Source organism: Dermacentor silvarum, chromosome 5 (genome assembly GCF_013339745.2).
Source record: "Dermacentor silvarum isolate Dsil-2018 chromosome 5, BIME_Dsil_1.4, whole genome shotgun sequence".
NCBI lineage: Eukaryota > Metazoa > Arthropoda > Arachnida > Ixodida > Ixodidae > Dermacentor > Dermacentor silvarum.
Window position 1 is genome coordinate 49,692,082 of NC_051158.1, and position 72,089 is coordinate 49,764,170.

General features: G+C 46.9%; 1 protein-coding gene across 1 annotated transcript; it reads right to left on the bottom strand.

The window, feature by feature from the left end:
• Positions 1–5,872: 5,872 nt before the first annotated feature.
• On the bottom strand, positions 5,873–36,852 carry LOC119454115 (neprilysin-1). Its single transcript, XM_037716121.2, has 8 exons — positions 36,784–36,852; positions 32,812–33,138; positions 25,493–25,632; positions 19,485–19,758; positions 18,137–18,412; positions 14,289–14,695; positions 12,991–13,348; positions 5,873–7,638 (listed from the first exon to the last, which is right to left on the bottom strand). The coding sequence occupies exons 1-8, from the start codon at positions 36,841–36,843 to the stop codon at positions 7,333–7,335; spliced, it is 2,148 nt and encodes a 715-aa protein (XP_037572049.2). The 5' UTR covers positions 36,844–36,852; the 3' UTR covers positions 5,873–7,332.
• Between the last annotated feature and the right edge of the window lie 35,237 nt (positions 36,853–72,089).

A 72,089-nucleotide genomic window follows, 5' to 3' on the forward strand; every position in this document is an offset into this window, starting at 1 on the left:
AACTGAAATCTGGGGTGGTCTAACAGTAATCTAGTGTGGGCCAACTGAAATGTGGGGGTGCACATACATACTTATACAACTAGTTTATGCATAATTTTTAACAGCACACGAGGGCTGAGGACTAAACCCTGAAGTATTCGCGATGATGATGATGATTTATTGGCACCCCTTTTGAAATGGGGCGGTGACAAATAGTCACCTAGCCTGCTTGATTTATTCAGGTATGGAATACATAATTTACCTAGCATTTTTTGTATGCCTGTCCTGAATATTTTCTTTGTTTTTCCTGGAACTCTAATGTGTACTGCTACCTATGACTAACAGATCACGTCGTATCAATCTCTTCCCTGATTTTCTTCCACCTATACTCCAAATGTCTCTTGCTTTTCTAGACTGCTGACAAGTTTATGCTTCCGTTCACTTTAAGCCCAAGCGCTTCTGGGAGGTGTACGTTACCCATGGTTCTCACTGGTTGAATCCCTTCTGATTCCATTAGGATGTACTGAGTGGTCTCCATTTTTTTCTGCAGCCTACACATGCGTGATCTAGTTCCGAAAACGAGTATTTCCTCTGGTATAATCCGGTCCTTAGGCAATTCGCTCGAACCTCAAATAGCAAAGCACTGCCCTTTGTGTGTACATGATTACTTCTCATTATATAAGTGCGCCGAGAAACAGGAGATCCAGGTTCAGGTGTGAAGCGAAAGAGGGTGTTCTATAATGGCATGTGCTGAATGCCTCGTAGTTCTCAAATCATCGTGATGCTGCCGCACACAAGCCCGAAAATAAAAAAAAGACGCATGTCGAAATACTTTTGTGTACTATTATACATGGCATCGCGGTGGAAAGACCGCGTTGTATGATTTCATCGTTTCTAAAGAGAAGGAGACGACTCTCATAGGTGAGCGACTTGGATAAGAAACTTGTTCGTAAAATGTGTGTTCATAAAAATGTGTTCGTATTATTCATAACTTACCGATGTACGAACATACCTCTGAATACTTTCACCAGGACGGTATATTGAATATCAGTAGTCTATATAAACAAAAATTATCCGAAAAAGCATTTTTAGAATTCATAAGTAATCGTGAGAACTTTTTTTCTACATACACTAATACCACAACTAATTATTCCTTAAGAGCTAGGAACTTTATTAAGGTAAAAACCAGAACAAATTACGGCAACCAGCTTTTAGTGTGGCAAATTCCTAATTTACTTAATGATGAGCATGCTTTATTTAATATTATGCAAGATTCCTCAACCATTTCAGTATTCAGAATGAAATCGAAACTGTATTTTCTCAACAATTGACTCACGTTTTTTTTAAATTGATTTTCCTGCTTTCCAACTGATACGTTGTCATGTGCTGCAATACTTCTTTTTCCATTTGACTTTGGCCTTTCTGTACTTAGTTTTTCATTTGCATTATTTATACTTATTGTACTGTATTGACCTATTGAATGTTTAATTGCATCATTTGTATATGTACAAGTATGTATATATGTCTGTATTAGGTGTACATTTGTATCCATTTTTTTGCACTGTTATCTGCTGTGCTCGTGGCGCCAGGAGCCTAGTCAGGCGTGCATAGTCTCGCCTTTTGCTCCGGCGCCATGACAATCTTGTATTGTCAAAATCATAATAAACTTCAAACTTCAAACTTCAAACTTCCGCATTGGAAAAGGTACCACATCAATACCGAAACACTTCACTCGGGTCGACTTTTTTCCCGGGCAAGTAGACCATTGCTTTCTTGTCGTTTTTTTAATGTTTTGCTGGTATTTCCAATCCCGGAGTCTACTTTGTTCATACAGGCGCTGCGATAAATTATTGTAATGCATGCCTAAGATCCATTTGACTTTTCTTCGTGTGTAGCTTTCTGCCACAGCATTAGTGTTACCAATTCTTTAAGTATCATGAATATTCTCGCAAATGTACTTTTGTTTTCAGGCACGGTAGCAGGAATGATAACTGCATCGGAAGGTCTGAAGTTTATCATCATATGTTTTGCCGTGGAGCGAGATATCGTTTTCGTAGCAGGCTTTAGTTTAGCGGTACAAGCAGCAGGTGCTGTTTTCTCATTGAAAGCGGTGAGTTGTCAGTGTATTTTCTTAAAAGACGGAAGCAACTGCAAATAGCGCTCGTTCTTGCTTTGGAGCATTCGACTTGCCCACAGCGCCGCTAGTTTGCTTTCTAATACTGTGCACACAGTTAAATTCCATTACAACGGCTTCGATTCGGTTCCAAGTCGTGCATTTAGACTAATACAACTGACTTTCTCAAAAAGAAACTCTCGCTAAGTTCGGAAACCTGGTGGAACAAACTCAACTTGGTACGATTGGCAGCGGCTGGCGGGACCAGCGCTGCCTACACTACCGCTGCGGCTGTTTCACTTTTCACTTTTCACGTTTCACTGGGTTTGAGAATTTTTGCGGGTGGCAGGTGTCTTGCTGTGTTCCCAAGCTCGGGCCCTACCTCGAACACTGCGTTCTGCGAGCACAAACAAGCGCAAGTCATCGGATGCAGACGACCTTATCCCACGTATCCGCCAATCTTATTGCCTCGATTGCAAAGTGCCTGGAGCAGCCAGTCGCGCGGCAATTTTGGGTGTATTCGCGGCCTTCTTTCACGCTCGGAAAAACACTTTATGTAGCACATATTCAGCAACAGAAGGCTTTATCGGGAGTTTTTCACGTTGTTCTACACTGACATTTTTCATCTAATTATAATATTTCTGATTATTTCAGTGTTACTATGCAATTAGGCGGCAAAAAATATTCTTTTAGCTCCAAGCGACGGTAAACAACATTACCATGGTTCTGTCCAGCTATGGGGCATTTGCATATTTTTAATGCTTGGATAAATTTGCCTGGCACACCCTGTATATTGTTATACACTGCATACGCTGCAACAAGCGTCGCAGTGTGGAGTTGCCTATGAAGGTCGAAAACAGTCAAGTATCTTACCTGTTGCAGTGGAGTAGCCCCACGAACAAGTGCTTGCACCTTTCGCAGGGGCGATACGCAGAAACCCTTCCTTTTTTACCCTCCGGCTCGCTTGAAAGGTTTTTTGCCTTTAAAAGAAATATTGTGCGGCTCCCTGGGCAGACAGGACTTTTGCGCGCACAGCGTAAATTTTTTCGTGGGCTCGTCGCTCAAATCCTTTAAAACGATGAAAACAAGGTGATCGGCAGGAAGGACCCTTTTTGCTTCTACAAAATACCTCGATTCCACAGCACAAAAAAGAAACGTGACCACAGCACCACGGGAAAGAGCCGCCGTGAACCTGGATGTCGCAGCCAGCTTTGTTTATTTGGACAGTGTTGTCAGCTCAAGTAGTGGATTCTGGAGTTACCACCACCTGATTTAGTGCCGATAAATGAGAGGAGCGGCTATCTGGTATTACTGTTTGAGACCGTTTGGTTATCGATCCACTTAGTAATTGTAGTGGTGATGTTGAGAACAGCCAGTTTTTTCATCAGGCGCATGGCAGGGACCTTATGGGATGCTTTGGTGAAGTCAATAAATATGGCGTCTATTTCGGACGATGAATGTACCGAGTATTGGAGGTCCTTGTTTAGTTCAAATAATTGTGCTTCACAAGAAATACCCTTCAGAATGCATGTATTTGTGCGTTACTACATAACATGATACGCTGATGAACGCTTACATAATGTATATCAACGAAACGTTGGTTCTACCGATGTTTTCTTACACTTTACAAGTTCTGTCTCAATATTTGGGCAAATCGACTCTTGACCAAATGCACTGCGGGTGTGTGCCACTGCCACACGAGGTTATATACTTAATTCAGTTCGCGACTAGAGCGTCGTTTCCACCAATAAATGATGATGCTCTCAGTGACAGTGGCACATACTCAAACTCTGGGAATGGCCATGAATCAGGCAGCAGGAGTTAAGAAACCGTAGTTTTTAAATCTGCGAAACGTTTTAAGAAGACAAAAATATAGACAGCAGTAAAATTGACGTGAGCAGAAGCAGAGATGGAGATAGAGAGAATGAACTTTAATGAAAAGGATGGCTCAGTGGCCTAAGCAGGGGTAAGGGTCAATGGCGGGGTTCACAAGGAAAAAAAAATACACATTAATAACCTACCGGTCAAGCCGGCTTCGCGCATAAACTCCCATAAGGAGTTGATAGTTCGTCGAGCATCGGCCTGAGGGGGTGGCGTGGTCCATGCCTCCAGCGAGGTAATGCCGCGTTCCTTGTGTTTGTCTCTTATTGTCGCGAGACCGGGACAGTCCCACAATAGATGCCTGACTGTCGCTAGAGCACCGATGTCACACGTACTGCACGTCACTGATGTTGACATCACGTTCGCCTCCATCTCTTCCTCCTCCTCCTCATTGTCCAAACGTTGCCTCTGATGACTTGGCGTCCGCGGCGTACGCGCGCCACTTATCCAGGACGTCTTCTGTGAGTGCTGCGCCCGTCCTGGCCTTATGCACCAGGACTTGCGCACCCCGAGTAAGCCCCTTTGGCAAAGGATGGGCATTGTGCGGTACCTTCGCCTTCAGCTCCCGTTTGGCTTGCACTTTATGTCGCTCGCGCTCCTCCTTCGGATCCAGTCGCACAGGAATGAGAGGGACTGGGCGCAGGGGAGATGAGCGGGAAAATAACAGCTCGCTCGCGGCACTGTGGGCCGCACCGTTGCCGATGCTGCCCGAGTGCCCCGGGACCCAGTCCACTCGCACACCCATGCCGTAGTCCCGATGAAGGGATGCGCATGCGACCTTAACCATGGCAATGTCACTTGAACCATGGGAATGAAGACCTGTTCACGGGAGCACCAAAAAACGGGGCCTTCCCTGTCGGCGTCCAACCGGAAGTCCCCGCAGAGATGGAAAATATAACAAGCCAAAAGACCGGAGTATCTTTTTTAGCCTAAAGACACACTAAGGGGAAAAAATCCCAGGTGTCCTTAGCTATCGCATAAGAGACGCGTAGGTGAAAGCCTTGCAAAACCTCCCGTTATTTACCTTAATCCTCCCTGATTCACCCTAATCCTCCCTAATACACCTTAATCCAACCACTAATCAATCAATTATTAACTTTGCTAATCATTATTTATCTCTTATACATGGCTGGACGTGCTTGTTTCGCTTCTGGCCTTCCTTGAGTCACGTGAATTTCTGTACCTCCCAACGCGACCTTGAAACAACGATCTAATGCTTGCCCCTTAAAAAAAAAACCAAAAGTTAAAAAATATAAAGTAATAACCAGCTGGGCGAGTTAGTAACAGAACATGTTTCTGGGGTGGGCAGTGCAGAAGGACAGACGCTTTTAAAGCGAAACTTTATATAGCTAGGCAAAACAAAAAGCGTCTGTCCGTCACCTGTGTACAGAAAACCATCATCAGCAATGACTCGAGAGTCGTCGACTTCTTACGCAGTTGTCTTGTTGGCGCCCCTCGGCCTGCGCTCGTGCTCGTGATGGCACGCGGTCGTGCCACTGCTCCCGTGTTCGTCGTATTCTTCCACAGGTGGCTCCGTTGCCACTCATCATTCCAGCATAGAATTTCACTTCTGTTCTGTCGTCGTGATGGGGAGGGGGCATTTACGGGGATATGAGCCATTGCTTAGGGGGGTATGATCCATTCATTGTCTCACGTAACAGACAGATTTCATTTTGAAGCAATTGAATTTCGTAGAGTCGCAAGCGTCAATGGCGGGCGAATGCTGCTAACCACGCCGCCGAGCAAACACGAGCCATCTAACGCAAGCGACAACGGCGAACTGCGGGCATACCGTCAGTGATGTCGTTGTCTCCGTCGCAGCCGAACGTGTGTGTAACCTTATTAAGAAACACATAGGCGTAACCAATAATTGAGAAAGACTTTATTGTACCCTCGGGATTAACCCAGTGATAAACACCGGGGCCGCACGTCTCCGCTTCGCTGATTAACCATCTGTACGGAGTGCTTGGGGAGTTAATTTTTTTGTTTCGTCTAGCCACATAAAGCTTCGCTTTAAAGAAGTCACAGGCCTGCGCGGCACGCGCAGCACAGTCAGAGCGTAAGCTGGTTGAGCGGCGCAATAGTAGCTCCAATTTCGGCACCACACAACGAGGTCTTCGCGGCAAAATGTCTTCGCCTCGATTTTGACGATAACAATCTGAACTGTCCGCCCAGCGTCGGCGTCAACGGCGAGCTGCGGCTTGTAATGCTCTCTGCACAGCATCCTGCTGAGCCCGATCAAGCCTGGTTGTAGCTGCGCACGTAGCACTACGATTCGCTTCTTCAGCAGCGGTTCGTACCTTGCGAGGAGACGCCATAACGTGTACCGAAGAAGTTCCCAGAATACGTGGCACACATCTAACATCGGGATAGCGTTGATTGCGCGCCTTGCCTGAATCGCATCGCGTCTGAATCGCATCTCGTCGCACGCGGTGGTTGCAGGCACGTTAACTAGATGGCGCAACCATACTGGCGGAGACTCGGGTCGTCTGCGCCTGCACGCCGGCCTATAGGGCGCGTATAAAGGGAATTTTTCTTCTGCCTGATAGCAAGTACTTGCGTGGCTCAGTGGTAAACTATCCGACTCCCACGCTGCGGGCCTGGGTGCGATCCCGGCGGAGAGCGGGTACTTTTTTTCGCATTTCCGGCGATAGTGATTACAGGGCGGCGGCGCCATCATCGCGACCAGAAACGGCTATTGGAATGAGCCCATAACAGTTTACGCCGTAAAAGAAATAGCACTTCACACGAGAAAAACAAGTACACCGGCTCATGTAGTTTACTCTGTGCTTCACAGCAACAACTTCGGGAAACGTAAGCCAACACAAGGAACTAGAGCCCGAATAAAAGGGTTTATCTGCCCTCCTTCCTTAATTCTTTCGTGCGAATAGTATGATCACAGAAGGATGAGCGCTGGGCAAGTGTTGGCTGCACTGTAAAATATTTTACACTCTCAGAAATAAATGCGGGTGTAAATAGGCCTATATCTCACACCCTTATACCAAATAAGGGGTGTAAGGTGCGAGTTCTAGATCGATATACATCATTATGCATACTTAACGGTGTACATTAGTTCATGGTGACTTTGTTGCTTCTTTCTCCGACCGGCTTCGCTGCCCGGCTTCGGATGACTGTGTATGTGGATCACCAGTAGCAGGAGTGAAAGGAAAAAAGAAAAACAATTTCAGCCCTTACTAGAGATATGCATGTTCGGCAAGCGTGCTAACGCTGTCGTTATATGTGAAACGTGTCAAGAGTTTTACGCGCAGTTTTAGGTACATGATTACTACGTTTATAAAATGAACACTACGTCGCACTATACACCGCGCGGTCATGTATAACGCGGCCGAGGCATCCGGTCAGAAGCTTCTGCATTGTTCATCGGATCGCATGTCGCTCTGCGTCGGACACGAGAAGGCGATCGCGAAGTCCTCCTTATACCTCAAAGGCAGGTTGCACGCCGTCGGGCCGTCCTTTTCGCCACAATGCGTGTAGCAGTGGGCCACGTAGAAGAGCTGGTGGCCCGTGAGTGGCACGTTGCGCAGGCGGTCCTCATCGAAGGACGGCACCAGCTTGAGCAACGAGAGCGCCACGTCCATGGCGGCGCCGTACAGCATGGCGTTCTCCACTTTCTCGATCCAGTCGGGGTTGAACTCCTCTTTCCGCTGAAAAGGGTGCGGACACTTATGAGACTACAACCAGCTGAATTATCGTGTAGTTGTATTGGGAAACTGGAAGGAAAAATGCGCTAGACTCGCGTTAGGAAGTTCCCGGTTAAGCCGCACGCTCGGATACCATGAATAATGTGTGACACTATTCTCTTTCTCATTTTCCCCCTTTTTCTTTTCCGTATGCAAAACGTTGGCGACGTTTCACGTCATGAACGCTCAAGCGCATGTACACCACGAACATGCACAGCGAGCATAGCGGCGTCAAAGTACAAACGGAAAGGGCGCGAACGCGGCGATGCTCTTCTCCACTTCCAGGTGCCTTCCTCCTCCGGCGCTCGCTTTCCCTTGCGGGGACTAACATAACACGACCCATTTGACAGACGGGACATCTACGCTTGCGAGTAAAAAGAAAATCGTACCATGAAGCGCAAATTTGCTTAAACCAAACCACCACGACCGTCGTTGATGCCAGCTGGGTAGAGCGAGATTGCCCGGATAGCTAAAGTTACAGGAGGCCACTCTGCTTGCTACAGGAGAAGGAAAGGACGTTTCTAGAGAAGCAACAAAGCCTGCGTTGAGAACGACGTGGAAGCCTGTAGAAGCCTGCAGGGTTGATCTTATTGAAACAGTAGCTGAGGAAGTCATCGGGGTGTCGTTGGTAGCCTTAAAAATGGGATAATCCAAAAGCGCAGTGCTCTGGCAACACTTGCGGCGTCCGGTTTACTTTCTGTAGCGCAGCTGTGAGGTGGCTGTATGTGTGGAGGCTCGACGTTCGACGCTGTGTGGCTATATTCAGGTCTAAAGGTGCAGCACTCGGCTTCATTGTTCAGTGGTTATTGAAACAGTTCAGCACCACATCATCGAAGATACCCCGCAGGCTTTTTGCACCCCTGAATATTCCTACGAATGGCATTCGCAAGTAGCGTATACTGTGTTTTGCAGCCGAAATTTGTACGCCGAGCCTGTTTTTTTTTTCGCTGTGACGTGCATGTCGACCATGACCTATAAGTGCCGTGGAACTTACTTATTGGCCCTATAATTTTTCGATTAGGTCTCTGAAACGACGTCGCCAGGTTTGTTGGGCCCTGCAGTCGTCTTTTGTGTCTGCATGCAGTGGCCATTTTTTGCGTCGCGAACCTCGAAACGGACAGTAACACTATATTCACGCAACTGATGGGCACTCTTTTCTCCGTTCGCCTTGAGTGACATAGCAACACATGTAGTGCGCAACCTATAGCCAAACACCAGATTTGACTGGGTCGAAGGGTGCAGAATGTTCGGTGAAATTTGGGCGCTCTGTGAGCCGGGAATATCTACGAAGACTCCACGGTTATCTTTACTGTCCACAAGAAAAGTGGAAAAATACTAGCGTTGGGCGAGTATTACCTTTTTCCAATACGAACCGAATACGAATAGTTCCTTATTTGAACGGTTCTAACACGCCACCGATTGTAATGCGAAGTTAGTTACCGGCCAAATATTTAAAAAAAAAATGCTGCTGATTCTACCGTGCACATCCAGCAACGAATCCTCAGTCGACGCGTACCGTGTTGAAACAATTTTATGGAACATACAATGACGCACAGACACGCCTAAAGCTCAATGTTAGCAGCTAGAAGCCATCGGCGTCTGACGAAACCTCAGTTTCTCTGTCTACCGACCACAGAAAGTCATCTCCAGTTCAATTTAATGCATTAGAATTGTCACACTTTTGTAAGGCTCACGCTACCATCGTCCACAGGCGGGATCTCCACGCACCATCAAGCAAACTTGCGATTTCTCGGAGTGTCAAATTCTTCAGACGACACGTTCGATGGCAGTGTGGCTAGCTACCTTGCTATGATTTTTTTTTTGTAAGAATCAGTTTTGTTTTTCATGCTGAGTAGAACTAGTTACGATTGTATAGCGCACATGCAAACTTGAACTCACCTTTAATTAAAAAAAGTGTGCCTTAGAATTGTGCGAATACGGTAAGTATCGAATACTGAATCGAATATCGAATAACTATACTTAGACGCATACATATTCAGAAGCAAAACCTATTTCGGTATAATTAGGTACCCGGTCTGTACTGACTAGTGCAACAAAATAAGGTAACTATAGAGGACAAACGATGAGTTTCCAACACAATATAAGTAACTCTCATTAAAATACTAATTTAGCACGTAACTGCACACAAGCCCTCAAAAAAAAAAATGAATGACTGCTGTATGACTAGCTTTCCAAAAGTGTCAAGTTAACGGTTCTCACAAGAATGTCAAAAGGTTTTTTTTTTTTTTGGGGGGGGGGGGGCAATACGTTCTTGACAAACTTGTGTGCCGTAGGGACATGGAAGAAAAACATCACTGGTTGTAGCGCAAGAGATAACTGCAGCCTTCAGAAAAAAGGCAAACACACGAAATGACGTACAGGCTACAACCAATATTCACAGGTTGTTGCGTAATTTTCCGCACAAAAGCCAAAACAGACCTTGCATAACCATTTCTCATTCTACAGTGGTTCAAAAACGTTTATCGCTTCACTTCTGGTAAATTTCGATACTTTTGTTAGTTTAGGGTTAACAGTAGCCAGAATTTACCGGTCGGTTATTGGGAAATATTTGGTTAGTTTTGAATATTGGAAAATCCCCAACAGTCTCTTTTCGAATATGAATCGCATATTACACCCTCACTATTCGTACTTTTATGTGAAACACTGAATATTCGCCCACCCCTAAAAAAATTCCTATCACGAAAAGCGTCAGGCAAGGAGTATCCGAGATTCCGTAAACAGCAGCACATAACATTCAACTCTCCAGTATGTTTTTCTAGCTTTACCACATCCGCCTGCGTATCCAGCTTACTGAGTGACGCAACACCGGAAAGAGACAGACTTCACTAGCCTATCAGGTTCCGATACGAAAAATTGGCGTGGTTTAGCTTTGGTTAACCCTGGTTGATAGCGAAAGCTTCACTGCCCTGGCTAGACCCATTGTCGAGCTGTGGCCGAGGTGTGGTTTCGCAATGATATACAAACATGTTTGCAATGAATACAGTGTTTATTCATCATTTTTAAAGCTATGAAGACACTGCGGTGAGCAGTAAAGTAGTGAGACTTGGTTGCAACTCGCAGCCTGGCCCACCTCTACTCGGGCAACGGCGGCAAAGCCTCCTTTGAGGGCTCCGTAAAGGCCTAAATGTAGTCCGACGTAGCGTGAACGCGCGCACACGTTTGTCACGTTGGCGAGAACAGCGGCTATAGTTCGACCGATGATTCGACGTACTGGCGTCACCAACGTAGCCGGACGCGCGGCCAATGCGTTCCGATGCGCCTGGCGTCTGATGACGCTCGCCCGCACGCACGCATACACGTACGCACGCACACATGCACGCACACACGCGCACACACACGCACACACGCGCACACACACACGCACACACACACACACACCGATAACGTCAGGACTATAATTGCGCTTAATGCTCTCTTGTGGTTTGACCTCTAGCTCTCAAGGTGAAAACTGTTGAGTCGCTGACGGCTGCCCGAGGTAGCGTAATGAAGCTTTCGCTTCAACAACTTGAAGGTAGCGCCATTCTTCCATCAAGCCGCCGTGCTTCTTATCGTCGCGCTCTCCCGCCATTTGCAGTGCGTGATTGGCTTAGTGTGGTCCCATGTCATGGCAAATTTTCCGAAGCCTAACGTACCATGGTTTACGGTAAACATGCGCATGAATAACGTTTACTGCTAGGATTGCAGTTTCAAAAACAGTACTGCGAATAAAAGTAGCACCGCAGGACCTAGAAGCTACCGTACAGACTCATTTAAGGGCCACAGCTTATTTTCACAATTCTGACGAGGTGCGGCCCAAATACGGGGCCGACCCATTTGGTCATAATGTTGCCGGCGTACCAGAGACTTATGCACACCCCGGACCCCCGGATTTATCATCGCATTAGAGATCAATGCGCAGCTCTCGCCATCTAGTAGCGGCACGCGGAAGTACGCAGCGTACGAAAATTCACCAATCCGCACGCGAGGCATCGGGCCCTGCATGCAATTGGTTCTCCATAGAATTTTTTTCCTGCCATCCTGCCATCCCACACCAGGCAGGCCACCAACGCTGATGACGTTGCCCTAAAGTACTCGGAGCTTTTTCAGCACCACCGACTCAGCAGGAGAACGTACCCTTCCCCACGCAAGAAGCTCAGCAAATAGGAACTAGTCATCCTCCGCCGCCTATACAGACAAACACCTAAGTACACGGAATAATCATGAACAGACTGCATCCTACGCAGTACTCGTACACATGCACCCACTGCGGCGTCCCAGGCATCCTGCAACACATGATCTAGGATTTCCCACTGTGTGAAACATCCACAGACCCAAGCTCACAAGCTCAACAAGACGACTCCAAACAAGGACGCCCCCATAGAGGCTGAAGAAGAGCACCCCAACTCAGCGCACTTCAATACCACCACTGAAACATGAGAAGCTAAGCTTTCCTCTGACGACCTGGACGACCAGCGCACTCTTGTCGCCCGGGCCAAGGAAGCAGCCCAAGCCAGAGGGTTCCTGGAATAAGGAATCCTCCCACCTAGGGTGAACCGGGTCCTGACTCGGATTACCCATCTCTCTCTCCAAATTTTAGGCTGCCAAGTTAGGGGTGCGGCCCTTACACGAGTATTTGCGTTTGCACGCACGCGTGGAGGCATGAAACCATTGGAGGACGCTAGTGGCAATTCATGTAGGAGGAGCATTACAGGACGAGAGGACTAGGAAAGGAAGAATGGCGCTACTTCAAAACTTATCTGCCTTATAGTGGCAACGCCGGCGGTGTCTTCGTGTGAGACTGTCGTCAATTAGATGACACAAAACTATAATTTAGACTAGGAGATATTTGCTGGAAAGGTGTTCACACAGGCTGACATCTGACTTTTTAGTAGGGGTCCCTTAAGGAAATCGAGATGTCTGAACAGTTCTGTGGGCTTAAAAGGGTAGCCTCGGGTGCAGCTCGCTACCAGAGAACTTGTGCAAACGCTATGGTAGCATTATTATCTATACTGTACTCTGGGGTTGGATTCACTCATGACCGCTAATAATGTCGCGCATTCTACCACTGTGCCTAGTAGCTCACAGCTACTGATAATGCAGACATGCCCTGCGCTTTCGACTAAATGTGTTAGTGCTACAAAACTGTCTGCGAACCTCTTAGGGTGCTTTAGGTGCAAAATAAACGCAACCATGTAGGCATACGTTGACAGGACGTGTCCATATGTTTTGGTGTGGTAATGTTTAACTTGCGCTGCCAACCATGCTTGCAGAAATGCACCAACTAGTCCACCCTGATTATCCTAGAGCCATACTAACCTCTTTCTCCGCTGCACGCACGAAGCACAATTGGTAGTGTTCCAGGACATCTGCCCTGTGACCTTGGAATTGAAGCTCCTCGTAGGATGTGAGAGTAGCCCTGGCCACTTCGACGCCGAAGGTGCCCAGGCGTACCGGCATAGGCGCGTTCACGTGGTACATGGGCCGTACAAGAATGGGCGGCTTGAGGGAGTAGTCGTGCCGCTCGCGCGTAATGCGCGGGTGGAAGAGGTCGTCGCTAAACAGCCACAGCGTGGACATCACGCCGATGAGTTCGAGGTCCGTCCGACGACTGGCCTTGATCACGTCCCGCAGGTTCTTCACGAAGCTGGCCTCCATGTCTGGGTAGTGGGAGAACCTGCCCCCGAGTAAGAAAGGCGCCGATATTTTGACGAGAGGGAGTTCAAATGCGTTGGCATTAGGGGTGTCAAAGTAGTAAAAAAGGGAAGCCGGCCACGTGGCCGGCTTCCCTTTTTACTACTTTATATATATATATATATATATATATATATATATATATATATACAGGGTGTCCCAGCTACCTAGTGCGTATTCTTTCCAGTGCAGTGGAGTCGGCGCCGAGTAATTTTTTCGTTGCTCAGATTTAATTAGCTAATTGTCATTAATTATCTAACTCCAGAAGTACTGCCCTCATTATCAAAGTGTCAATGCGAAAATTGTAGAGCGACATGAAAAACTACCGATACAGCTTTCTGTTGCTCAATACTTGCTACAAAAATGTTTTTCCGAACGTGAAAGAAGCCCGCGAATACACGCAAAGTGCCTCGAGCGACCAGTCGCGCGGCAATTCTGCGTGTATTCGCGGGCTCCGCGTCCAGACTCCGCGATGCACCACTGCCGTCGACGGATGCTTTGGACAGCAAGGCGTGCACCATCTGGGTCGTGTTGCAAGGAAGCGAGCGGGGCTTGCCGCTCCCACAAAGACAGACCTCAAGCGGCAGCTAGAAAAGGGCTTTGTGTTTGAGTTTCCGAGTAACAGAGTTATGTTTTCTCGTATATTCAAATTACAATCGGACGCTATCACGTCTGTGGCTTGTGTTAAGTAGTACTTTACGAATTTTCCGACGTATTTCACTTTGAAAAAATCAGTGAGTTCCGTAACGCCTATGCACCACGCGAGGGGCCTGCGTGGTTCCGGATGATTTTTCTGTAACGCCGCCTGCGCCGACACAGACCCCGGATTTTCTGCGACACGGGGCCCTCACCGCTATCTCGTTAAAATGCTTTTATCCCGCAATAGCTTTGCAATAAGGCGTGCGTGCACGCGGTTTTCTAACCTCGCCTCTATGTCGTCCGCCCGGGAGATTTCCATGTACATGAAGACGGCGTCGAGATCGGCCCAAGGGTAGGTGACGCGCTCGAGCGTCTGGTACACGGTTCGGCGTACCTGCCTCGCGATTCTCCCCGTGTCGTCACGTACGGGTTCCGTGTAGACGCGCTCCAGGTAGGGCAGGAACAGGGCGATCCCAGTGAGCGAGACGGAAATGCCGAGGCAGGCCCGCCGGTGGAAATGCTCGGCTTGCTCCACGCTGTTGTGGTAGCTCGCGATGAGCTGTCGGTTGGCGAACCGCGCGGTGAACTGGACGGCCAGCCAGCCTATGACGAGCTCGACGATGACCTCTTTCGTCGAGATTAGCTCGATGATCACCTCGAGGTACAGCTGGTTGGTGGTGAAGATCGCGATCTGGGCGAGGGCGTGCGTTACGCATAAGCGTGAGGCGCAATCGTACTTCGTTATATTAGCGGGTAATTGTAGTTTAACTTGTAAGAGCGCGCCATGGAAGGCGCAGCAAAAGGAATGAGTACAACAAGCACGGCGATACTTCCTGCTGACGTTTATTAAAAGACTAACGGTATACCGAGGAAAAAAGAACTACAAATATAGAAGCTCGAGACAACTCTATATTTTGTCTTTATGTGTAATACGGGTGTCACATGCACGGCGCGCTTTTGATCGCGATCAAGCCTGATCCGGGTCGAATTTCTCGGACGTGATTGGCTGCTTTGCTCGAGCTGCGCGAGGGAGCCAATCGTAGCTGAGAATTTAGATCCGGATTGGCCTTGATCGCAATCAAAAGGTCGCCGTGTGACACCGGTATTAAAGAACGCTGCTAAATTGGACACTCGTATTAACCTCATGCAGACAAGATTATCTGTTTCGTCCGCTTAGTTCTTTTTTCTTGGCATACACTCTGTCGAAACTGTCAAATAACGTTTGTTCAAAATAGCAGCGTGTCCGTTGCACGTGTTCCTTTGCTTCTGTCCAGTATAGCGCGCTTTGGAAGTTTACGGTTGTCTGTAGCTTATCCACTCTCTGAAGGGTGTCCACAACTTATGGTCTGTAGAGGGCACGCCGAGATTTCATAGCCTGTAGACAAGAAATACGTAGCATCTAGACTGACGGTTCTAGCGACATGGCTTGCAGGTCATACACAGCCTATAGGGAGTCGCGGCCTCCGAACTCGTCAGGCATAGGTGATATTGGAAACCAGGAGCCAGCGCTAAGTGTTGTTGGCACGTGGTGGAGAAATTGTTATGCGTGGAAGATATGCATGGAGTACGGTGTGCACAAGTGTAGGCCGTGATTGTAGTCGCTCTCTGGAGGAGTAGGAGCGCTGGTGGCTCGTTGCATAACTACCTGGGCACACAGTAAAGTGCAGTGGCGCTTGCACCGCTGCAATTTTCGCTCGAAAATTTCGCGCTGTAGTAAGCCTCAGAACGAGGGAAGCCTCTTTACCAAAAGATGGCCAGTTGCATGTGCATATGCTGCAGGTTAAGCTTTCACTTTTTCTCATACTTCTGGTGAACCGTAGCATGATCACTAAGCCAAAAGAACACATCATTTTCGACCAACACAAATGCAAGTTTTTTAACCAACTTTTTCTCTGAAATGTAATTGATGTTTGTATATTTCTGTCGTCTATTGGCGGGCTACCGAGGAGTTCGGTAATAGTGCAGTCACACTAAAAGGTCGTTGAAAAGCGCCCCTAATTTACTACGCTGTGCAAGCCCTCGGAAGCAAGGAAATAGGGCGCGCGGATGTCAATGATTTTTGGCTTCAATGGTAAACTAAAGCGAACCTGGGCCTGCAATACAAAACAGTTTCGTTGGCAGCACCAATTATTTGGAATGACTCCCCTTACTTAACCATTTCTGTAGAATTTTTCCCATTCCTGCGTCTCCAGCTTTCCGAACCCCACCTATATATAACCTTTCTCACTGGAATAACAGTCTCACTTGAAGAAACGTCGTGTGACCTCGAAGAATTATTCACTGAAGTGACGGCCTTATTTGGATATTTACAAGACCTTATAGTACGAGACATTTCAATTTCACAGCCTGAGTCCCCTAGTACCACCAAGCAACTGTCGTCTGTGAATCCGAGTTTAAGCGCTACTGCGCATGACTTCTATTGTTTCTGAATTCTAGTGAATCCGTCTTGGCCTCATTTTGGTCACTGAGTGAATATATATATATATATATATATATATATATATATATGACCGCCGCATGCCAGTGGCGATGTTCCTATTCCTAACAAATGTTGCAAATTAGTAGAAGAGATTTTTTTGTGTGTTGGATACCTACTGGAAAGGATTGCTGAAGGGCCTATCGTTCCGGTGCGTTCATAAAGCACGCAAAGCACCTTGAAGCAAGCTGAAGATATATACATATTCGCTCTCTGGGCATAGGCAATCCGCACCATTAGAAGTATTTGTTAGTTGGCTACCTAGATCTCTTTAAAAAATTTAAAATTTGTCCTGTGTATATATTTAAACATGTTGTGTCTGTGCATGCTGTTCACACTAGAAATTAGGAATGTTGAAGCGAAAAAGTACGGATGAGGTAACCGCCGTTGGTGCTTCTAATGCGCTTGTTCTGTTGTCAAGATGTGCAGAAATAAAGCGGAAGTATGCTTAGTAGTGAGGAGCAGCGGCGGCAAATATCTCAGCAACCTTCGGTTTGCAGATGACATTGTCATATTTTGCAACAATGGGGACGAATTACAACAAATGATTCAGGGCCTTAACCGGGAAAATGTAAGAGTGGTGTTAAAGATGAATATGCAGAAGACAATGTTCAATAGCCTGGCAAGGGAACAATAATTCAGGATCGCCACTCAGCCTCTAGAGCCTGTAAAGGAGTACGTTTATCTAGGTCAATTACTCACAGGGGACCCTGATCATGAGAAAGAAATTTACTGAAGAATAAAATTGGTTTGGAGTGCATACGGCAGGCATTTCCAAATCCTGACTAGGAACTTACCACTATCGCTGAAAAGAAAAGTGTACAATCATTGCATTCTACCGGTGCTAACGTATGGGGCAGAGATTTGGAGGTTAATAAGGAATCTCGAGAACAAGTTAAGGAGCGCACAAAGAACGATGGAACGAAAAATGTTAGGCCTAACGTTAAGCGACAGAAAGAGAGTGGTGTGGATCGAGAGCAAACGCGGATAGTAGATATTGTAGTTGACATTAAGAGGAAAAAGTGGAGCTATGCAGGGCATGTAATGCGTAGGATGGATAACCGTAGGATGGATAACGTTACAGAATGAATACCAAGGGAAGGGAAGCGCAGTCGAGGACAGCAGAATTTAGGTGGAGTGATGAAGTTAGGAAACTTCTGATGGGGCTCGGGCCCCGTAGCCCACCCGTAGTCGGCACCTATGCACACTTATAGCAAAACGGCTCTACTTTACAGTGTTAATTTATCGATAAACAAGCGCCATGGGTAGACTCTGCAAGACATTCCGAACAGGCTGGGGCCAGAGTATGCGAACGTCACTGTGAACTGGTGCGCGAAGTCAGGGCAGCCTCGTCACCCGTCTTTCGTGTTTGCCTATGCCTACTTAAACCTCCTCTCAAAGTATAAAGTCGCAGCTTTATCATTGCAGCAACGTGTTTTAGTAATAAGCTAAACTAATTTATCTTCTGTAGTGTCGTCTTAATGACCAGCGTACCATTCAAGGTACTTCGAAATCACATTCAGGGGGAGGATCGTGTATGTTACTGCAGGCAGCACAAGAGCAGAGAAACGTGTATACCTCCGTTTGCTCCAACTACGTCTCGGGCGTCGGCAGCCCTGCAGGGAATAAAAAGTTCGTAGTAGGATGCAGCCTTACTTGCGTGTTTCCGGACAGATCGTAGTATTCCTCTATGGCACTGGTCCATCGCTCCCATACTCCCGAGGTATCGGAGAAGTTCTTTTGGAACTCGTATCTCCTGCGCGGTTCGTAGTACACTGATAACAGCGGCAGCATGATCTCGTTCTCGTAGTCCAGCATCTCTTCGAAGGTGACGCCATCGTCGACGCCGCCGCCGTAGTGAGAATACAGCGTCTCGAAATAGGTCCGGCGGGCTGACGATACCGTGCCAAGCGCTATCGCGTACCTCTGGAACTGATAAAGGTGTCTGGTAGGATACGTGAGAACCTGCAAATGCACCTTCCTTGCTATCTCCGTTCACCGATTGCCACCGAGCAAACTCAGGTAAAACTCGTGCGAACGAGAAACTCTGCGCATGCTGCATAGCATCCCAGCACTCCAGCTTATTTTACGAGAGGGTCATGCTATACCTTGGACACAGAACGTCAACAAACTTGCTGCCTGTGGCGGTGTTACGATAATGTCGATGACGGTAAATCTGGCAGTTCGACACAATTGATGTAATCACACTGACATTTGTGAGAAGTTGTACACGATCATTAAAAGGGTAAGTGTGATTTTTTAATCGGATTAACATTTTTGAGGCAACTCATGCACTTTTCGGCAACTGTTTCCTCGCCACCCTGGGTCACTGAGTAGCGCATCGGGTTTCGGCGCTCAGGGAGCACGGTTCAAAACCAACCGGCGGTCAAAGTTGGGTCACTAGGTGTGCGCCCCTCTTCAACGAACCTTTCAGACTCCGACGTGGGCCGCTTCGAGTGTGGCACTAGGTGTGCACCGGTCTTCCATGAACATCTTTCATGTTAACTTGGGTAAGTAAGTATGTGCTACTGCGTATGCCTCACTCTACAATTACAAAAATGATGCTTCAAATTTCTTTGATGCTCTGCTGAGTCAAACCCGCGCCACGCGGGTATATTACCGCAGTGTCGCTAGATAGCGCTGCGTGTGTAGTAAGAAGCGCGGGCTGCATACACGTTTCCGCGTTGGAACTACAGTGTGTATTTACATAGCTTCAGTACTAATCGCATTAACGTTGACGTACGTTCAACGTAAGATAGGCTAAGCAGCATTTTTTTCGCCTGCGAGCACGGTGCGCTTTACTTGGAACATTTTATAAAATGTAGCGGCGTAATGAACGGCAACGGTAAACTTAATCGTTTATCGTTACTTGCCCGTTTACCTATTCGCAATATTCAAACACACGAATTCTATTCCATCACCCTCATTATTTGAAGATGATACGAGCTATAGCCTTCGTCTACGGTACAGTTGATCTGAAACCGAGGACCACGTAGTTTCATACCTGGAACACGGACTCGGTGACTAACTCGGGCTGGAACTCGAGCAGACAAGGCCACCCCCACTTGTCGCTGAGTTCAAGCATGCTTCGTAACACGTCCACCGAGTCGCTTTCACGCGACAAAGGGTGCTTTGGCCAGTGCAGCTTGGCGTCGCGCATGTATCCACGGATGCGCGGCACGTAGTCAGTGTCCTGCGTCACGATGTCGTAGCACGACTTGAAGAGCCGCGCCGCCTTCTGTGCCACCGTCTGTCCCACAGCTTGGACGTCCGCACGCCTGCCGAGGGAAGGAGCACGCGTGTGAATTAGCTTATTCAGGGACTTAATAGCTTATTCAGGGACCTAATTAGCACAACGCACTCACTCTGGGTGCATTGTTCTGGTCAGCATTGCAGAGTTTACGTTGACAGCAAAGAAGACAGCTTCGAGCTCAATACATTGAAAGCACGTGGAATTGTTTGCTAGACGTCTCTGCAACTTTGCCCCTCGAGGAGCGCGTATCCCGCCTTCACTATCTGCTCCTCCGCCTTGCATGCCTATTAGGGCACGACGGATCAACTCGCGCGGGATCTCTACAACCGATAAATTTGTCGGACGGTTGACCCCGTGGGCCCGGAATCTGCATAATATGGTAACCCCAAGCCCCAACTCCGACCTCGACGCTCCATACACGCTCCCAGACTTGAGGGCTGGCTGGCAAAAATGCGACGGGGCATGGCCTCTGGCCCGGATGGCATGACAGTGTCGATCCTAACCAATCTCCCCGACCATTTTCTTCCATCGCTTTCTCTCGATATGGGACGGCTCGCCGCTCCCATCATAATGGATCACTTCGCTGGTCACATTCATCCCCAAGCCGGGCAAGCCGGTTAGCATAGAGGCCCTCAGACCCATCTCTCTCATCTCTCGCCGGCTAACTCATAGAAACTATGGTCCTCGACCGCCTTTCCCCCTACCTGGAGGTCAGGTGGACTTTTGCCGATACGATGTTTGGTTTTCGCCCGCATCTGTCGGCACAGGACGTCTTGCTCAAGCTGCTCCACCACGATGTCACAGAGCTGACTACTATAGGCACCAATGACAAAGCAGTTCTCGCTCTCGATCTTCGAGGCACGTTCGATACTGTCAAACATAGCAGCATTTTTGCTAACCTTTCTACTACAGACTGCGGACAGAAGACTTTCGACTACCTTCGCACCTTTCTTTCTCATCGCGCCGTGTTCCTCCACCTCGATTCTACCGAACATGACCCGTACCCACTAGGCACATGGGGCACGCCTCAAGAAGTGGTCTTGTCACCCCTCCTCTTTAACTTGCTCATGCTCAACCTCCCCTCCCTCCTGCATGAGGTCAAAGGGATACACCATGGGATTTATGCTGACAATATTACAATTAGGACCAACACCGGCTCTCCGGATCAAATCGAAGGACGCCTACAACAGGCGGCCCATCTGGTGGACACTTATGCCGCTTCTTGCGGTGTTATGATCGGCTTGAAACTGCACCTCTCAAATTTGGGAAACAAGCCCGAGCGCCTTTCCCGTGACGAGATAATCCCCTTCATCCCCGAGAAAGCGTCTCACCTCTACTACCGGAGCAGACGAAAACGGCAAGCTACCAAGAAGGAGGACCCGAGGGAGATTAGTTCCGCAGGTTGCCGGTGCTGCTGCATGTCCAAGTTTATACAGCTGATCAAGCTATTATCATTACTCCGTATAGCTCTCGACAAATTTGCTATCGCAATTGATGCTTCGCCTTTCAGGTGAAACTGCGACCACTTTTTTTCTTTCGTGAATGACAACGACAACTTGGCGCTCTTAGAACCCTACCTTCGCGACCTCGCAGTGAACGGAACGCCATGCAGGGTACTTAGGGACTCGGCTGCGACAATGGACATCGTCCACCCTGCGTATGTGTAACCTGAGGATTTCACCGGGGAACATGCGTGGATCCGGCAGGTAGTTGAGGAGGATAGTGTTTGCTTGCCCATAACCAGCTTAAAGATCAAGGGGCCGTTCGGTCTATTGATGACTGAAGCCGCGTTATCGCAGAATCTTTCCAAACAATACCCCTACTTATTTTCAAATCGCTCTGAAATGCTGCTAAAGAAAAAGGGCCTGAGTTTTGGCGACCCTACGGTCCAAGCTCTCCCGCGTAACACGGCTCAGGAAATCGGGGTAGAAGAGAACGATCGCGCCACGAAAGTGGAAACAGTGGCTCTTCCGGAGGCCGTTCCTTGCGGAGACAAGGCTTGTTTCAGCAGTCCTAAAAAGGTCAAGGAGGCGCTGAAAAACTCCCTTGTACCTCCGCATTTGAGCGACGGGCCGGAATCGTCCAAAGGAGAGGAGACTGATATGGCGGCCAAACAGGGCAGGAACCGGACGATCGGGGATTGCAGAGGCACATTCGGTGACCGCCCTGGCGAGGCAAAAATTTTTCACACGGCGCAAACGAGCAAAGTATTTAGCGCAGCGCAAATTCAAGAAAGAGGCCACACCGCAGCCCGTAATTCAAGGGAACAGGCCATCACGCAGAACTTCAAAGGCCTCGTTATGGTGGTTGAGAAAACGGAAGCGTCGCCAAAGGCGGATGACAACAGAACAGGGCGCGTCTCCGCGAGTAGGAATATGGCTGAAAGGGTCAACTCGGCTGAGGTACGCGCGCACACACAGGGCCAGTCAAACAGTCAATGAGGGGGACTGCGCCGCGAGAGCGAGGACAAAGGAAGAATGGCGATTCTCCTCGCGTTTACTGCCTCCCTCTCCGAGACGAGAAAGAAAGCTGCGGCCATACGAACTGACAGGTTTCGGGAGGGGGCAATGTATGTCTGACGCCCTTTGTTGCCCGAGGCGAGGCCCAATGACTTTCAGATTGCGACCTAGTCGAGTGCGCATTAAGAGGTAGTAATTGTCGAATTGGGCGCCTCCATAAGGTTGTCGTTTGTAAATTTGTAAATAGAGCACGTTGCATTTTTTTTCTTTTGTTAGTTATTACGAACTTATTTATTTTAATTTCAAAGGTTCCGCGTTAATCTCGGTGATTCGTTGTGATGATTGTTATGCGCGCCAGTTACGCGAACAAAACTGCGAAGCAGGTTTTGCGACGGTGGTGGCTCGTGAACGCGCTGTTTTTTGTGGATAGGCATTGGCATTGGTGGTTTGTAGAAACAAACCATTTTGGGTAATTCAATGCTTACAGGGTAGATGCGTTTATCGGCTACTATTGTAGAATTTGGATTTGGTGAAACGCGTTCGGAGAAGCAATTTTCACGGTGTCGCGCGCAGATAGAGTATGGCTTTTGGTTTTCTGGCTTTAAATGCCACTTTATGAATCAGCTTAATTAGGAGTTGAAGCGGTCATCAGAGCGCAGTACATTTTGCCTTAGAAGCGCTGGTACTGGCAGATACTATTGACCCAACGAGTAACTAACTCACTGCGCAGCATTTATCCGTCTGATCATTTTCAATGCACTCTCAGTCTCTCAATAAATTTGGCTTTCCCGGGCAGGAGAAACAAAAACGTTAGGTATTAGGTGGATTGAAATATGCACTTAAGTATAGTTTTTTCCTTTTGTTAATTTTCGGTAATCTCGAACGAGAGCTGCTGGTTTAATTCCGATAAGGTTTTGTGTGAAGAATGTGTGAACCTGGCAGTTCTCATGGTTATTTGGGTGCTCTCTGTTTGTTGTGCCTTGGGCTTGGCGTGGTCTATTTCCAGAAGGTGTCACCTGGCCTGCCTTGGAACGAACGGCGAAACGAAGCAGAGGCACGGGGTCTACCGGTCTCTTCGAGGTGCTTGGATGCTGCAACCCCTTCGAGACCTCCTGTGGCGTCGGACGGGTTGTTATGATCGGCTTGGAACTGCACCTCTCAAATGTGGGAAACAAGCCCGAGCGCCTTTCCCGTGACGAGATAATCCCCTTCTTCCCCGAGAAAGCGTCTCACCTCTACGACCGCAGCAGACGAAAACTGCGAGCTACCAAGAAGGAGGACCCGAGGGAGAGGAGGTCGTCAACTTGACCACCGGAGAGAGGACTTCCCCGAAGGAGACGTCGACCACCACGAGGGGATTTAAGGCCGTCCTGGCCCCCGTGTTAATCTGAACCGCTCCTCAGATAGAGTCAAAACCGTGTACCAATGAAGTGAATACAATCTTTTCTATTTTTCATCATCACGATGCCCGCCTTCATCGTCGTCTCCTGATTCCGGCGGTGACGACCCACCTCACCCGGTCGAGATTATATCAGCGGCCTGGAGTGTTCCCCGCCTACTGCCACCTCAGATTTCCCTCCCGTCCGGCCCCGTCCCGTCGGTCCAGGACCTTCGAATTGTCGGACTTCAACTCTCGTCCTCCTGGAACCAAAGGGTACCAAAGCTGCTCTCCGACGCATCAGCGAACAAGTGAGTCATATGATTCGGTGGGTCTCTACCAAGCGTGGCGGCTTCCGAGGGACCCAGTCACTCCGGTTGACCCAAGCGTTTGTGACCTGTCGGGTCCTCTACGCCTCACCCTACCTTCGCTTGCGTTGTTACCATGAACACCAGCTGGATATTTCTCTCCACTCACTGTAAAAACGCACGCCGGACCTTCCCATCGCGACTTGCAATCGCTGCTGTGCGGCCCCGGGGTTGCACAGCTCCTTCGCGGAACTGTGGAAGGCCATCGCGTCAACCAACTCAATCGTTTGTCGCAGACGCCTTCTGGGCACCTCCTGCTAGGCAGACTTGGCCTCAACACAATCTCCGACCCGATCCCTTCCTCGCCGGTACCGGAACTCTGGCGCCAGAAGCTATGGGTAGAGCCAGTCCTCCGCAACTTAAATGCCGAACACCACCCCGGTCGCAAGCAAACGCGTGCTTTTGCCCATCAAGCGCACCACTCCGATCGCCCCGGCGTACTCTATGTAGACGTCTCGGGCCCTTCCACCTCGGGTCACTTTACGGCCACTGTGATCAGCAGAGGGTCACCAAGCCAATGCCCTCTCCTTTAGAGCCGACACTAACTCATGCAGAGGAGGTTGCCATCGCTTTGACCGCCTCCCACCCCACTACTCACATCATCTTGACAGAGTCGCGCTCAGCCTGTTCTCGATACATCCAGGATTTCATCGCCCCGCTGGCGGTTTGTCTCCTTCGGGCCGCTGTCCCACCACGTCCTGAGTCGGATTTTGGCAACTCTAGCCTCACACGCCACTGCAATACTCTGGATTATTATCGCCTTTTGTACCGACTCTACCCTGATCCCACACGCGGTCTGGCGAAAGCGGACGAGTGACTACTACGCCGCCTTTAGACCAATACTTTCCTTAGTCCGGCTGTCGCCCGGCACTTCATGCCGGAAATCTCTGGCACGTGCCCGACTTTTCAGGTCCTCGCCGGCACCTTTCACGCCGTGGCTACGTGCCCCGCCACTCCACTCTCTTTTTCATCCCCTTTCCCCATCCCCACTAGAGAGGCTTGGGAGAAGCTCAACGCTCCGTGGTGGCACGCGCCCGGGTAGCGGCCATCTCCAATGGCGTCCCAGACTAGGGGCTGCCACTAAAGCGCACAGCAAGCAACCCTCTTGTTAACTTCTTGAATAAAATCTTTTCCACCACCACTTTCCCATCTTCTAGCCCAGTATGAAGATTGATGCTGTGCGACGTGGAAAATGCATCACGCTCACTTTTTAGGCATGCGTCCATGGTCTCACTGTTAGAGCGTCGCGTTACGGTGGTGGGATAAGCGGGTTCGAAAACCACACTCACTCACGCGAGCACACGCACTTATATAAATGTATATCCCCAGCCACAACCTGTTTAGTGCTCCTGTGCGCACGTATCAAGGTCCCTTTCGAGGTCTCATAAACAGCCAGACACTGACAACCTCAAAGTTGGGGAAAGAACCAAAGAAAGCTATTGCTTAAAGAAGAAGTCGCCTTTCACATTGTAATTATGCGATCTTACAACACCAAATCACCGTTAGAAGGCAATGTACGTGTACTCTATAAACAGGTAAGGAGTGGTTGCCCACCTGGAGATGTCGACGACTGCGTCGATGAAGCGATCGGTAATACTGCGTCGCACCGAGGTGGTGTTCTTCCAGCGACCACACACGAAGCGGTGGAAGTCTTGGCAGGGCCCCACCGACCAGTCCATGGATTCGTTGAGCAGCTGCACACAGCCAACGGGTAGCGAGCGATGCGTCAGTTTAAGAATGCCGTGGCTGACCGATTCGTTTGATGTCTATACGTGGTGAACAAGTTCGTCTACACTTTTCGCATGAGCAGAATTTTTATTTGTTAGCAAGAAATCTGGAAGGTTCGCCCGAAGTTGGGCGAAGCATTGTCCGCTATAGGAACGTTGCGAGTTACGCTTAAACTCCTCGGACTTTTAAGTGCACGCATGTGCTACATGATGACGCAATGCAGCACGCAAGGCAATTCCTGCGGGGCAATTCCCGAGGGTGTAATTAAGGGTGTAAATGCGTCTATACCTTACACCATTGCTGAATGTTGTGACCTCAGTTATAGACCTATTTGCAGCATTTTCTTTTACTATAGAGGGTGTAGGTTCTTTTGCGGTGTGGCAGCTTCAAGGCGTCTCGTCACCCTGGCGGGAGAAGCGCCGCCAGTGGCGTTGCAGTAGTCGCACCAAGATGCTGCACGATATGAGATCGCGGCGAAAGCCGTTGGTTTTACACCGCGTCCAGAAAAGTATCGCATAACGCCAGCTTAATGTTTACTGATAAAAACCAGATCCTGCACACAGCAGCTGAGCAGGAACGCTTGTCTATAAGACGCTTTCGCTCGCGCGATAACAACAGCGAAATTGCGGCCCCAAGAAACTTCCGGACACGGGCCTTATCAGTCTACTGCAGCGGATTACAAAGCGTTTTCTTTTAAGCTGTTTCACGGCGCGTAAAGTGTACTTTCTACGTTTTGAGGTAAACCACACTCGCATTCAGCCTCAAGAATAGTATCTAAAATTTTTCGTATAACTCGCGACAGCCTTGACTGGTTAAATTGTTGTTATGTACAGTGGAAAAGTGTTGAAAATCTGCAGATTCAGATTTGAACGCGCTCCTGCTACTCGATATAGTCGTCATTGCCTTTCTTGCTCGCTACATGTAGCAGGCTACGTAAGTAAGCAAAACTGGAAGCAGTCCAGGGCCTATGTTTGTAAACAGGGAAAGGGACGTGCACTTCAACGGTCATGCCATTAGTGGAAGGCAGAACGCTGCTGGTGCTTCGCCAACCAAGGTGATTGAAGGTAGCGGTGGCAGTGCGTCCACCTCGCCGCCTTTGCAGTCAAACGCATGAGCTGCGCATGCGTCAAGCGCTGTTAGTTGTTAAAGGCAAAATACTAGATAATATTGAATGTAAAAAAAATATACGCTTGGCATATTTTTTTAGATTTCCGCAAGGCCTTTGATTGCGTACATCATGACACTCTCCTTAAGATGCTTTGTGACTACGGGGTTCGCGGTATTGCGCTGAACCTGTTGAGAAGTTATCTTAGTTATAGGTACCAGTACGTACGAACAAGTAACATCTCCTCCGATACACAAACAATATTGCATGGTGTACCGCAGGGACCAATACTGGGGCCTTTATTATTTATTACATATATCAATGATCTAGCCGATATACATAATTCTCCAGATGTGATAATGTACGCTGACCACACAAATCTTTTCTTTTCTTCCCGCTCATTAACTGCCATCTAAAGTATGGTTAACACTTATTTACTGAAGCTTCGTGATTGGTTATACGCAAATAAGCTTAGTTTAAATATAAATAAAACAAATTACATTCTCTTCAAGCCGATCAATACCATGGAACGTTATTATATACAGATTTATTATGATAATACAAAAATCAGTCAGGTTTGTTCTCAAAAATTTCTCGGCGTGTGGTTTAATGAAAATATTTCTTGGTCTGTACATATCTCAAAACTTGCTTCCGAACTGAGTAAAATTGTTGGTCTGTTTTTTAGGATTTCTAAGCTCTTGCCTGTTTGGTTAAAGGTGTCAATGTATAACGCTCTGTTCTTTTCAAAACTATCATATTGTAATCTTGTATGGGGTACGACTACATCTTCAAACTACCATAAACTACTACTGCTACAAAAAATAGCCTTGCGTGCTGTTGAGGGCTATTGCGGTGCACCACAAAATTTACGTACACAACCCTTGTTTGTTAAACATCGCATACAAGCTGACCAAGTGTATTATCTACGGCTGTTGCAATACATTCATCGAAACCGTTTGTACTCTGTTACTGACAGGATCATAAATTACAACTTTCGTGAGGTAAAACAACGAGTTCCGCGAACACGCACGAATTATGGTAGACAAAAGCTAAATTTTCAAGTATCCAAAGCCCTCAACAAGTTTCCCTTTAATGATGATTTCTTTTTATCTGAAAATGTGTTTAAGAAAAACATGAAACGACGTTTGATTGAAGGCCAAATTCAAACGTAAAAAAATGTAATCCACCGTTTTCTTATATGTACGTTTTTCTCTATCTTTGTTGCGGACAAGTACTGCAGTCGCATATTTCGTGTCTTAATTCACCAGTCATGTATGCATTGTATTTGTACGTGTATGACTTTGTATGCTTGAGTATTACCTTGCACATGATTGTCTTTGTCCCTACTTAAGTTTCACTATGCGCATTGTAGTATTGTTTTTGGCATATTTGTGGCACCTTCTATGTACATTTTCTTTTTTTTATTACTGCCAACTGTATGGGTACCGGGGCCTCGTCAGGCCTTACCGCCTTTTGTCCCGGTCCCCTCTTTACTCTGAAAGGAAGAATAAACTTCACTTCACTTCACTTCTTCAATGGGCCAGCAATTCAATGACAGTGGGAATGCGCCTCAAACGTCCGTTTTATTGTCGCGATATCACTTTTGCTTTCAGCACCGAGGCATTTCATCAGAGGACTGCGTACACTGAAATATGAATTTCAAAACAAAAGAAACGTAGTTGGCTGCAAGTATTGAAAAAGGTGGCCAACGATTTCACCGTAATCGATAAGTGGATACCCAGGAACAACAATAATCACTCGTGCATGTCATTAACCATTCTGAAAGAGCAAGCACTTGTATTATACACTGCGTATGCAAAGAATACAATGCCGTTACTAAACATTGGTGGCGGCTCCGCCATGCGGGAGCAACAATAATTTAACGAGCTTCACGAAGGCACCGCTGCCGTGAAAGTTGCCGGTGTCGCGGTAACATTTACTGGTCCGTAGAGTAAGTATATATTGTGTGAAAGGACTGTTCTGGCGTTTTGTTTTGTTTATTTCTTCACGTCTTTTTACCATGACTAAATAAAATACAAGAACTCTAACGACAAGTGCACGTGTAGTTGTATTTTTAAATAACCGTCGCAGATTATATATACAGGGTGTTTCAGCGAACACTTTCGGAAATTCTTAAAGGTTGCCTGTGGCAGATAGCACAATTCTAGTTTATGAGCTGGTCTAGCTACTCGGCGAGGTGGACATTACTTGCAAAAGAAATTGAAATGCATAATAGAATAATTATCAAAATTCACTAACTCAATTTTTAACTAATTACCTGATAGCCCATATCTGAATTTACAAATTGTAGCCGTGGAGTTCGCAAGGCGAATCCACTTGAAACAAATTCTCGGAATGACGCCAGTTTCGAGATATTAATTCCCGAACTTTGCGGAGAAATGCATTGGCGTTCCGAGTCCGTTCTACACCACTCAATTGACGATCGCACAGCCGTGGATATTTTGTGGTGGATGCTATCTAACATCGCGTTTTGTTGGATCGCTTCCCAGTTTCGTCCATATTAAATAGAAGGCCAGTGGTCACATACGGCGATTTCAAATTAACAAAGATGTAGAATTTTGTGATTGAAGCCATGGTGCCGTTTGTCATTTTAGCAGTGAAATAAGGCACGCGCTGCATTTCGCAATGTATTCTATGGTTTCGAGTTATAAATTACATATATCGCCACAGTACCATTGTTGCAAATTGCGCATGCCTTGCCCGCTTTGTTGTCGTACACTTAAAAAAAGATCGTTGTAGTTACTGCCTGGATTTCGCAGCATTCCCTACCTTGGTATTACTGCTATAGATGCTTAGACCTGTTCAATTGCTCTGGATAACAATAAGGTTAGCAGCACTACTGACTAAACAAGGCAGTCACTGTGACTAATGGGTTTTTGTTACGAATTCCCAACGCGTTAGTATCAACGGACACGAAGCTCGTTTCCAGTTCCGAGCGGGTTCAATATAGGCGTTATTGGCTAGAACATTTGAGACCGGTAATGCTAACTGCATTTAGAATTGCTACGTGAGATTTATAAGCAACATTGATTACCTTGTCTAATGAGTAATGCAAATCTTTCTACCGTTACCAACTGCAATTTATACCAAAGTCGCGAATGCTGGGACAACTAGGTGGTTACTACAACGACACTTAAGAGTAGGAAACAGAGAAAAAAGGAGGCCCTGGTACTGGGAGGAACGTCGCATAGGCTTTACGGAAAAACACCGATTGCATGCGTTGGTGAAGGCAATGGGAGATCGCTTCTGATGTGGTAAAGTTGGCTCGCTTCAACCCGACTGCCGTCTTGAAACACTTTTTTCCCCTGTCGGCACTGTTCCCGGATCCTTAAAAAATTCTGGCAGTATAACTCTGCCTTGGCGCTGCTTTACGGCTTCCAACTTGTATCCAACGTTTCCCATGTCGCCCGGTGACCTCACAGTGCAAGACATTGCATTGTCCACATGGACCTCGTAGCGGAAGGGTTTAGAATAAATATTGGCTACCAGGGAGATTTCCTTCACGGGCGCCTACAAAGCTCGGCATTGGTCAACCTCGTCGCACTTAACATCTTATAGAAGCACAAATGCCGCGGCCGGGTGGCATCGTCCTCAGCCCCAGTGCGTTCCATTATCTATAGCACTCAACTATAGTTGAGGATTCACTTGTACCATGCTGAAAACAGCTCGAACAGACACAGACGAGTCTGAGGGCTACGCTAGCGCTTGTCGCATGCAGAGGGACCCGAGCTTTTTAACAGCGAAGCAGTTTTAAGTAAAAAGTGCGCGTTTCACAAAATTATCATCATCAGCATTGGCTCGAGCGTTGTCGTCTTCTTCCGCAGCTGGCTCGTTGCCGCCCCTCGGTTAGCGCTCGTACTCGTACTCGTGCTCGGCACGCGCTCGTGCCACTACTCCCACGTTCGTCGTCGTCTCCTTCCACAGCTGGCTGCGTGTCCGCTAATCCTTCCATAGTGCAATCTCACTTCTCTTCCGTCGTCGTAATGGAGAGGCAAAGCTTCCGCTAGGCCGCGCAAAGCTCGAGACACAACGAAGCTGGCCGATCGATTCCGTCTCCAAGGTAGTAGCTAGGTTGAACTTGGTTATGTAGAGGTTGGAACTTGGTTGTTTCTATAGGTTGAACTTGGTAGCAGCTATAGCTTCGGCTTTGGCTATGCCTGAGTTGAGCTTGGTTATGCCAGGTATCTCTTAGGTTATGACCACGGAGTAAGATAAGGCAGGAGCGCCAACTCCGCTCGTCTGGAAGGGACACATTCCGAAACGCCGGTTTCTGCTTCACAGTGTGTTCGCCAGATGGCGCTACGAATGAAGAAAAAAAACTGCAGCGGAGAGGCGGACCCAACAAACCGAAGGAGCAAAAGCGCGGGGACTCTCTCGCGGCGCCTGCTTGCCTATCCGTTTTGTCGCCTGCTTCGCGCACGCCCTGATGCCTGTAGCGCACATAGCTCTTGCGGTTCACGGAGTACATTAGCAGGAGAAACAAGTCATGTATCATTGTATTTAATTTATTTTATACAGGTCAAATGCAGGGCATTTGTCAGGTGGCCTACATGGAACTTTACAAGGCACAGGAACAGAAAATAAACAAATTACGGAAACTAAGACGGAAATAAAAACTATAGCAAATGGCAAGGCGATATAACGGCAATTCACGTGGTCTCAAGCAATGACAGACGACAGCGAAAAGAAGCTTTTATGCAAAAGCTGACGTTTATCACTTTTTATCTGAGCACGCATCAAGTGCTAAGATGCTTCGCTTGCTTCTTTGTTTCTCGCGGTGCTTTTCGTGTCGCCCGGTTCTCTTGCGAGTAGAATCGCCACATTCTCATTAAACATAATAATTGGGAATTCCTGCCAGTGTTTTCTGCTCATTATTTCATAAGAGAAGCTCTGATTACGTGTCTGTATAAGTGGGGGAATCATGTCGAAGGCAAGGCTGAGAATTTACAGGGTAGCCAGCCGGTATTCACACTGGCTAACCTCCTTGTCTTTCTTTCCCTTTCTTTCTCTCTCTAAATTACGGCATGTCTCTGGACAAGGAAAGGCATCTGCACTGTGTGTAGTTGTAGAGAAATTTAAATTGAGCTCCTCTCGTCCTTCCGCATTGGCATCTTCTGAACGGTTCCTCCTGGCATTCAGCATCATTGAGCTACGCCAGGATTCCCTAAACTAATTGAAGGAACGGCTCCGTTTCGAAGTCGAGGCACTTTCTTTACTGCTAGTAGGACATCGCCTTTGTCTTTGCTGAAGTAACTATAAAAAATAAGGTGCTTCTCGAAGTGTCGCGCACATATTTTGTCCATTGCTTTAAGCGCGTGCTTATTTCAGGAATTTTTTGACGCCACTGGTGCAGTAGTTGAAGATCAGACGGCGAAGCGAAGAGCGAAAACTTCTCGCGTCCTTTGCCATAACCAGATTTACAGCCGGGAACAAAACACTGTCCTGTTGCTCAGTCTCTTCACGCACAAGTATCAAGAAACCTTGTTCCGTCAGGCATGAATAAACATACTGCAGACATGGTAACAAAGAGAGGAAGGCGAAAATTTTACACCTTCGCTTCCGCGCAGATTTTTGTGTTTATATTTTTTGTGTTTTATTGCTGTCAAATTGAGACGGCCGAGGGTCCACGTTTGTAGCAGCTAGACGACACGCTCTACGGGTGCCGCGCTGCCGGTTCTACGCCGCCGTCGCCGCCGGTCTCCGCCACTCAGCGCATGCGCACATGGAAGCAAGCTGTTGAGTGTTTTCCGCGCGCCTCGACAGATAGTGCTACGCTATGTATAATTTAGCGTTACACGGTTTGTCCCGAGCGAATGCGTTGCGCGGCGGCGGAGTCAGCGCTCCAGTTTATCTTACTCCGTGGTTATGACGCAATTGATCAGCCAGCTTCGCTGTGTCTTAAGCTTTGCGCAGCCTAGTGCAAGCTTCGCCTTTTCTATTGCGGTGCTCTCAATGCGGAACCAACTATGGCCTAAACCAACACCCTTGATGACACGTATTTCCGAGATTGCACGCGCACCTTGGCGTATTGCATGCAGTCCTCGCCGCAGGTTGGCTGTTCCACCGGGAAGTTCCAGGCCACGAACAGCGCCACCCCGCACACGCCTACGATTACAAGCAGGGCGACGCCGCCGTACATAGCACGGCGCCAGGGGAAGCCCTCGGCGAAGTTGCGCAGCTCCTCGGGCACCACTGCCGCAGCGGCCGCGCGCGTCAACCGGGGCCTGAGTCTGCCACTGACGGTATCCACCTGGCGCGGCAGCTCCGCTGCGGGGGCCACCGACGATGTGGTCGAGGCCTTGCTGCTCTCCACTTGGAAGTCCAGCGGCTCGTGCAGCTTGACGCGCTGCGTCGTGGAGCAGGAATCGAGACAAAGACAACCACGTATAGGCGTTACCGTTACAATCACATTACCGCCGCTATGCCATCTTAACGCGAAGCTTTTAGTTTGTTTGTTTGTTTGTTTGTTTGTTTGTTTGTTTGTTGCGACCCCTCCTCGACTTTGCTGACCATGGCTGCAGATACCGCTGTCTTGCCGAATAGCGTACACACCGAAAACGTGTCCGGCGGTAGGCGGGGACTTCGACGTCCAGCGCGACAGTCCAACGCTCTAATATACTTGCACCTCAGTCGCAGGCATACGGCTCTCCTGCGGATGCGCGTGCATTACGTCACTTTGCACGTGACCGAGACTACGTGCGTGGGAAAGTATATGCGGGCGCTCCGTGTACCAGCGCCCGTTAGGCCACAGCCGCAGTAATGAAACGGTAGAATAATAGCCGACCTTACAACTGTATTTCGCGTCGTGCTTATCCCGGAAAACACCTCTTTCCACCATTATTTCCTCGAAAAACATAAAACATCGCCTGAGTGCTCGTGACATCACTACGTCGCCGTCTCGTAATGTGCCATGTCATGAACTGCTCTTTGCACTTCGACATAGCTTGTGAACGGTGTAGTCCATAAACATAACCATCGCAGGAGGTTAAAAGTAAAGACATGTGTAAGCTTAAACATTGATTAGACTACGCATTGGATGGGATTATAATAAAGACAATTCGCATCGCATTTAGTTTTATATATGAATTAAATAACCGCTTCACGAGGGCTGAGCATTCCAACATGAGCGTTCCATTTGTAAAATAACTGTTATCCTCAGTGTTAACACGATGCTACACACCATTACACAAATGTGCCAGGCTCGATAATTTCGTTCTTATTAGAGTTTTACCTTATCCTGAAAATTGTGTTACCGGTTGCGGAATAACGGCACTCTGCAGGCGTCGACAGCGGCAGCAATACTATATAGTATCGCCGTGCCGAAACTCTTCGAACACAACACATTAGAAGCGTTTTTGTGTTGCATCATTTATCTCGCATGAAGGCGAACGTAAAAATAATTCTGCCACTCGTTAATGCCCGACAATGCCTTCACACCAGAACGCTACAAGATGCCGCCATCGACGCTGGCGGCGCACGTGAGCGTGCGGCAGTTTCCGCATATCGTAAAATGCGATACGTTTACCAACAGGCAGAAAAGATCTAACGTCCACTGCAACAATAAATGAGCTTCCTGCAAAATATACTACAGGGAGCGCTAGCTCTGCGGTCGTTCAGCTACGCTCGTCGCCTGGGGCGATAGGGTCGCTTCTCGAGAGGGGCAATGGTAGGACTCGGGCCTGCCAGACCTTACCTGAGCGTAATTTATCATTAATAAAGTTGTTACCACCATGGGAATTGGGGCTGGTACGTGGATCTATATGACCTTCATGCTTGTGGATTCCGACGTTCTTGTGACTTAGTTTACTGCGGTTTATCTGCCTTTATTGGCCTAAATATGGAAGCAATCTTATTTTATTAAACGCGGAAGGCTGTAAGGCTCTCCGCAAATGCATGATCACTGTGAATTATTGCATTCATACCACAATATTTTCTTGGAATTATTCAGTTTGCAAAGCCACAAAGCCAATTGAAGCAATTACGATGAGGTTTAGGCAAATGCACATACCAACCAGCATTTGCTTTGTCGATGAACCAACCTGCTTACAGTTCTTGTAAACACTAGTGCAAAAGCTCCCTCTAGTAATTATTCTAGGAAACTATGATAACAGCTGCCATAATTGAGCCTCTAAACTATGCTGCCACTTTTCCGCGCCTTAACGCTGTGGTTGACACTTTTCATTCTACTATATACTCTGCGATGCCGAGTGGCTTCTCTTCTAACCTCAGAATAGGAAAGCGCACCACCAAAGCTTCACCTCAAAAGTTACAAAAGCTTTCCGAAATTAAATTTCTGTCTCACAATACCCTGAAACATTCGACTCGCCATACCGCGGGCCCTGCGAAAGTGGTTGTCAAGCGAAGCTGTGGAAAACCGCCCCTGCAACTGCGGAGGAGGGTATTCGTTATAAATGGGAAATCATTATATGACCCATGAACAGAATAAAATCAAGGGGCAATCAGTTATCCCTAAGCGGATGCGAAAACATTGCGACAACCCCGTGATGCCTATGCGCTTTCAGCACAGCCCTTTCAGATGCGTATGCCTGTGATCGTCATTGTAGAGGGGCACATTCCTAGTAGAACATACCTAGTTATCCAAGTTGGTGTCAAATCTGTTGATTGAAGAGCGACACACACCACTGGCACATTCCCAGTGCCCAAGTTGGCAACAAAGCTGTTCATTGAGCACCATACCAGGCCAAGTAGAACATACCCAGGGCTCCACGTCGGCGTCAAAGAGGTCGTGGGTTTGAGCGCCTTAATTAACACAACGTTAGCAAGTGTGCCTTAATCACCTTCACCTTAACACCCAAGGTCGTGGGTTCGACTCCCACCAAAGGACGAGGGTTCGTAGCATTTTCGGACATCGTGGTCACGCCGATGCCGACAACTACACCGGATTTTCTCTCTCATTGGACGTATAAAGCTTTCCCATTATTGTCCGGCGCAAACACCCGATCGTACCAAAACCAATGTGAGCAAGCGGTGACGTCACGTTTGTCGTGATGACGAAACGTCATTACGGCAACGTCACGTGAAGTTATCGCCTGACGAAGTCAGGTAGATAACGTCATCACGTCAAACGTTACGTCACGCGATGACGTCATCCTGAAGTGATGGTGGCATCTGATGACGTAATGTGATGCCTCTTGGAAAAGCAGCACACTGTGCACTTCCCGTTTGTTTGCGCGCATTTTTTGTGTGAGCGCGCAGCTTCGCTGTAAAAAGGAAAGTGGGAGCGTCGGGAATGGTACATTGTAACCTTTATCCCAGAAGGTACAGTTCTAAGGAATTGAAACACTATACTGAGAGCGCGTAGCTACTGTTCATTTTGTGCACCTCCAGTGACCACTGGGGACACCAAATTGATGTATTTTTGTATCACATGAAAGCGACCGCCTTTGTGATGCATTGTGACTGTATATTTGCCCCGTAGCAATGGTCCAATGCTCACCAGTGGTGCAAAAAGTCCCGGCCGTGATGCAGCACGAGTACCGCGTTTCCATCGCTGAGCACTGTACACACTTTGTTACTTGTACCTTATCGCAGACGTAAACTTGTTCGAAGATCTATTGAGGTCTGCAGGAACACCCGGTGGCCTTTACCAGATTCTGGTTCGGAAGAGAACATTCGGACACGTCGTGCCTAACCCTCGTATTCTCAAACGTTCCTCAATTTTAAGCTCTTTCTCCACTCGACGGAGTTAAACGAAACGCCGCTCCACGACTGAAGATGACACTGCGTTTCTCAAAAATTGCCGGGGAGAATACAAAGCGCGGTGACCATTTCTGTATATGTGCGGTGCTACCATCGATTTACTCGAGTGGATGTGGAGTGTTGAGTGGAGACGAACGTTCTGGAACGCGGGGCTGAGAAGCTTTGCGCTGCTAGGGATAAGGGTACCTCTACTGAGCCCGTCCCATGTAGCAGGCGGTGATTGCCGCGTTACGGTTGCGATAAAGGACCAGACAGCAAGACGAGCGCTTACCCCTGGTTTCTGTTTCTTCCTTTTGGTGATGATCTTACGCAGGTTTGGGAGGTAGTGCATGGCTGCCGGTTGAAGCACTAGCACTGCGATAAAAGCGCTAGCCCTGCGGAGCTCGTTGGATGCGCGACCGGAGGCGAGCGTGGAACTTCTTCTTCGGGCGCGTCCTCGCTGGCTCGAGCAGGGGAACGCCACGAGCGGGACTTCTTTTTTTTCTTTCAAGCCGGAAGCACGAGGAAACATGGAGAGGCACTGGTATAGACACGGAAGAAAATTATTTATATATCTGTAACCGCACTTTACGAATCAGAACGTGGCCAACATGAAATGTCCTGCAGCTTCTAAAAAAAAGAGATTGTATGGTTATGGCTGCTTCGGATTTGCAGAAATGTTCCAAAAATTGTATATCGTGGTCCTCATCGTTCAATATAACGTATAGCAATTGGTCTTGTTACCTGCAAATGTTTGTCGAAAAAAAAGTAAAAATTCGGAGCCCTTCCCTGTCGAGGAAAGGGGGGTAAGCGAAGCTTGTCGCCGACGACGCTGTCGCAGGCGTTCCCCTTCGTTTGCCCTAAACTTCGGGCAGGTGACTCTTCGCTGATGTTTGGCCTCAACACCGCACTCGTGCAATTCGGGGCCCGCAATTCAGGGTTTGGCCTGGGCTTCGGAAGCCCTCATGCTAGAAACGGCATGTTGACGATGAGCCCTTTCGCGAGCAAATTCGCGGCGCGTTGCTCAAAGGCAACCTGCTCGTTGGCAGAACACACCACGTGGGGCCTTCCCATCTGTAGCCGAAAGTTATCTGGGGCGGAGGAAGCCAGGCGGAGCTCGCGCCCACCCCCTTTCCTTGCTTACTCCCTGCCCGCAAAACACCAAACGACACTGATTGATCGCGCACGTCACAGTATACCCGGGGCCGGCGCAGCTTTACCCGCACCTCCTATTTCTTTCTCACTTGCTTTCTTTCGTTCTGTCTCTCTTTCCTTGCTTCTTTCTTTCTTTCTTCTTTCCTTCCTTCTGTCTTTCTTTATTTCTTGTCCTTGGCTCATACCCGCATATCCCAGGCTCATACCCGCCGAAACCAACTTGCTCACGTTGGTTTCGGCGGGAATTCAGGGCGCAGGCTCCTTTCCCAAGCGTATCACTCCTGAAGGAAGCCGAACGCCAGACCGGAAGTACGCTTGTACCCATTTGAACCAGTGGGTACCCGGCGGCGGTGGGAATCAAACCCACAACCTCCCACAGCCGAGGCGGGCGCTCTACGCGCACTTATATAGCCCTTGTGCACCGCAGCGCCCCTAGCGGTCTCCATGCAAACCAGAGCTACGGACACCGGAGGACGACTAGGGACAAGGCTCGGCCCTAAGGTGCTTCGCCCCTAAAACTTCAACAGCAATTTAGTTGCCCCTATTGAAGTTGCAGCGTCAGGCCATGGGCCGGGAACAGCGTCCTCCGACAGTGGCTGCCTGTCAGCGCTGGCTAGGAAATTTTTCAACGTTGTTCGCTCCAGCATATATGCGGGGAAATCACACAATATGTGTTCCAGCGCTTCAGACCTGTGGCAGTGTTCACAATCAGGACTGTTCGACTGGCCGATGAGATGTACGTAACGACGGGTGAAAGTAATTCCTAGCCGAACCCTGCGTAGCAATGACGCTTTGCTCCGCGTAACCTTCGGGGGCAAACAAAATTTACCGTCAGGGTTGATGATATGTAGGCGTCTGTGGATGTTGTCAGCTGTGTGTCTGTGTAAGCTCCTGTATGAGTGCCTTGATCATTGAGTTGGTGTCAGGTCGCGAGTAGGCAGTCCACACTTCATCAGAGGAAGCGAATGCCTATCTAGCCTCACAGTGTGGACAAAGAAGAAAAGTAGAAGAAACTGGGACCAAGGCATGGCTGGAGCCAGGACTGTTGGCATTAATGGACCCATTTCTTTGCCAATCTCCCGTAGTTGGTACGAGCCACATCTTCGCTGCACAACAAGAACAGCTACAGCGGAAAAAAGAACTCAGCAACAGTCGGATTTGTTGGTTGTTCTTTTATAGGCATAATAAAGAGACTTGTGTGGACTCATTAAATGCAGTCCAATGCATTTATTGATTGTTTTCAGCAGAAAAAAGAAAGCAGACATCTGGACCCTTGTTTGTTACGATTCGGTCGAGTTGGCACTCTGAATGTTTACTCAAAAACCGGGACTGTCCCGTTATTCTAGAAATGGTTGGCAACCCTAGTTACACAGATTTTCGCAAATATATTCTTCATATTAAATTGGTGTAATTCATCCATTTCTTGGCCAATTCCCTCTAGCGGGTAGGAGCCACAAAAAAAATCACCACCCAAGCACTCCGTACAGATGGTTAACCAGCGAAGCAGAAACGTGGGGCCGCGGAGTTTATCACTGGGTTAATTCCGACGGTTCATTAAAGTATTTCGAAATTATGAGGTCACACACGTTCAGCTGTGACGGAGCGAACACGTCACTGACGGTATGCCCGCAGTCCGCCGTTGTCGCTTGCTTTCGATGTCTCGAGTTTGCTCGGTGGCATGGTTAGCAGCATTTGCCCGCCATTACCGCTTGCGATTCCTCTAAATTAAATTGCTTCAAATTAAATATGTCCGTTACGGTGAGACAATGAATGGCTCATATCCGCTTAAGCAATGGCTCATACCCCCGTTTACGCGACACCCCCATTACGATGACAGAAGAGAAGTGAAATTCTACGCTGGAATGATTAGCCACAACGCAGCCAACTGTGGAAGCAGATGACGACGACGAACGCGGGAGCAGTGGCATGAGCGCGTGCCGAGCACGAACACGAGCCAACGAGCCAGCTGCGGAAGAATGCGTGGACACTCGAGCCAATGCTGATGACGATAGTTTTCTGTGGACACGCGATTTCGCCTAGCCATATAAAGCTTCGCTTTAAAACACAGAAATGCCGAGAAATGCCGAGATGCAAATACCAAGTTAGGCGGATGCGCCGTATGTGACGTCGCAGTATGGAACGACGTCACGATGGCAACGCGATGTATGACGCGTGCCTTGAGAAGAATGGCGATAACAAAATTACACTGCTGCATTACGCCGTTAAATTGTTACCTATACAGGTATGGTCCGGCACCGTGCCCTCTGTGTCCTCAGGTTCCTGGCTATTTTACGCAAGCGTTTAGGTGCCGCCATCTTGGGCTGTTAACGTTGCTGTTTTCTATCTTTAACAACAAAATGCACCTTACTACAGTTGACTCGCAAGCATGAAAATAGTTGTATAAATGCGTTTAGCGTTTCATGGCCATGTTACGTGATTTTTCTTCTCATGAAACTTAGAAACTGTTTGTGTAACAGCCCAAGATGGCGGCGCTCATGAATCGAATGCAAAATCGTCTAAGACGATTTTGTAGTGTCAGGTAGATTCCATGCATGAGTATGCCGTGGGTGTAAGTGTTACTTTGCAATCTTCTGAGTGTGGTGCGTTCTTCTTTGTTTAATCTTAGGTGCATGAGGTGGTGGGCACACCCTGCGTTCCAGCCTGTGATGTTGAAGGATCGCTGAGTAGGTGATGGGTACGGTTTCTACCCCTGCTGACGCTGGCGGGGCGTCTCGAGTGTAGGAAGGGTTGGTGCGGCATGCATGATCGCGTGCCAGCGGCATGTGCCGCTTCGTTCCCCTCCAGCCCCAAGGGCCCAGGAACACATGTCACGCAGGTGTACGGGATCGGAGTGCTTCGCCGCTTCAACATCTTTAGGGCTTCCGTCGACACGCGACCCTCAGCGAAGTTTCTGACAGCTGCTTGAGAGTCGGAAAAGACGATCAGCTGCGTCCATGTACGTCGCAGTTGCTTGGGCGATCGCCACCTCTTCTGCAGTGTCAGGGTTTTGTGAGCGGACTGTTGCAGACGCTAGCTCTCGGCCCTGTGCATCTACTACGCTCAGGGCGTAAGCGGTTCTTTGCGGGTATTTGGCTGCGTCGGGGTATCTGGCGTCCGGATCTTGCCTGTGTCTTCGCCGTATGGTGTCCAATCGGGCTTGTCTTCTTTCCTAATGGTACGTGGGGTGCATGTTGCGTGGGACTGGTGCTACGCACAGGGATTCGCGGATGTTCGGGCGAATTCTTTCTTTTCGCTCCTTGGCGGCTATAAAGGTTTCCCCGTAGCTTAGCCGTTGGAGCACTGATCATCCTGAGGGCGTGAGCTTCAGTCGATCTAATTGACTGGCTTTGTGAGCTTCAGCTAGTTCTTGCCAAGTGTTGTGTACGCCCATCTTGGGAAGTCTCGTGGTAGAAGTGGATCGGAGCCCCAGGGCAATTTTGATGGCTTTGCATATTATAATGTTAAGTTTTTCTACCTCTGCATTCCTCAGCGTGAGGTAGGTAGTGCCTTATGTTATTCGACTGGGGAGGAGTGCTTGTATAACGCGTAGCGTGTCTTGTTCTTTAAGGCCACTTCTATGGCTTGCAACTCTTCTGGCGAGATGCGTGAGCTGTGACATCGTTCGCTGTAGTCACGGGAGGGTGGCCGCCCCGGACCCGTCATTGTGGATCTGTAGCCCTATAACTCGTAGGGTTTCCACTTTTGGGATGGGCATTCCATTGAGGGTGACGCTGGGATCAGGTGCATCATAGCTGGTGGTCTGCCTCTCGTTCTTGACTTAAGGACGAGTCGTTCAGACTTTTCGGGAGCACAGCGGAGGCCACATTTTTGCAAGTAGCTCTCGATAGTATTTACGGCTTGCTGTAGGCGTGTTTCTTGCGTTCCGGTGTTCGAGGAAATTGTCCATAACGTGATATTACCTGCATAAAAAGCGTGTCGTAGGTCTGGTATGGCGTCGAGGAGGCTGGGTAGTTTGATCATGGTGACGTTGAATAGCAACGGCGATATGACTGACACTTGCGGGGTGTCTTTGAGCGGTAGTCGGAAGCTGTTGCTGCGGAGGTTGTTTATTCCCACTGTGGCCGTGCGGTCAGATTTTTTTAAAGCAATTTAATTTTGAAGAATATCAAGCGGCAATGCGACAACGGCGGACTGCGGGCAAACCGTCAGTGACGTCGTTCGCTCCGTCACTGCTGAACGCATGGGGAACCTCATTAAAAAACGCAAAAAACATAACCGATAATTCAGAGAAAGAGTTTAATGAACCGTCGGCATTAACCTAGAGATAACCTTTGTGGCCGCACGTTTCAGCTTCGCTGGTTGACCATCTTTATGAAGTGCTTGAGCGGGGATTTTTCACTAGAAAGCACACAAAAAAGGAGGTAGCCTAATGCCGTGCTTATTCGTTTATGCAAATACACGTTTGCTAATATTTGTCAAAAAACGAATGCAGCCATCTCATTTTCAAATTTCTTTGTCGATTTTAGTGCTATGGTTCCAGCAACTATTCTTGATCGACGTCAAGAGCAATTAGTCGGTGATCGACGTTGTTTATTTCGCAGAACATCGATATTTACTGTTCGCTGCAGCGGCCTAACGATGGCCTGCGAATGACACACACAAATAATAAAGCGAGAAGTGGGTGCCCCCTAATAGACAACCTTTGCCATTGACGTCAGTTCGAAACGCCAGGCAATTGCCCGAGCATCTATGTCCGTTCGCTTACGAACTACCGAGCACAGCCCATTCAGTCGCTAATAGAACCGCATCTACCATTTTCATCCTTTCCCAGGGCAAACCGAACCGTCGTTGCCGTCGATAGAGCGCGAGCAGGCTTTGCTTTTGGTTTCGACGATGCAGTTACGCCACCAGAACGAGCTACTCGCAAACCCGACGGCCACTAATGCCGACACTCTACGGGGTATTCCGAACACTCTTATTCCACTCAGCTTAACGGCCTTAATTGCCACAGCTTCGTGGCCAGGCACAGGCTCAAGTGCAGCGGCTTCGTGCCAGCCATCGAACCGAACAATGGCAGTCATCAAATCTGCCTAATCACGCGTTCGTGTTACGGTAGCTGCAGGGTTATGTTTGCTTCATTCGGCAGTCATCATGCTATTATCCTTTCAAGTGCAGTTTTAGGAGAACGCGCGACTAATTTGGGGATCACTCGTACGCTGACCCCAAACATTACTTTATATATTGTTGTTGCTGTCGTTTTTCTCTTTGTTTTTCTACAATTAAAGCACTCAAGTTTGGTGCAGTGCTCCGAGTTTATTCAACCTTTTTATTCTTTCGACTTCTTCGGTAAGCTACCTCCTGTGCTCGACGCTGGCGAAATGTATACGTTTCTTCACACCATGGATTGCGAGTGTTAAATTCCTACTCTGGTTTCATCCAGTTCTCGTGTATTTGTTGCTTCCTTGACGGCTTAAGAAGCCCAGATTTTAGACCGGGCAATGACCCTGTCGCGGCCTGAATGAAAAATAACACACAGAAATTACGAGTTTGTTCAGAAGCGGCACCTTTAGTAGGGATAACGGTTGCCTCACGTTACAAAGATTCCACACACAAATAAATGCAAACGTAGTTGCAGTGGGTTCGAAAGAAAGGCTTGGGAAATGGAAGAGAGGAAGGGAGAATGTGGAAGGAAAGGCGTCATTTATGCCATGGTATTGTCCGTAACAGTTTCCGCTTATTTTGATAGGTTTGCACAATTATTTTCATGATGTTACTTTTCCTTCATCCACTCTATATGAGCATCCCCTTAAAGAGTACATTTCTTTGGTTCTTTTTCACGGTTTTGACAACCGTCTCTCGTCAAGTTACCTTTCTGATACCGGAGGCGTGTATGTGTAAACTGGGCTGATCCCAGATAGGAGCTCACTCTCTATGGAACCATATAATAACAAATAAACAGTAAAAGTTTTTTGCTGGCGTAATGCGCCTGCTAGACAACTCATAAACAAATGTGTAAGAACAAGGTCGTTTATTTTAGAAATAAACTAGAGATTAGTATGTCATTTGTTTCTAACATCGCGCCGTGATGTACAGCGGATCGATATTCGTCACTGTCGCTAGGTGTACACCGAACGCATACCAATGGTCATTTAAAACACAATTCGGCATCCACCTTTTAAAAATATTGCGACTCCCTTGATTTAGAGAAGAACGAGTAAAATCAGGACGTTTGAGGAATATATTCGAGCGCTACAACCCCTAAACATGTCATGTTACCAACGGTCAGAAACTCAAATTTGAGTACCTCGCTTTCGTGTGAGACGCTACGCTCTTAGAAAAAAAAAGTTCGCTCCTGTCCTTTTTATTGCTGTCATCGCATATAACATCACGAAATGCCTGTAGCTAAGAGAGAGCCTGAAACGCAAAGAGAGAGAGCGAGAGAGAGAGAGAAAGCAAGGAAAGGTAAGGCAGGGCGTTCAACCAGATGAGCATCCGGTTTGCTATATCCTACACTGGTGGTAAGGGAAATGAGGAATAGAAAGAGGAAAAAAAGAGAGAAAGTAAGCACCGTGGGATCTTGCATATAGGGGCAATATGAGGGGTCTCTTAAACCAGTGCACTTCAAGTACTGTACTAGTGCACGAATCGCTTTTTGTGCGAGTGACAGGTGTAGCCATGGTCCGAGTATCTTTGACTGAGAGAAAAGTCTCGAGTCCAGTCGGTTCATAGTGTTCCCGAGAGAGAGAGAGGTGTTGTACGTCGTAGCGAGGACAGGTACACAATAGGTGCTCGATGGCTCCCTCGCATCTAGAGAAGTCGCACATGGCGCTGTCGGCCATTCCTATACGATAGAAGTAAGCGTTCGTGAACGAGACTCCAAGCCACAAGCGGCACACCAAGGTTGTTTCGCCGCGGGACCATCACGGAAGTACACCATCATGCTCTGAAAACAGGGCACAGCATAATCTTTCAGTGGATTCCTGTTCACTGTGGCATCGATCACGGAAGTACACCATCATGCTCTGAAAACAGGGCACAGCATAATCTTTCAGTGGATTCCTGTTCACTGTGGCATCGTCGGCAACGACTTTGCTGACAGGGCTGCCCGGTCTGCCCACGAAGACACCCAGACGCGTCCAATACCTTTGGCGAGGACGTACACTGCCAGGGAACTTCGTCTGCTTGCACGCAAAAAGTCACAAGCTTTCTGGAGTTCAAGTGCCTTCAATTGCCGATTGCATCAGCTTGGCCCCATCCTACGGCTACAACGGAAAAGCAAAAATATGTAGGAAACTTTCGACCTCCGACACAAGACGGAATGTTATGCACAATTGCGCCATGTTGCCATACGTTCATGAACGCGAATCTGTGTGCTTCCCGTGCATAATGAATTACAAGATTTCGAGATGAGGATAATTCATCTGTCTTTTATTTCGGCTTTCCTGCATAGCATTAGTGCTGGTGAGGCGAAGACTGGCATAAAACATATAGAAAACACCTTGAAATAATGATGACCGGCTCACGTGCCTTGATTGAAAATTCCCAGGCACTGCTGCACGGAAGATAAATCTGGAACCAGCAACTTCGAAGAATAGGTACAAAAAGGCCGCTCTGCTCGTTAGTAAGCAGATGGCAGCTTCTCAGTATCGCAGGTCGGGTAAAGTAGGGGATTAATCGAACGGTAACGCCATCCTAAAAAGGGCTTTCAAACAAAACTGGTCCTATTCCCGAGAATGCGCAATCATAGGCGCTGACTAGGCGGCCCAGTACTGATAACCGTGCATGGTATGTGTCTCATGCGATGGTTTTAATGATCTTAGTAACACACGCCGATTCCAGAGTCAGCGTACTCCGAAGGTGGGGGAGCCAATCCTGACATTGCCGTGGCATGGCAGTAGCTAAGGTAGCTCATTTGCACCTCTCTTCAAGTTTGGCGTCAGTGTCTCGCCCAGTAGTCGCAGCGTGGTGTAGCAAACACCAATCGCGCTCACGTTGGGAAGGGGGGAGGGGGCAGCCTGCTCTCTGAATTGACTGACGCCATGTGTCGCCATGATTCTATTGGAAATTTACTTGGTGAATAGTCTGTTCGATACTGAAAGAAAGCTAATGTACCTATAATTCTTCAATTCTTTACCGTCTCCCCTCTTATGAATTAGTATAATGCGTGCCTTCTTCCAACTATCTGGTGCAGTTGAAATAATAAGGCTTCACTTATGGCAAGCTTTTGGAATATATATTATCTCCACCTTTGAACAAATCGACTGCTATTACAACGTCTCCTGTCGCGGTCCATTGAGACGTGTCTTGCAAAGACCTTCTAACCTTATCGTTATTTAAACATGAAACTTTGTTGTACTTTGTTCTATCAGTGCTTCCAGTGAAGGTTGTGTGGCCGCTTTAGGTACTCTATAGTTCAGTATAGAATTATCTTGCTGCTTTTATTTGCGATCGTTGATAACATTGCTGATCTTATCTTTCAGTGCATACACCTTGCTCTTCCTTATGCCAAATTTCTTTCACTTATTTTAGCATGATCATAGCGCTGCTCATAGCATGTACATAACATGAATCGATCTCTATAATAATGTAACATCATGTAATGTCAGCACATTTTTATTCACAGAAGCATCTATATGAAAGAATCTCTATAATAATGTAACATCATGTAATGTCAGCACATTTTTATTCACAGAAGCATCTATATGAAAGAATCTCCGTGTCCGCTGCTTCCAACAGTGCGTGTGATCAGCATCTTTACAGTCAATTTAAATTCCTCCATCTTATCAGTCATTATAATATCATTCATGTTATATATGAAGGACATACTAAGTAGTGTGAGTGCGTGGCCATTCGTGTATATATTACTGCGTCTGTTCTATGGAATCACGATCCCCCATTAACCCAGGATGTATACTATGTCTGATAAATTCTTGCAAATTTTAAATGAATAGGCGATATTTTGAACCCGAGCGATTCATATGACCATGATTTGCAGACTTTCGTTACATGACCATTCATGAGATCTTCACAGTTGGACAGCTGTCATGTGTATCACCAAAGTTATTTATAAGGAAGTGCCGTTTTTTGCGCAGCTTGCCATGCTGTGGGGCCTGCTCTGATCCTTATATGTTTACCTCCTTATTTAATTTTTAGAAAAAAATGAATGAAAAATTGCCGCATTTTTTAGTCTACCACTTATTTGATGTAGTTGGCGTATTCAATAGCATTATATAATAGAATGGCTGTTTTTGTGCATTCAAGTATAACAACGAGTAAGACTAACGTTATCGGAGAGATTTCCCCAAAGCGCACAAACGTGATCGGTACTAATATTTATAAAATTGACGACAACGGAACAAATGTACGCAATGGGATGACATTCAAGAATGTGGAGAGACCAAAAAGGATAGTGAAACGAGCTGATGAGCACATGTCCTTGCCCCAGAGAAAAGCAATTAAAATACGCTTCTTCCTTCCCAATATCAGTACAAGCCGGCAGGAACACTCCACTCGGGTTTGGGTTTTAAAAAGTTGACCGCTGGAAGCTTCCATGCGAAGAAAAGCGGCCAAAGGAATGGATGTTTATTGGGACCTACGGACATCACGAGCATGATAACACAGCTACCGGCATGACTGTTTTGCAAGCCCATTCTTTTTCACACACGCCAACGTACTCTTGTTCAATTTGCATGCGTAATTGTACCCGTAAGTATGGACTGTACCTTTCAGTTATTCCTTTCAGCTCTTCCATTTCCGCTTGTTCCCGCTTCTTTCTGCGTTCAGACAGAACCTTGGAGCCGCTTTAGTTTCCACCTACGTACGGGAGTGGCCGAGATCGCGCACAGAAAATTGAAGTCAAACCATTTCTATAAGATTCCTCCAATTCAGCATTTTTGAGTTCGTCGGCGAGCGCATTAGACAGCGACACTTGGAGAAAAAAAATTCTCTGGAAGTGAATTTACGCCTTCTAGATGGTCTTCCCAGAGAGAACCAGCGGAAGCATTCGCCTATACTTGGGCAGCTTAACTCAAACTGCTGTTTGGTCGAGCCTTGGCTCATTCAACGCCATACTTGTTCAACACGTTCGTAGTTCGAGACTGTCGAGTTTGAGGGTTCTTTATTGCTGCCAGAAACAAGTGGAGTGCTTTATTTTTTTTTCGGAACGGCGACTTCACTCCACAATCAAGAGGTGTGGAGCTTCCGACACTCTGTAGAATGTCGTTGAGAGGGACAGGGGAGAGATTCGCTTACCAGAAAGAGTTAACACTGTCACGCGTGGAAAAAAAAGAAACGTTCCTGCTTTCACCCGCATGCGTTCTTGGTGATTTAGTTTAAAGACACGCGTAGCTTTGGTACGAGATCCCCAAATCTCGTTTCAGTTTTTCTATGTCGTCGCCATTCTGTGCAGCCCAACACCCGTCCCACCACCCGTCTTCAGAGTCCGAATAGCAGTCTCTGTGAAGATGCTGTTGCAAACCGAATAAGAAAAAAAAAATAAACAAAGTAAACAGCCGTAAAGAAAGTTTTCGACTCTAGTTGCATTGAAGTGACATGTGCTCCACTTTGTCGGTGGAATTCTCAATTCCATATCTGATTCCTAGCATACCGAATAGCGCTCTAGACACTAGCAGACGTGCCAATTTTTTGGCTGGTGCCGCGAAACACACTTTTTCTTTACTAAAAGTAAATAAATTGTCAGTGGGTTTCGACTTGGCAGACGGATATTTCGCGCCGTTTTTCATGATCAAAAATAATGAACAAGAAATGTAAAATAAAAAATGAAAGTGTTATATGAAGCTTGTTGGGCGTGCCATTACTGACTGTTGAAGGGAAGACCTTACGCCGATGCAAAGCAAGTAGTGTTGACGTGTGGGACTCATTCGTGGCATAGATAATAAGTTCATCAAAAACATTCGCACCTACTTTATTTTACATTTCTTTATGTCCTGCTTTACAAGAATTCATCTCACAACTTACTGCTCAAAAACGGGTGAAAGCTTGTTCGCTTTACTGTCGTCATTTCACTGCACTCCTTTTGGTTGCTTTCTCTTTTTCGTTGTTCGAAAGGCGTATGCGCCACACTTTCAATTCCAAACATGGCGCATAACTTTTAGGCGAGAGCACCTTCTTCCATATCAGCGACGCACTTTGCCACTCTTTCGTATCTTCATCCTACCCTTTTGCGGAATGCAGATTTCTTGCCCCGAAATCCCACTGACGATGTCACGAGTCCTTCTCTTGTTCCCAACGTTGAAAAAAGTTGTGAGAGTGTACCAAGCTGAAGCTTCCTCTGCATCGTGCAAAAAAAAAAGAAAAAAAAAGGTCGAGGCGGCGACATGATGAAATCGAATTGACGAGCGCCGAAGTTTGCGTTGAGCCCCAGCATCAATGGAGCCAGCCGGTTGCAGGGAAACGTATGCCCGCTAAGTGCTGTCATCGGCAAAACTGTCACGGTTGCTGCCTCCCTGATCGATTTTTAAAACGCCGAGGCGCACGCGTGTACCTTAGCTCTGTGTGGCAGTTGAGACGCAACTCGCAGGCAACAGGACGCGCTGATGGCTTTGTCGCGGGTGACCCGGCATACAGTTATACGACCTTTGCGCAGGATGAATCTTCAGGCACCTCGCTTTTGAAGTACACAAGCGAAATGGAGTTCCAATTTTTGTGTATTCTTTGCTCGATTAAACGTCTTTCAGGTTGAATTGCAGTTTCGGAGAACTGTTTTTATCTTCGTCTTTCAAATCCTATTTGAACAGCTTTTTGAACTTTCGAATGAAATTACCCTCCGGCATTCCACAAAAAGTTTCTCGGTTTTGCAGGTTTTCAACATTTCGGTTGGGATTGAGGCTTTAACTTCTTAATAAGGACTCCCACTTGGAAACAGGTGAGGTCGTTAGCAGAAATAGCGAAATAATTTATTGAGAACTCGGAGTTTTTTTCCGATCAAACATGATTCCTGTAATCGTGAGAAATGTCTGCTCTCGCAAAAGTGACATTTCACTCTTGTCCGACAACCCTGGTTCAAAACAGCTTGGGCTTATAGTTCCATTGCTCCGAGAGACAGTTAGTCTACGTCTTTGATAAACAACAAGTGTCAGGAAAGGCTCCACAATATTTGTGTTTATGCTGTCCTAGCAACAGTCGCTGCATCCCGAATTCTCATATAGAAAACACCGCCAAACCTATGTAATGTGGAATTAATTCAAAGCAGTAATTGCAGGTATTTTGATGTTGTGTTCCTTAAATATTTCCGTTCTTGACATTCTACGTCGGCGCAGTGATGATGAGGATGATGATGATGTTAGTGGTGGTCGGTAATGGCATCCACTTTGAATCTAATTTGTTACAAATAGTCGCCTATTCGGAGGCCGCTGCTGGAGCGTTACCCTATATCAATCTAGTATGCAACCAAACTCTTCTTTGAGCCCTTGCGCCAATAAACCCCAATAATCATCATCAAACTCTGCTTTGAACGCGAAGAAAGGAAACCGACGTGCCCGATTTTTATTAATCATATGGGAAATGATAAATTAATGGAACTAATATGTATGAAAAAACAACTTTCCGCAGGTGGCGAATGATGCCACGTCTTCGCATTACGCGTGCGATGCTATTACCAATTGAGCTACCGCGGCGCGGTTTTTCTATCCACTTTCTGGGGTATTTATGTTTTACTGATAGGACTAACCCTGGGAGTGTTAGCTAGCGCCACCACTCACAAACCTTGGCGCCGCGTGTGGAACATCCTTTCTGCCGCCGGCATCACGAGTACGTGATTTATTTGGCTCAAGCTAACTGGTCAATAAACCCACACATGCTACCTGAAGGCATCAGTGCTTGCAGATTCAAGAGCCTCCGTATGTAGACCCTCTGCTTTGTCTCATAAAGTTACCTGTGCCTGTGATGATCCTGGACCTAATCTTTTTCGAACTTCCTTTTTCTGTCAAAATGGTCTACTGCTAATCTCCACTCCCGATCAGGTAACGCTCCCACCAGGTTTTGACCCTCGTGCTTTTAGAAGGGTGATGTTCCCTACAGTTCTGGGTGGATGGACGGAAGCCGAAGGCAGCGCTATTCTTCGGCCGAAGTGGACACTGCACTTCTATGTCACTTCACTGTAGCTCCTGGTTGGAACCAGATGCTATTAGCTTCTATTCGAATGCACTTTGCTTAGGTTGTACTCTTCTCAAGTAAATTCATTGTACAATCATTCATACAGTACTGTTGCAAAACATTGTCTTTTTCGGCCGAAGATTGGCGTAGTAATCATTAAAGTTTATGCGGACGTAGAAACCCCGCTAAGGAACTTACCCATTAAGAGGGAGCTTCAGCTCAAGAGTTCGTATATAAATACATTAGAACGAAGGAACTAATTTTTTGTGGCAACCACTGCGCCCATTCGGTCAGCTTTGTTGCACCTAAAAGAAAAACTTAAAATACGGCGTCATCATCCTTATGTTTCCATATTTTTTTTTTAATTCGCCTGCGGCACATAACATAATTCGAGTCCTTGGTGTGGATTATTTAGAGAGGTGGATAATACTTGAATAAGAAACTGAATCACGCATTCAACTAAATAATTGAAATAAACTAATTACCTTTCTAAATATTTAGTTTATTGCACAATTTCTAATTTACGAATTCTAGCCGGTGAGTGCACAAGGAATATTCATTTGTAATGAATTTCCAGAATGACACCAGTTTGGAAACATGCTCATCAAACTCCCGTAAAAATGTACTGTTGTTCCACTTACTGTTTTACCAAAACGCTGCTCTATGCGTTGAAGTAGAAAAGTAATCGGAAAACCCATGTGTTCCCACACTTCGGGATATAATATATTGGAACTGGTATCATGCTGGAGATTCATTTCATGTGGATACATCTTGTAACCTCACCAGATATATTCGTAAATTACAATATGAGCAGTAAAGCAAATAATTAGGAAAGTTTTTAGTGGGACATCATTAATTAATTGAATATGTGATTCGATTGCTATTGCAAGTAATGTCCACCTCTTCGAATAATAGATCTCAAGGACAAAAATTATGCCATTTGCCACAGGCGCTTTCTAAATATTCCGGAAAACCTAAAATTATTCACCTGTATAGTAACTGTAGGACGCGGATTTTTTATATAGGTTGTAAGTTTCTGAAAAATATTCTTGCTTATTGCAAACCTTTATGAAAACTAACCTATCAAGCTTACAACTCCTACTCTAACTACAATGAGTTATTCATAATTATATGTATATCAACATAGATCCCAATCCCCTTTTATATATATATATATATAGATATACAGGGTGTTTCAGCGAACACTTTCAAGAATTCTTAACGGTTGCCTGTGGCCGATAGCACAATTCTAGTTCATGAGCTGGCCTACTCGAAGAGGCGGACATTACTTGCACAATAAATTGAAATGCGTACTCCAATAATTACCAGAAATTCAGTAATTAAGTTTTTAACTAATTACCTGATGGGCCTGAAGCACCCTGTATATATATATATATATATATAGTTCTAGAAAATTCTAAAGCGGTCTACAAGTTGTGTCATAGATCGCTCTTCAATATGCTACTAATCTGTGAGTAGAGCATTTGCAAGACCCTCATAACAATTTAAGAATATTGCGGAAGCTGTATATTTATATATGAAATATGTACGCTTGAGATGCTCTAAGAGAAGCACTTCACGGAACTCCGAGATCTGGTTTTGGTGCAGGGGTACATATATTTCAGTTTCGTGTTTCCAAAATTTTTCAGGTACCAATTTTTTGCAATTCACACACACACACAACACACACACACACAAATACACACACACACAAAACATTCAGGTCGTATACATAAAAATTCTGCTTCCTACAATTAATACAGTAATATTTTTCTCTTAGATGCACCTTATATATTTCAAGTCAGTCCAGTGGTTGTACCATGAAGTCATTTCTGCGTTCTACAAGACTCTGAATAGCAACACAAAATTTGATGTCAAGCTAATGAAGGCTTTCAACGTTTAACAAGGTTTCACGGAGGAATGTTCCACGGAGGAATGATTAATGAATTTACGAGTTCAGTTTCAGAAACGTGTAAGCTGTGAACATACCGAATTGAGTAGAGGCCAAAAAAAGCTCTATCAGGTTCGATGGTCCGCGAACACAAGCCACGCGTCTTAAGGGCGGATAACAAGCGCAATTGAAAGGCAAAAATAAAGAGCTTGGTGATGTCTGCCGCCATCACGTTTGGAAAGTGGCGCTCGTAGTAACCATCAGTGCATCCATCCATTCATAGGATCTAGGAAGAGCATCTGTTCAGGTGCCGCAGAGAATATGAAGGTGACTGTATTTTGCGAAAGGTAATTAAAACATCCGAACGTGTGATCTGGTCATTAGGATCCACCAGAAGGCCATTCCTGGTGTACGACTGACGTAGAGCAGGGTTAGTGTAATTTGGCCACATGCACTGTCTTAACGTCGACACTACACTTTAACAAGAGATCCACATGCACCTTCTAGGGATATGTGGGTTTTTAACGCGATAGCGTTAAGGGCCCCGTGTCGCAGAAAATCCGGAGTGGCAGCCGCGTAACTGGCAGAGTAACTGGCAGCCGCGTGACAACAGCCTTCGATAATCCCCAGGACTACGTGCGCTTTCATGGCCTTTTTAATGTCTACGGCTCAGATGGAACGCTCATAGGCACCCTGTGTGTGTGTTACTGCGCGCGTGAGATTTTTCTACTTTTGACTTTGCGTTCTTTTCTTTCGACTTCTCATCTCGTTTTGGGTTGCAGGATAGCCAATCGAACGACCATGTTTTTATACACACTGCGTTTGACTTATAGCTATTTCACTGCATCTGTAAAGCAACCTAAAATAGATTTAAACCGAAAATATGAATAATGGTGGAACAACGGACAGCGTTTGCTTTGTCGTCATTTTTCTCGCGGAGACATCGGCTAATGTCCAGCCAAGTAGCCCTAGCCAAATGCTGCATCTGGTCCCGTGAAACAAGTAATCGCTCAGAATCAGCCACTCACGAAACTCTCGGAGATAGAGCTCGGAGATATAGCTCTATAACGACCATAACTGGCATCTTAGGAAGTGTGTCCCCAAATACCATAAGCATTTTGCCGATCGCCTTTGAATCCATAGTGCTGTCCGTGCACGTCTTTGTCCCCCTCGCTCCCTCCTTCTCTCCCTCTCCCCCCTTTCTATTACCCTTCTCATTTCCCCCAGCGTAGGGTAGCCAACGGGACTTTTGACTGCTTAATGTCCCTGTCTTTATTTATATATCGTGCTATGCAACTTAAGGAGCGTTCTGTCGCCAGTAAACCCTAAATTTTACAAAACAACGCACGAAAAAAGGAAATTCGATTAACTCCTGTCCAACCCAGCCAGCCGGTTGTGTCCTTCTAAGCTATACATTCACTGCTTCTGGAACCTGTAATGAATACCTCTCCGGTCGCAGCCATAACGAATGGTCGCAGTAGCGATCCTGCGCTGTCACGTCGTACGAAGTATTTCATCTAGGACGTAAGCTCGCTGTTGTGCGAAACTAGACCTGGAAACACTCGCTCCACGAGCAACTTTGTCAACCCGCTTTGGGCCGCAGTGATTACGCGCTCCGCTGCATGGGGTACGCGTTCGTTCACGGAAGGGATTAATTGGCTAATTAATCTGCGTGGCCATCGCGAACGTAAGCGAGCGAACCACCACCCTAGTGGTGGAACCTTTACGTCTTTTTTTTTTTTTTTCACCTGCGCCTATTTGCTCCTAATTGTTTAATGCAGTGCGGTGAAGAAAGGCTTGGGTCGCTGAAACGACCGTAAATCCTCACCGCAGTACCGAAAGAACTCAGGCGTTCCAGGGCGTAGGTAAAGCAGCGGTGGTTTCGGAGGGAAAACCCAGCTGCTGAGACAAAATGCGGTTGAGTAAACTTGTACAGACGTACTTGCCGCTGGTTCGAGCACTTGGGTTTTGTTGGCAGCGTTTACCGAGATATGGGGGAACGTTGTAACGCTCTTTGCAGTCATCGAACAATCAAAAGTTTAGAAAAGAGGTCGTGCGGAGCTTGCTGAGAAAGCAACAGCTTCTCACGGCGCTACGCGTTGGCAAATTGCGAGGCGTAAAGATGCGGTTGAAATAGTTCGCACTTACTTGTAATGCTTGCATTTTCTTGACACAATTTTTTTTGGTATCTCGTTGATTTTGCGATGCACGTTTCCCTTCACCGAACCTTCAAGGTACCAGCTCTGGGTTGTCATCGAGGTGGTGAAGAGGCAGCGGCTTGCAAGCCACGTTATTGAAAGAAGATAGCAAAGACCATCACTCTGCAGTTTTCAGTACTTGTCTTTCAATTTAACGAACTTCACAAAATTAATCAGCCTTATACAGGCTGTTCTCCAGCTATCGAAGGTCCATCGATGGCTTGGCGTCCAGGTCACCGAAAAGCAACTGTTTGCAAGGAATCCATGCAAACAAACTGTGCGTCATTTAGATCGGACAACCGGTTCGCAACGACTTCCAATACTTGTTCTTCACTGCCGCGACTGTTAAGAAATTCGTGAACTTTCTGCATTTCTTTCTGTGTCACCAAACATTCCAGGTTCGTACGGATGGTTGTAGTAAATGTTGCAAAGTATCAGTAATTTGCCACTAAGCAACCACAAGCCCGCTTCGCGGAAAGATTACGGTGGAGGACCGTTCACCGCCAATTTTTTACCACATATTTCTGCGCAATATTGTTCGCGGAAGATTGGCGAACTCTACAAAGCTCTACAAGAATGTCCAACGATAAAGCGTTTTCGAAGAACAAAGTGGAGGCATCCACTATGAGAGAAGCAGCCTAACCGCAACCAGGTCATGGAAAGCAAAGTGTGCGAAAAAAAGAAAATTGGGTAGGCATTACTAAGGGTGCAGTAGCAGGGGGGTACCTGCAACGCTTTGAGCCTGCTGTGGAGGTTGTATGAGCCCTAGGGAACGGAAATGGCGTTACGAAGTACAAACGTCCCACGATGCCTTCCTGCTCCGCATTGCCTCAACCATCGTTTAGAGCTGAAAATTGGGCTAGTTGGCTTTGCGTTAAGTGCTTTGTAAGAATTTCCAGCGAAAAAAAAAAAACATAAACGCAAGGAAATAAAGTAGGTGGACAGAGAGACGCTGGGTTATCAGCTGGCGGCACGGCTATGTCAGCTGGTATAACCCCCCGGTAAACGGGAATAGCGTCACGAGCGCCAGTTTATCCCCTGGTGCCCGGTAGGCCATGCTTCTGTAAAAACAATAAAAACCGAGCCTGATGCCATGGCAACGCTTTTGTTGATGCGCAAGAGGGTGAGACGCCACCTCGATAATCGTCTGCTATGCGCTCGACGAGTGCGCGATTTTCTCGGCAGACGCGCGTGTAAACGAGCATGAGTCTGTTCTAACAGCGGACATTTTCAACCTCTTTTATTTTGTAATGATAATTTGTTTTTGTGTGTGTGGTTGTTCGCGCATTATTTAACAGACAGCAGCGCAACTGTGCTTCTTAACAATTTACCCTATTCCGTTGAAGATATGACATCCAGCACACTAAGGACATTAAGAGGCAGAGAAATGTCATTTATTTCACATTTTTATTGGTAAATATTGCACACCAAGAGATACATTGCACAAAACAATACTAAAGAGCTCAGTATCTCATATCTACAGTGCAAACTGCACATTCTATAGGCGCATCAGTACATAACAAAGATTCTTAAAATTTCTGAATAACAAAAGTCGTTGTCTTTTATTTTGCATGTGACAATCCTACAAAAGCAAATTGTTTGCTGAAAATGTTATTCGTGATTACTTATTCAAAAAACCATTACTAAGCACGACCCGTTGAAAGGCTGAAGACAGCAAATTTCGCGTACCCAGACGCAGACGAGACTCAGATGTAGGGGAGTTGGAGCTGTCTGTGCTGGGGCTGTGGTCTGGAAAAAATTGAGGGAATAAGTTATGTGCTTACATACAATACCATTCCTGGAATAAATTTCAGAACTATTTCCGCATACCGGTGCTTTCAAATCGTGTAGGTCAACTCTCATTATATCTTGTTGTGGGGAATTATGCTGAAAATATAGCGCCCAAGTTTAACCGACCGGATTCTTATTATAACTGCTACTATGTTCAAGTAACAGGTTTGGTATTGCCGCTTTCTGAACATCTCTCTGAAAATGCGGATCAGTTTCAGAGAGCCAAATTATCTTGAACAATGAATTTCTTATTCACTTGTAAGCACATAGAAGGCACTGACGGATTAGCTTGTTCAACCTCCTATTTACTCCCTGTCTTCCTCGCTCTGCCGAATGTCTATTATAGGAAGACTAGCTTCCAAACGCTGCAAGCCGCTGGTGAATCGTAGATGAGCGTTTCCCGCTCGAGAGGAATTTGTGCTGTACAGGGGGAACTAAACTTTGCGGGAACATCGGAGTGCGCGGCTCGCTAAGCGCCGACGTAAGCACCTTCGTGCGGAATGCGCGGCAGCGCGACTTGCCGCGAAGGTTAGTTCGCTCGTTATCAGCAAAATTTGCTAGGCTGCTTAGTGCTCCGTTAACAACCGAGAACATCGCCCGTGGTAGATGAAATTTTAAAAAATGGGGGCACCTAAGCAATTCCCATGATGTGTAATTAAATGCGAGAGCATTACTTGTCGCCGAGTGTGTGGCTGAGATATGTCGCCGAGTTTAGTGTTGCGGTGAAACGTTGCTGAGTTTACTGCTGCTGCGTCATGTTTCAGAATGTAATGTTGCTGCTTATGATATCGCAACAACGCAAGACGGCAAACCGGCCATATTGCGATCTCTCAGCTGAGTTTTATTTGCGCAGTTCTCATTAAAGCAGCTGTTTCACGCACAGTGTGTTGAGTCTTCTTCCTTGATAACACTACATTTAAGCACAATGACACCAATTTGCCACGGGATGACAGTACTTTTTCCGTGCGGCAGCATGGCGTTGACACTACATTTTCTCATGAGGATCGTAGGCGAACTCCACCTCATACTCTCTCGGGATGTCGTAGTCGGCGTCCGACGGGTACCTGAAGCGCGTGGCATCTTATTCTCGTGGTCGTCCATATGGACTCTGCGACGGCGTCTGTTGGTCCCCCACAACGCGAAACGCAGAGTGAGCGGCTGCAGCTCGTAACGTTCCTATACCTTTGGAAAAGTACCGCCAACCTTTGACCAACCCCGCTTCTCTCTCTCCTGTATCTCCGATTGGACGACGATAGCGCGCGCTTTCACTTCTTTATATATATATATATATTTTTTCCCCGCCTCAGAGCTATGTCGAAACTCTACGCAGCCGCCGGCGGCGGCTGATTGATTGCATTAGACGCGATATTATTGAGTTCAGGGAGTCAGGCCAGCTGGTATTAGTAGGAGACATGAATTAGCCCATGGAGGATTTAGACAGGTATACTGATCACAAGAGACAAGATGAGAGCGGTGTGGATCAGAAAGCAAACGGGCATAGCGGATATTCCAGTTGACATTAAGAGAAAGAAATGGAGCTGGGCAGGCCCTGTAATGCGTAGGGTAGATAACCGGTGGACCATAAGAGTTACAGAATGGGTGCCAAGAGAAGGGAAGTGCAGTCGAGGACGGCAGAAAACTAGGTGGGGTGATGAAATCAGAATTAGGTGGAAATTGGAAACAGCTAGTGCAAGGCAGGGGTAATTGGGGATCGCAGGGAGAGGCCTTCGTCCTGCAGTGGACATAAAAATAAGCTGATGATGATTATGATGACAATGATGACAGATCACAAGGCTGTTTTAGTGCGGCATCTTTGCGAGGAAGAGATGACGTGGCATTGCGGGAAGATATAGTCATGTATCGACAACGCCTTAGTCTCAGAACCGGTCTAAGAACGACCAGACGAAATGATGATATACAAACAGAGAAAAAATAACCTGAGTGCACGATGCATATCTGCGCATTGGACAATGTATATATAGCTCATTGTACTATATATCGCAGCTATCAGCTTTGCATACCTCTCCCTCTTCTTGTCTGTCCCTGTTACCCTGGCGAGGAGTATTGCAGGCAATAGAGAGATGCTCCTCACCACCATCTCTCCCCTTTCTTTACTAAAACCTACTTCTCCTCCTCTTCGTCGCAAAGAGTTATCGCTGAGAAGCCATAATTATTCTTCTACAACGAGATTGTCCAAATTAAGTTTACTTGAGATGGCTGTAAACACGCGCGAAAACACACGATGCGAGCTCCTTGGCTAACAAATACCCTTTATAATCCGGCAGTGTTCCCGACTTCCAATACCGGAAGTGTCGGTACAAACTCTGGCGAGAGTGGAAGACGGAGTATAGGCTGCAGTGTGGGAAGCTATTAACAGTGAGGGATTCTAGTATAGCGTTCTCTCACAGCTATCTCTTTTAGTAATGCTTTTTTTAAAGCAAACTGCACTCGTAGTAATTTGTCCCGACCTAAACGAGAAGCGTCGTACGTGGTTCGCTGACTTTCATGGATAGTAAATATTGCACTGTTCTATTTTGGTTGAATTGAAACTGCCGGACCCTTTCTGTACGAAAAGAAGAACTGACGTAGAATTTTTCATTTCTCCTTATTTTGCTTTAAATATATCCGAACACTCAAAAGCACTAGGAATAGTGGCATTAGAAGGCCCACATAATTTACCATAATACGGTACAAGTGATGGTGAATCCGTAATGACATTGAGTGATGCACTGATGGCAAGAACGGAGCAAGTCATACACTCGCTCACTGCATTCACAATCGCTGCGGTCGCACTACTCGTGGATGCCACAAAAAAAAAAAAATGTGGCCAGCTTGCACTAGTGGTACAAGGCTGGAGTAAACCGCGGAGCTGGTGATCGACGTAGCTTCTTCCAGGTTTTACTAGGCTTGGCTAAATTTTGCTAGGACAGACTAAGTGCTGCAGGCATGGTACTCCAAATCAGCTCTCCGTCGACGCGCATATTCTCGCTTGGTCGTGCGTCGCTCTTTAAGATGAGCAGCTTCTTCTTCGGGTGCCCGCATCTTCGTTGGTCGTCTCATGTCAAGGCTACATGTACGCGCCACAGAGTCAACGAGAGTTCTGCCGCCGTCGCTGCGGCTCCGAGCTTTTATCTCCCGGTGACGTCACGACTAAGCTCCGCCTCCACACTTGCCGGGCACAGCTAGACAAAGCGCACACAGCCCGCGAACCGTGTTGTCTCACAGTGACGTCACGATTTTTGGCTACGCCTACTCGGCGGAGTGAGGAGGATTTGGCGAGAGCCGGAGTTCTGGTGAGGTCACATGATCCTTTGGAGGTCTTGCGGTGTCGGTGTGGCTAGGAGAAGCATGTGCGCTGTAGCTGGGAAGGGCGGCGTGAAGAGCTTAGTGAAGCGATGGCATGCCCAGGCGAAGCGGGGAGCAGCTATGCGAAATGGTTGCTAGGCGACGCGAAGTGACGTCATGGCTAGACGGAGCAGGTGCGTGTTCGTAGCAGCTGGCGCGGCGGCGGAGGAGCATTGCCGAAGCGAGGCGCAGCTGTGCCACAGTGGTTGCTAGGCAGCGCGCGGTGACGTCAAAGCCAGGCGCAGTTTCTGGTCTATCCTACGCGGTGCAACGAATAGCTTAAACAGCTCTGCTGTTGAAATAATCTTATAAAGAAAGACGAACAAACGCATTTTGTTGATCGGCAACATCATCATATCTAGCCTCATTGCTATACGACGTCTCTAAAGAATCCTCTTTGTAATGCCGTCACGATTATGTCGATCACACCGGGTTCAGAGTTTCGAGACCAAATTTAGTATCAAGTGAATATAAGTTATACGCGTTTCACAATCTTCATACTTGCTAACTATAGTCCTTTCACGTGCAAGAAACATTAGTGGTAGAGCTTCTACAACTTCCACAACACGTGCCATTACTTACTTTAACTTATAGATTCGTATATAGCCAACAACGTGTTTTCGCTTGGATTCTAGTATTTGTCGCTTGCTATACAATCCCGCAGAGGCTTTTGGACCAGGTGGTCGCTTTTTTTCAGGAATAAGATGAGCAGCAACTTAATAAATCCTGTCAATAACTCTTGCTAATCATTCCCATGCCAAGAATCAAGAAGAGCCAGATTGAGGCAATGTTTTGCAATTTTCTACGCCGCAAACATAACACTCACCAGCTGTTCAAGTTGCCCAGCATGTTTCATATAAACACACCTAAATTTTTACCATATTTGATATTGTGATATCCGGTGTTTCCTACGGGACGCGCTGCTGATAAAATGTTCCTTGGAGTTCCAAATGCGGCGGAGAGCATTTGTAGTTTCCTACAATCCGCATAATAATCGCAACACTGGTGTAGCTTTTCCTACAAGTGACTACGGACGTGCCCAATACAACACCGACGTCATTTTTTTTTTGCAGCCTAGAGCAATTGTTCTCCCAGTATTGCAATAAATTTTCGTCCAGATTCGTAGCGGACATTTTCGACTGCATACCAGCGTTTGCTGTAAAAGACACGCCGCAGCAATCGTCCCGCGGCATTCAAAGCCACGATTTTGTAGCGATGCCTACCGCTCGATCCTATGTCCCACTTATCATACCCCGCTCTGCGCCGGCTGATCGCATTGTCAACGCGGGCGGAGCACCCCACTGACCCTAACGAAGCGGAAAAAGTGCGAGAAAGGACTATCGATGGAAAAGGCATCGCCTGAACATCGCGGTCCAAGTGTCTACAGGTAGGTGTTGTTCATGCCCGTGATTTTTTTTCTTATCGCTATATAATCTTCCTGCCACCTGCCATTTTATTTGAATGTTGTTCGTTCCTTTGCAATGTACCGGATTGCTCAGTACAGCCTGAAGAGAGTTACCCATTACAGTTTTTGCATAAATTTCAAAGAAGGAGAAAGTGGGTGTAAAGAACTCCCTATTCACTGATTCAATTTATTCAAATTTGGCTTCGTAACAAAGCGAGATCCGCGTAGTCCACCGAGACGCGCTTCAGTGCCGGATCTAGGTTCTTTAGAAAACGAGCACGTCTTCCGTGTTGCGCATAATGAAGCGCCCAAGAAAAAGGGGTCAGAGCTGTGCTATACTTTGAGGAAATCTCCTACTTGCGGACTTTATTGTGCTTTGTTATATTAGGCTACCGACCTTAAATGAACGAGAAAATATGCGTACGAAACGCAGAAGACTCGCTAGCCTATTACCAACTTGCGCTGAGGAAAATCCTAGTTTAAAAGCGCGTCACGGCCTAGTCTAATGCCACGAAATCTTGAAGCGAGAAAGAAACGCAAAACGGACCACAGAGAAAAAGATTGAGCTTACTTTTTTAAGCAGCGAAGCAAAATCTAACACTTAGCATACGACCGCATTAAGCCACTATGACCTCCGAACAAAGACGAAGCCTCATTAAAGGCGACGGGCCAAAAAATGAACAGGTATGTTCTAGAGTGCCACGTTTTTGCGTTGATTTCAAGTTTTATGAAACGCCTAAAATGAAGCCCAACCTATCTCAAGCACTACTGAAGACACTTAGAAGTAAATTTCTGCGACGCATCTGAATTATTTGACATTTCCGTGCACCCATAATCTTGCCATTTAATTCTCCAGTCCTTTTTTTTCCCTTCTTGTTCACATTAACGCTTGTGAGATCTGAAGTGCCCTATGCAACAAACGAAACGGGAACGGAGTAGTGCGAACATAAAGGGTCGCTTTATTGCGCCTCTTATACAATGCCACCGAGTCGAAATACAAAGAATGAAACATGCTGAAAAATTGAGGTTGGGCTCTCCAAGCAAGGATATTTGAGCGAGTAACACTCTCGCGTGAACAGTCACGATAACTCTCGTCTTAGTTCCGTAACTACAACACATATTTCTTTCCCCATGGTTGTGCTACGGGGAAAAGCCGGATCCCCGGAGCCGCGAGAGAGTCGAGCGTCACTAAACCCTCTACGTTCGCATAAAGCTGCACGTGTTCTCGGCGGTGTTCCCGGGTACGCGAAATGAAACCGTGCAGCTATAGAACTTTCTCCTACTCTCTCTCTCTCTCTCTCTCTCTCTCTATATATATATATATATATATATATATATATATATATATACATTGTTACGTGCGCAGTAACACAAGGCAAACCAACCGCGGTGGCTCAGTCACCTAAGGTTTGCACTGCTGAGCATGCGGTCGCGGGGTCGAATCCCGGCGGCAGCCGCATTTCGATGGAGACGAAATGCAAAAACGCCGGCGTGCTTGCATTGTAGTGCACGTTAAAGAACCCCAGGTGGTCATAATTAATCCGGAGCTCTTCACTACGGCGTGCCTCATAATCAGAACTGGTTTTGGCACATAAAACCCCAGAAAGAAGAATAACCACACAAAGCAAGTAATGACGATGTATATACAAGAGCAGCGCAGCCTAAGAGCAAGATGGAGACCAGCTCTTGCCAAGCGCAGATGCCCGTCTTCATCTTCCCCTGCGCCAGGTCGCCTAAGCGTCTGTTATCATCATGAGCAGCCGCAGCCTATATTTTGATCCACTGCTGGACGAAGACCTCTCCCTGCGATCTCCAATTACCCTTGTCTTGCGTCTGCTATATCGCAACACAACCCCCGGCGGCAAAAGCGCCATCCCGGAGCGGTTAAACATGTGGCAAGCGGAGAGTTACAAGGCTTGAGCCTGGCGACTTGAGCGATTTCATTGACGATTTCGTAATGTGATATCAGTGACTTGGCGAACCACGTGATATGGGCCTTTGTAATAGGACAGGAGTTTCTCGCAAAGGCGTACTCGACGGGAAGGCGACCAAAGCATCACGAGGGCGCCCGGCGAACAATGCACTGCACGGTGCATTCTGGCGTGCTAGCCCCTGTCGCACGATTTGCGAGAAGGACTAGCCCGAGAATAAAAACGGTAGGACGAGCACGGCCCTTGAGGTGTTCCGCGGGTGAGTGAGATGGGCGGGGATAACGTGGTTCTGAGTCGGAACTGGGCTTGTCTATGGATGGATGGATGGATGGATGGATGGATGGATGGATGGATGGATGGACGGACGGACGGACGGACGGACGGACGGACGGACGGATGGATGGACGGACGGACGGACGGATGGACGGATGGAAAAAGTTTATTGAGGTCCGTTAGGTCGCTCTAGTTACCTAGCCCGAAGCGGGTCGCTCCCACGTTGAGACCGAAAGGGCTAGCCTTTCGGCCCCTTCGCGGGCCCGTTGGGCATGTCGAGAGTGGAGAGAAATTAACGTTAGAGTAGAGTCGGTATCCACAGCCGGTGTCTTGGAGGGGGGAGAAGATCGCGTCATGAAGTAGGATATTGAAGGCCTTGCTTACATCCACAGTGACAAGTGCGTGAAATTGACACCTCGAAGGTTGAGAGCTCTTGAGCAGACGGGAGGAAACCATAATTATTATTATGCAGCAGGAAGTGGCTACTGTCGGGAAGATCCGTAAGACGCACAAGTACCATGCGTTCCGTGGTCTTCCCGACACAGGAAGTGAGTTAAATGGGACGCAGGTTGCATAGCGTGGTGGGCTTGCCGAGTTTTGGTATGAGAGTGATGATAGAAAAGGTCCAATCATGGGGAAAAGTTCCAGTGGTTCAGTACTAATTTCTTTTGTGTTAACGAAATTCTTTGTCAAAATCAGTCGTGTCCTTCAACAGGGGAGTAGGTGATTTGGTCTGCACCCGGAGTGGTTCCAGCCTTGTTTCGAGTCAAGGGTCGTTCCAGCTCGAGTGGGGGGAAGGGGCACTTGAAAACGCTATTGGGAAGCGCTGTGCATTCAGGGTAGAGGGAAGGTAGTGGAGGAGTGATGTACACATTGGTGACCAGTTCAATAAACCTGTCCCATAAATCTTTCTATCTATTGACCTATAACTGTCTCTTGATCTTAGTAATTGAGCAGTGTTCTAGTATGTCCATTTCAAATTAATTTCGATACAAGATATACACATAATAAACGGGTCGCCGTTTATTTCTGTCCATAGGTCACTCGGTCAGTAAGGTTTTAAAAAAAGCGGTTGAGTAAAAAAGAAATTCAGACACATATATTGGAACCTGTAGGAAGAAAGCTTTCGTGAAGCGGGTAATTAAATGCTATAAAGCTGCTCATCTTCTACACTGCATTTTGCCTCATAGCGATTACGTGAATTCTCTACCGGGTGGCAAGGCGCGAAGACCCCACCACGCGATCCAGGCGTCCCACGAACCACGAATCGCACTGCCTCCAAAATCGGCCCAATTTTCATGACACCATGCACCTCTGGGATCGGCGCATACTTTTAACAAACTACTTCGAAGGTCGTCCGACTGTATTTGGCGAGAAACTGACGCCGTAGACTTGACCAAACCAGGTAAAGAGGTCATAGGAATCTAGCGCGCCTAAATATAAAATTGGCGGTCACGATGGCTGATAATTTTGGTAGTTAGGATTTCTAGACAACATTTTGTTCATTGCGTAATTCCGTAAATACCATAGCTGGCCACCGGCACACATGTAAGAGTAGTACAGATGGCTATACGTAAACAAGTTCGTTATATGAGTGCTGTCTGGCATGTGCTTATTAGGCAAGACCGCAGCATTCATAGCAGCAGCCATCGTCAGCAATACCCGGGAGTATTCGTAAAGAAATCTTGCTTGGTTCACCTTCATTCACTCTCAGTTTTACTTCCATCACAGTTTATTTGCTCTATTACTCAAAATTTCCAATTTTCATCACTCTTGATTCACCCTATCACCACTTGATTCACCCTCATTCACTCTTCATTATCTTAGCTCACTATATCTTATCATTACCTTTCGTTTGTCTCCTATCACTCAAATAAATCCCTTTAAGTCACCATCAATTCACTCTTAATTCACCCCATTCACCTCTCAGTATACCCATCATCACTTCAGTTCAATTGCTTAATCATTCTTCCACCCTTAATCACGGTTTTGTGCGCATTATCTCCTCTTATCCTACTAGGATCATTTCGTGTCGACGACGCGCTTTTAAAATGGCCTTGAAACGGAGACCTCATCATGAGACATAAGGCTTTCGCCTTAATATGTGTCTCAACGCTGCAGCTCACCCAATGGCATTCCGAAGAGCATCTGCAGCGAAAGTGGGTTCCCATCATATTTGGCGCCTACTTCACGTTTGCTCGCCAGAGCTGGCTTGCTTCATAAAGGCATTTTTTATTACGATAGTACTTTAAGGCGTATTCACACCGTCGGCGCCACCGCCACCTGCCGCCGTGGGCCTGCTGTCCCGCTGATAGCACATGTACGGCTCGGAAGGGGTGGGTGTGAATGTTCCCAGGGACCCGGCATCGCGTATGGCTATACAAGAAGCGCCCCTAGGAAATCCTACGAAAGATGCATATGATTATACAGTTTGCCAGAAACGCCGCGCGCTGTAAAGCAAATTTCGGTGAGCAGAAACAGGCTAGTGGAAGGTTAAAAGACCACGAAGCGTTGCTCTATTGTGCATATATACACCGTCGAATCTATAATGTAGCGTAAAATGCTTGAACCACGTGAGTAATCTATTCACAGTGCTGCAAGCGGCGAACGACCAGCATAGAAAACGTTTTCAGAACAATTTTAAGAAGCGAGGAACCGTTCCGGAAACTGCTTTTTTAGCTGGGGCTGAAATAGCCCTACGTTAAAAGCGCCGCTGATCATGGTACAGATGCGTGCGTTCTCACGTTATCTTTTGATGATAGCCTGTCTTATAAATACCGCCCACATACGCTCAATTTGCGCTCAACTTTCATCTCATCCCACTGGGGGGCAGTGGGCCTTTGCTGAGCAAAGTGTAATGTGTACTAAGATATGTGAGAAATCGGGACACCTGTTACTCGCGTTGCACGCGGCGCAGCGAGAAACATCGAACGTGCTTGGGCATTCTTTTCTTCATGCTTGGACATATTCAATACGTACTTTAGGTGCCACCCTGGTGTGTTTTTACAGAATGTGCTATGCAGTTTGCCCAAGTGCTCTGCGAGCACTAGGTAACGCGGCTTCCGCGAAGGTAGATATACGTATTGTTTCTGTTGTTCGGGCCCGTCTTAATATTGTAAGGGTGTTATTCTAATTTCTGTATGTCTTGCATAGCGCAGTTTCATCCTTCAGCAGTTTTATGCTGACTTGAACAGGTTACTCAAAAAAATTACCGATTACACTTGCAATTATTTCATTCAAGAATTTCATTAAATACAGTTACTAATTACGGCACAACTTCGGGCGTTGTGCTGCAGTTTTCGCCAAATTCAGGTTCTCAGCTGCGTCGTAAGTCACAGCGTGTCTCGTCAATAAAAACAAAATTGGTGACATGTGATTGGTCACTGCAAAAAAATAATTTTATTTACAGGGAGCGTTATTTTGTAAACAGTTTTATGCGGTATACAGTATTACAAAAATACCCAAAACTGTAATTGATTGCAAGTAATCATTCACGTGTAACTTGGTACTTACAAGTCTAGTTTTATCTGCGTGCTCATGATTAACTCCCTATGTATTGCCTTCACTGTGCGTTTGCACCTCTGAGATTATATCTTGCAATCTCATACAACTCTCCCGGCCTTCGGAATCGTGCGCATATTTAGTGACCGCGACGAGACGATAATGTACATCTTAATCCACTGCTCTTTCTTTGATGACAGACTTCGCGTGCTGCATTAAGCCGACGGCGGCTTAATGCACTCACTGCTTTCACAGAAACAAGGGTATTGGGGCCCAGGAGTCCACAGTCATCCACACGGAAAAATTCAGGTGTGATTTAGCTGTAAATGCGAGAGGAATTAGTTAGCCTGACGTCGAAGCTTTTTGAGGCCCCGGATCCATGATTTAGACCGCATTCACCAAGTTGCATAATGCTGCTCAGGAGCTCACTCCACGCACATCCTGCCTCTCCGAGGAGCGAAATTCAACTGACGGGGTACGGGAGCCGACTACCGTCAGGTGCAATGCATATATACACAGGGTGTCCCAACTATCATGCACCAACATTTCAAAGCATACAAATGCCACGTAGCTGTACAGAACCAAGCTAATGCTGTTTGCCGTCGGTCGGACAAACTTGCATTCCACCTAGCTACATAATTAGTCTTAATTCAATAATCTACTTCTCGAATATTATAGATGACAAGTGTCAATGAGAAAATTGTAGAGCAGCTTGAAAAACTCCCGATACAGCTTTCTGTTGCTCAGTGCGTGTTACAGAAAAGTGTTTTTCCGAGCGTGAAAGAAGCCCGTTAATACACGCAAAGTGCCTCGAGCGGCCATTCGCGTGGCAATCTTGGTTTTAAAAACAGCGACCAGAATAGATACGTACATATAAATATATTTTCTTCTTTTATTCTTTTTATTTATTAATACCTTGCAGGCCCGGAAGAGCATAGCGTGAGGGGGGCGTATCAATAGAAATACAGTACAGAAATAACAAACCAGAGTTATGGTACAACAGACGCTGTACGAGGCAAATGCACAAAAGTACTACAAAGTTGATTCAAAAAGGCTGTGGAATTAACATTTTAACACGAAGATTCAAAAGACAAAACAAACGCGAACAATGGCAAAACGGGTTCACCACGTACGAGTGAAAGAGTAGTATATATATATATATATATATATATATATATATATATATATATATATATATCAGCGATGCGTTGGAAGGCAGGATCTGACAGTGCAACAGGTCAAAGACTAAAAACACGGTACAAGGTCTGACTAAAAACGACCTACAGTGTTAGGTCTCCGGCCTTTTCACAGTTTAGCTATAATGTTAGCTGGGGCACCGGATATAATTCACGCGACAAGAAAAAATATTGAGTTTGGGAACTGATTAGGCCACTGTCTTTCGGATCATATTATTTGGCATTCAAGAAATCGTAAAGCCTTTCAAGCTCTAACAATGAAGTAAGAAAGCAATTGCCATTTTGGAAACGTCTTTTCAGAAATAACTCGGGAGGTAAAGCTTAAAGATGTGTTAACTTGAAGCACGTAAGTCTAGCTACAACGCAGAACATTAGTTGACTTGCTTCATTGACAACCTAAGGCACCACAACAATATACTTTGTGGATTTACACCTATTTTTCTACACAAAAGTGGACAAAATGCATGCGCTTTGGTTTAACATAGTACTCATATTGCACAACTAAACGAAAGAAAACTAACTGGTGTCCGAAAGAAACTAAAGTGAACCTTTACTAATTCACGAGCAGGTAGCTTCACGTTCAGGTGGCTCATGAAACACTATGGTGTGCCATGGAAATGAAAAGTAATTTATCATTTCTTTAATTCAATTGTTAAGTACAAGGAATTTCCGCTATGATGTCCTCGGTGTCCTTGTTTGTTGGCTTCTTATGATATTACAATAAAAATCAGGCCCTTGGTTTCCTTTATTCCATATGCTGTGCCAAGAATCTTAGTCTAAGAAGGGTGGTCACCGTCATGTGCAGTGCCTCCAAGAAATGTCAGTACGACAATACCTGCTTTCCTGTTTTACAACGGAGCTGTTAGAACCTCGATATAGTGATCATTCCATCGTCCGCAGCTTCGTCGAGCTGGGGGAGAGAGAGCTGAGAGAGAGTGAAAGTAATGTATAAAAATAGCATCGCGCGAGGACGATGTTGGTCGTCCAACCACGCAAGCCATCCCGCCACCTCCTCCGCACCATCAGCCATTGGAGGCGTGTACTAACTACACTGGAGGTCCTCACGAAATGGCGGTTCCCAACCTGCGCCTTGGTCCAGGCGTCGGCGTTCCTGCTGGAGGACCGACTGGACGGACACCTCCACATCTACACGTACGGCTCCGTTCATGCAGACTCCGGATCTGCCACAGCCTCCTGCGTGATCCCTGCCCTCTGCCGGCTGCCTTTCGCAGCAAGCTCCACCACCACTGAGGTGGCTGGCCTCCATCTGGCTGCGGACCTGTTGGCGGAGGACCCCTCGGATTCTCCGGCTGTGATCCTCTGCGATACGAGAATGGCGCTCCTGGCTCTTCGTCGACCGGAGACCGCCGGTCTTGGCGTTGCCCTGCTGGCGGTAAAGCTTCGCGCCCTTGTTTCGAGTGGCTTGAAGCTGTCGCTGCAGTGGCTCCCCTCTCACGTCGGCGTCCAGGGCAACGAGGAGGCTGACGCTCCGGCAAAGGCAGCATGCCATGCTATTGTACCAGTCAGTAGCATGGTGCAGTAGCAGCTTTCCTTTGACTATGCAAGGCACACGCTGCAGCGGCACCTGCGCAAGAAGAAGAAACATGCCCAGTGGGTCCGAAGTCCCCGCCAGCGCTTTATTTCCGCGCTCGCCGCATGCATGGTCGCCGCCGGCACTCACGGGGCACCTGGCGGGCCTATGCAAGGTTTTTCCTTTCTCCCACTCTACTCCATTTAGGCGTGTTCGTGCCATGGCGTCGTAGTGGACGGGAACTTCGTCGAGGTGCACTCGTCACGTGACGTCACAGCCAAATGGAATGTAGGTGGCGTTTCGCTCCTACATATGACATACACCGGCTTTTTCGTTGAATGGGCCGTTTGGCGCTTTCTCCTAAGAAAATTTTCGGCAGGTTCACCCGCAGGGCGCAGCGTCGAAAGGGGTGGTAAGATTTATGTGGAGCTCGAGCTCTTTGCAGGATTTATTAACAGTACGTGGATGCCAAATGGCGCTACGCAGCGCGTGAAACTCCTTCTGGGCTGTAGCAAGAGAGCTTTAGCGTAAACGAGGCGTGTCGCAAGGCTGGCGCGGTGAGCAACACTGGCAGTGGTGTTGCCGACAGGCATCGCTCCTCGATTGTTCGCGGGATGAGCCCGACCGAATCCCGTCGGCGTTTGTCAGCGTCCAATGTATGGTTTCGTTTTGATTTAGCTTTATTTTTATTTATTTTTATTGTATTTATTTATTCCTCACAGGCCCCGAAGAGCATTGGGTGAGGGGGGAATATCAATAGAAATACAGTGCAAAATAACAAACCATAGTAATGGTACAAGAGACGCGGTACAAGGCAAATACAGAAAATAAACACAAAGTCGATTCAAAAAGCACGTAAAAATACCCTATTAGCCCAGATATTAAAAAACAAAGCAAACGCGAAATTGGAAAGAACAGATAACCAAGTACAAGTGAGACAGTAGTACAAAATAAAACAACATTTAAATCAACTGAAAAAGTAGTACAGCAGAAAACCGCAATTAGGGCAATACTAAAGCGATAAATGCTGGCAGGGGTGTTTTTTTACTCTCCAGGGTGAGAAAAAAAAGATTAAGTCGTCAAAAAGATCCAGAGCTTAATTGCTTTACGTAATGCGGATGAATTGAATGATTGAGTTTTTTCATATATGCAGTTAAAGCGCCGTGAAGCAGTGTAAGCGCAGTGTATGCAGTGTAAGCATATATGCAGTGCATGCATATATGCAGTGTAAAGCGCCGTGAAGATCGAGGAGACGATTCCAGAGGAGTGCAAAAATGACGTGCGGGTGTGAACATATTTATGAAATAAATACAGAAGTGAAACAGAACGACGATGTTCGAGTATCAGTGTATTATTAAGGTTATTTAGCTGGGAGACACTGTCGAGGGGACTATAATTGTTAGAAATGAACCGGGCAGCTCTGTTTTGAATAGACTCAAGCATTTCAATGAGATATTTTTGATGAGGAGACCAAATAGATGAGGCAAATTCCAGCTGTGGATGAATAAATGTTAGATATGCTAGTTTTCGAACGGAGCTAGGCGAGTTTCGCAGGTTTCGGCCTATGAAACCCAATGTTTTCGATGCTTCGCTGCAGATGGTTGAAATGTGACAAGACCATGAAAGAATTGGTGTGAATGAACTGGATACCGAGATACTTGTACGACGTAGATTTCGACAGGAAGGTGTTAATGATAGAGTATTGGAAATTAGAAATATCATGCTTGCGGCTAAAAGTCATATATTTACATGTAGTAGGGCTTGGAATCATGCGCCAGTTTTTACGCCAATCAATAGTGCTAAGATCATTTTGAAGCGTCAGGTGGTCAGTATCTGAAGTGATCTTATGGTAAACGACACAGTCGTCTGCGAAAAGACGTAAACGGGATGAAATGTTATTGGGAAGGTCGTTAATATAAATTAGAAAAACTAAGGGTGCAAGCACGCTTCTCTGTGGTACACCAGAGATTACGTCAGAGAGTAGAGAGCAAAGCCCGTTGGCAACTGTGAATTGTTGACGGAATGAGAGAAAGTTACAAAGTAAAGAGATTGTGAGAGAATGAAGACAAAAGGTAGATAATTTAGTAAAACCCCGGCCATGAGCAACTCTGTCAAATACTTTTCAGAAATCTAAAAAAATACAATCTGTTTGCTGGTTTTCTTCCATGTTAAAATGCAGGTAAGTAGTAAATTCAAATAACTGCGTAACACACGAGTAGCCATTCCTAAAGCCATGCTGATTTGAAAAGAAAAAGTTATTTCGTTCCAGATGGTTGTAGATGTGAGAAGCGATAATATGTTCAAGTG

Coding starts and splice junctions, on each gene's coding strand:
- LOC119454115 (XM_037716121.2), bottom strand. CDS start 36,843: ATGCACTACCTCCCAAACCTGCGTAAGATCATCACCAAAAGGAAGAAA. Junction 18,413..19,484: donor TCACCGAGTCCGTGTTCCAG/GTATGAAACTAC, acceptor CACCTTTATCAG/TTCCAGAGGTACGCGATAGC. Junction 13,349..14,288: donor GCGGACGACATAGAGGCGAG/GTTAGAAAACCG, acceptor ACTCGGGGGCAG/GTTCTCCCACTACCCAGACA.